Genomic DNA, 72,089 nt, shown 5'->3' on the forward strand with positions numbered 1-72,089 from the left:
GGACAGGAATCAACTCAAGTGTAACTGAATGGCATGGAATGGAAATGAATGCAATGGAATTGAATGGAAAGGAATGGAATCAACCAGAGTGGAATGGAATGAAATGGAATGGAATGGAAAATAATCCAATGGAATGGAATGGAATGGAATGGAATGGAATGGAATGGAATGGAATGGAATGGAATGGAAAAAACCCGAGTGGAATGGAATGGAATGAAATGGAAAGGAATGGAATGGAATGGAATGGAACGGAATCAACAAGAAGGGAATCGAATGGCATGGAATGGAATGGAATGAACCCGAGTGTAAAGGAATGGAATGGAATACCATGCTATGGAATTGAATGGAATGTCATGGCATGGAATGGAATGGAATCAACGTGAGTGGAATGGAATGGAATGGAATGGAATGGAATGGAATGCAATGGAATAGAATGGAAGGCAATCAACCTGAGAGGAATGGAATGGAATGGAATAGAATGGAATGGAATGGAATGGAATAGAATGGAATGGAATGGAAGAGAATGGAATGGAATGGGATGGAATCAACCCGAGTGGAATGGCATGGAATGAAATGGAATGCAACGGAATGGAATGGAATGGAATGGAATGGAATGGAATGGAATGCAATGGAATGGAATGGAATGGAATGGAATGGAATGGAATGGAATGGAATAAACCCTAATGCAATGGAATGGAATGGAATGGAATGGAATGGAATGGAATGGAATGGAATGAAATGGAATGGAATAAACCCTAGTGCAATGGAATGGAATGGAATGGAATCAACCCGAGAGGAATGAAATGGAAGGGAAAGGAATGGAATGGAATGAACCCGAGTGTATTGGAATGGAATGGAATGGAATGGAATGGAATCAACCCGCGTGGAATGGAATGGAATGGGATGGAATGGAATGCAATGGAATCGAACGGAGGGGAATGTCATGGAATGGAATGGAATCAAACGAAGTGTAATGGAATGGCATGGAATGGAATTGAATGAAATGGAATTGAATGGAAAGGAATGGAATCAACCCGAGTGGAATGGAATGGAAAGAAATGGAATGCCATGGAATAGAATGGAATGGAGTCAACCTGAGTGGAATGGAATGGAATGGAAAGGAATAGAATGGAATGGAAAGGAATGAAATGGAATGGAATGGAATGGAATGAAATGAAATGGAAAGGAATCAACCCGAGTGGAATGGAATAGAATGGAATGGAGAGAAATTGAATGGAAAGGAAAGGAAAGGAGTGGAATCAACACGAGTGGAATGGAATGAAATGGAATGGAATGGAATGGAGTAGAATCAAACCGAGTGGAATGGAATGGAATGGAAAGGAAAGGAATGGAATCAACCCGGGAGGAATGAAATGGAAGGGAATGGAAAAGCAAGGAATGAACCCGAGTGGAATGGAATGGAATGGAACAGAATGGAATCGAATGTAATGGAATGGAATGGAATGGAATGGAATGGAATGGAATGGAATGGAACGGAGTAGAATGCAATGGAGTGGAATAAATTCGGGAGGAAAGAATGGATTGCAATGGAATAGAATGGAATGGAATTGAATGGAATGGACTGCAATGGAATGGAATGGATTGCAATGGAAAGGAAACAACCCGAGTGAAATGGAAAGGAATGGAATGGAGTTGAATGGAATGGAAAGGAATGGAATGGAATCAACCCAAGTGGAATGGAATGGAATGGAATCAACGCCATTGAAACGGAATGGAATTGAATGGAATGGAAAGGAATAGAAACAACCCGAGTGGAATGAATGGAATGAGATAGAAAAAAATGGAATGGAATGGAATGGAATAAACCCAAGTGCAGTGGAATGGAATGGAATGGAATGGAATTGAAAGGAAAGGAATGGAATCAACGTGAGCGGAATGGAGACGAATGGATTGAAATGGAATGGAATACAATGGAATGGCAAGGCATGAAATGGAATGTAATGAACCCAAGTGGAATGGAATAGAATGGAACGGAATGCAATGGGATAGAATGGAATGGAATCAAGCTGAGTGGAAAGGAATGGAATGGAAAGGAATGGAATGGAATGGAATGGAATGGAATGGAATGGAATGGAATGGAATGGAATGGAACGGAATCAACCGGAGGGGAATGGAATGGAATGGAATGGAACGGAATGGAATGGAATCAACGTGAGTGAAACGGAATGGAATTGAATGCAATGGATGTGAATTGAATGGAATCAACCCGGGTGGAATGGAATGGAATGGATTGGAATGAAATAGAATGGATTGCAATGGAACGGAATCAACCCGATTGGAGTGGAATGGAGTATAATGGAATGGAATGGAATGGAATGGAATGGAATGGAATGGAATCATCCCTCGTGGAATGGAATGGAACGGAATGGAATCAACGACAGAGAAACGGATTAGAATGGAAGGGAACGGAGTGGAATAGAACGGAATGGAATCAGCACGAGTGAAACGGAATGAAATGGAATGGAATGGAATGGAATGGAATGGAATGGATTGGAATGGAATGGAGCGGAATGGAATAGAATGGAATGGAATGAAATGGAAGGCAAAAGAATGGAATGGAATGGAAGAAACTCCAGTGCAATGGAAAGGAATAATGGAATGGAATGGAATGGAATGGAATCAACGAGAAGGGAAAAGAGTGGCATGGAATGGAATGGAATCTAACCAAGTGGAATGGAATGGACTGTAATGGAATGGAATGGAATGAAATGGAATGGAATTTAATCAATGAGAGCGGAGTGGAAAAAATGGAAGGCAATGGATTGCAAGGGAATACAATGGATTGGCATGGCATGGAATGGAATGGAATCAACCCGAGTGTAATGGAATGGAATGGAATGGAATGCCACGGAATAGAAGGGAAAGGAATCAACCTGATTGGAATAGAATGGAATGGAAAGGAATGGAATGGAATTGAATGGAATGGAATGCAACAGAATGGAATGGAATGGAATGGAATGGAATGCAATGCAATGGAATGGAATCAAACCGAGTGGAATGGAATAGAATGGAATGGAGAGAAATAGAATGGAAAGGAATGGAATGGGGTGGAATCAACCCGAGTGGAATGGAATGGAATGGAATGGAATAGAATGGCATGGAGTAGAATCAAACCGAGTGGAATGGTATGGAATGGAATGGAATCAACCCGAGAGGAATGAAATAGAAGGGAATGGAACGGAATGGAATGAACCCGAGTAGAGTGGAATGGAATGGAATGGAATGGAATGGAATGGAATGGAATGGAATGGAATGGAATGGAATGGAATGGAATGGAAAGGAATGGAAAGGAATGGAATGGAATGGAATGGAATGGAATGGAATGGAATGGAATGGAGTGGAATGGAATGGAAAGGAATCAACCCGGGAGGAAAGGAATAGAAAGGAATGGAATGGAATGGAATGGAATGGAATGGAATGGATTGCGAAGGAATGGAATGGATTGCAATGGAAAGGAAACATCCCGAGTGAAATGGAATGGAATGGAAGGGAATGGAATCAACCCAAGTGGAATGGAATGGAATGGAATGGAACAGAATGGAATGGAATCAACGCGATTGAAACGGAATGGAATGGAATGGAATGGAATGGAAGAGAAACAACCCGAATGGAATGAATGGAATCAAATGGAATGGAATGGAATGGAATGGAATAAACACTAGTGCAATGGAATGGAATGCAATGGAATGGAATGGAATTTAAAGGAATGGAATCAACGTGAGTGAAACAGAATGGCATGGAACGGAATGGAAAGGAATGGAATGGAATGGAGTGGAATGGAATGGAACGGAATCAACCCGGGAGGAAAGGAATAGAAAGGAATGGAATGGAATGGAATGGAATGGAATGGAATGCAAAGGAATGGAATGCAAAGGAATGGAATGGATTGCAATGGAAAGGAAACATCCCGAGTGGAATGGAATGGAATGGAATGGAGTGGCATGGAATGGAATGGAATCAACCCAAGTGGAATGGAATGGAATGGAATGGAATGGAATGGAAAGGAATGGAATGGAATGGAATCAATGAGAGTGGAAAGTAGTAGAATGGATTGGAACGGAATCAACGAGAAGGGAATCAAATGGCATGGAATGGAATGGAATCTACCCGAGTGGAATGAAATGGAATTGAATGAAAGGAAATGGAATAGAATGCAATGGAGTGGAATGGAATGGAATGAAATGGAATGGAAAATTCAAGACTGGAATGGTATCTAATGAAATGGAATGGAATGGAATGGAATGGAATGGAATGCAAAGGAATGGAATGGATTGCAATGGAAAGGAAACATCCCGAGTGGAATGGAATGGAATGGAATGGAATGGAATGGAATCAACCAAAGTGGAATGGAATGGAATGGAATGGAACAGAATGGAATGGAATCAACGTGATTGAAATGGAATGGAATGGAATGGAATGGAATGGAAGAGAAACAAGCGGAGTGGAATGAATGGAATCAAATGGAATGGAATGGAATGGAAGGGAATGGAATGGAATGGAATGGAATAAACACTAGTGCAATGGAATGTAATTGAATGGAATGGAATGGAATTTAAAGGAATGCAATCAACGTGAGTGAAACAGAATGGAATGGAACGGAATGGAATGGAATGGAATGGAATGGAATAGGAATGGAATGGAATGGAATGGAATCAACCCGAGGGGTATGGAATGGAATGAAATGGAATGGCATGGAACGGAATAAAATAAAATGGAATAATCCCGAGTGCAATGGAACAGAACGGAATGGAATGGAATGGAATAGAATGGATTGGAATCAACGCGAGCAGAATGGAAACGAACGGATTGAAATGGAATGGAATACAAAGGAATGGCAAGCCATGGAATGGAATGGAATGAACCCGAGTGGAATGGAATGGAATGGAATGGAATGCAGTGGAATAGAATGCAACGGAATCAAGCTGAGTGGAAAGGAATGGAATGGAATGGAATGGAACGGACTGGAAATAAGACGAGTGAAACGAAATGGAATGTAATGTAACGGAATGGAATGGAATGGAACGGAATGGAATGGTAACAATCCGAGTGGAATGGAATGGAATGGAATGGAATGGAATGGAATGGAATGGAAAGGAATGGAATGGAATGGAATCAATGAGAGTGGAAAGTAGTAGAATGGAATGGAACGGAATCAACGAGAAGGGAATCAAATGGCATGGAATGGAATGGAATCTACCCAAGTGGAATGAAATGGAATTGAATGAAAAGAAATGGAATAGAATGCAATGGAATGGAATGGAATGGAATGAAATGGAATGGAAAATTCACGAGTGGAATGGTATCTAATGAAATGGAATGGAATGGAATAAACCCTAGTGCCATGTAATGGAGTGGAATGGAATGGAATGGAATGGAACGGAATCAGTGAGAAGGGAATCGAATGGCATGGAATGGAATGGAATCTACCCAAGTGGAATTGAATGGACAGTAATGGAATGGAATGGAATGGAATGGAATCAATGCGAGTGGAATGGAAAGGAATGGAATGGAATGGAATGCCATGGAATGGAATGGAATGGCATGGAACGGAATGGAATAGAATCAAACTGAGTGGAATGGAATGGAATGGAATGGAAAGGAATGCATTGGAATAGAATGGACAGGAATCAACCTGAGTGGAATGGAATGGAATGGAATGGAATGGAATCAACGCAAGTGAAACGAAATGGAATGGAATTGAATGGAATCAACCCAAGTGAAACGGAATGGAATGGAATGGAATGGATTGGGATTGAATGGAATCAACCAGAGTGGAATAGAATGGAATGGATTGGAATGAAATAGAATGGATTGCAATGGAATGGATTCAACCCGAGTGAAATGGAATGGAATATAATGGAATGGAATGGAATGCAATGCAATGCAATGGAATGGAATGGAATGGAATCATCCCGAGTGGAATGGAATGGAATGGAATGAAATGAAATGGAACAGAACGGAATGGAATGGAAAGGAATGGAATCAACGCAAGTGAAACGGATTGGAATGGAGTGGAATGGAATGGAATGGTATGGAATGGAATCCACGCGAGTGAAAGGGAATGAACCGGAATGAAATTGAATGGAATGGAATGGAATGGAATCCACGTGAGTGAAACGGAATGAAACGGAATGGAATGGAATGGAATGGAATGGATTGCAATGGAATGGAATGGAATGGAATGCAATGGAATGGAAAGAACCCGAGTGGAATGGAATGGAATGAAATTGAAAGGAATGGAATGGAATGGAATGGAACGGAATCAACGAGAAGGGAATTGAATGGCATGGAATGGAATGGAAAGAACCCGAGTGTAAAGGAATGGAATGGAATGGAATGCCATGGAATACAATGGAATGGAATGGAATGTCATGGAATAGAATGGAATGGCATGGCATGGCATGGAATGGAATTAACCAGAGTGGAATTGAATGGAATGGAATGGAATGGAATGGAATTCAATGGAATAGAAAGGAATGGAATCAACCTGAGAGGAATGGAATGGAATGGAAGAGAATGGAATGGAATGGCATGGAATCAACCCGGGTGGAATGGAATGGGATGAAATGGAATGGGATGGAATGGAATGGCAAGCAATGGAATGGAATGGCATGGAATGGAATGGAATAAACTCTCGTGCAATGGAATTTAATGGAATGGAATGGAATGGAATCAACGTGAGTGGAATGCAAAGGAAAGGAATGGAATGGAATGGAAGGGAATAGAATGGGAGGGCATGGCATGGAATGGAATATAATCAACACGAGTGGAATGGAATGAAATGCAATGGAATAGAATGGAATGGAATCAACCTGAGTGAAATGGAATGGAATGGAAAGAAATGGAATGGAATGCAAAGGAATGGAATGGAATGGAATGGAATGGAATGGAATGGAATGGAATGGAATGGAATAGAATGGAATGGAATGGAATGGAATTAAACCGAGTGGAATGGAAGGGAATGGATTGGAATGGAACGGAATCAACGCGAGTGAAACGCAATGGAATGGAATGGAATGAAAAAGAATGGAATTCAATGGAATTAACCCGAGTGGAATGGAATGGAATGGATTGCAATGCAATGGAATGAACCCGAGTGGAATGTAGTGGAATAGAATGGAATGGAATGGAGTAGAATGGAATGGAATGGAATCATCCCGAGTGGAATGGAATGCAATTGAATGAAATGAAATGGAATAGAATGCAATGGAATGGAATGGAATGGAATGGAATGAAATGGAATGGAAAAAACACGAGTGGAATGGTATCTAATGGAATGGAATGGAATGGAATGGAATGGAATGGAATGGAATGGAATCAGTGAGAAGGGAATCGAATGGCATGGAATGGAATGGAATCTACCCAACTGGAATTGAATGCACTGTAATGGAATGGAATGGAATGGAATGGAATCAATGTGAGCGGAAAGGAAAGGAATGGAATGGAATGGAATGCCATGGAATGGAATGGAATGGCATGGCATGGAATGGAGTAGAATCAAACCGAGTGGAATGGAATGGAATGGAATGGAAAGGAATGCTTTGGAATAGAATGGACAGGAATCAACCTGAGTGGAATGGAATGGAATGGAATGGAATGGAATGGAATGAAGGCGAGTGGAATGGAATAAAATGGAATGGAGAGGAATACAATGGAATGGAATGGGATGGAATCAACCCGAGTGGAATGGAATGGAAGGGAATGGAATGGAATGGAATGGAGTAGAATCAACCCGAGTGGAATGGAAGGGAAGGGAAAGGAATGCAATGGAATGAACGCGAGAGTAATGGAATGGAATGGAATGGAATGGAATCAACCCACGTGGAATGGAATGGAATGGAATGGAATCGAACGGAGGGGAATGGCATGGAATGGACAGGAATCAGCCCAAGTGTAAGTGAATGGCATGGAATGGAATTGAATGCAATGGAATTGAACGGAAAGGAATGGAAACAACCAGAGTGGAATGGAATGCAATGGAATGGAATGGAATGGAATCGAACGGAACGGAATGGAATGGAATGGAATGGAATGGAATGGAATGGAATGGAACGGAATGGAATGGAAAAAACCCGAGTGGAATGGAATGCAATGAAATGGAAAGGAATGGAATCGAATGGAATGGAACGGAATCAACAAGAAGGGAATCGAATGGCATGGAATTGAATGGAATGAACCCGAGTGTAAAGGAATGGAATGGAATGGAATGCTATGGAATTGAATGGAATGGCATGGCATGGAATGGAATGGAATCAACGCGAATGGAATGGAATGGAATGGAATGGAATGGAATGGAATGGAATGCAATGCAATGGAATGCAATGGAATAGAATGGAAGGGAATCAACCTGAGAGGAATGGAATGGAATGGAATAGAATGGAATGGAATGGAAGAGAATGGAATGGAATGGAAGAGAATGGAATGGAATGGGATGGAATCAACCCGAGTGGAATGGAATGGAATGCAGTGGAATGGAATGGAATGGAATAAACCCTAGTGCAATGGAATGGAATGGAATGGAATGGAATGGAATGGAATGGAATGGAATGGAATGGAATCAACCCGAGAGGAATGAAATGGAAGGGAAAGGAATGGGATGGAATGAACCCGAGTGTAATGGAATGGAATGGAATGGAATGGAATGGAATGGAATGGAATGGAATCGAACAGAGGGGAATGGCATGGAATGGAATGGAATCAAACCAAGTGTAATGGAATGTCATGGAATGGAATTGAATGAAATGGAATTGAATGGAAAGGAATGGAATCAACCCGAGTGGAATGGCATGGAAACAAATGGAATGCCATGGAATAGAATGGAATGGAATCAACCTGAGTGGAATGGAATGGAATGGAAAGGAATGGAATGCAATGGAAAGGAATGAAATGGAATGGAATGGAATGGAATGAAATGGAAAGGAATCAACCTGAGTGGAATGGAATACAATGGAATGGAGAGAAATTGAATGGAAAGGAATGGCATGGGGTGGAATCAACACGAGTGGAATGGAATGGAATGGAATGGAATGGAATGGAGTAGAATCAAACCGAGTGGAATGGAATGGAATGGAATGGAATCAACCCGGGAGGAATGAAATGGAAGGGAATGGAAAAGCCAGGAATGGAACCGAGTGGAATGGAATGGAATGGAATGGAATGGAATGGAATGGAATAGAGTAGAATGCAATGGAATGGAATAAATTCGAGAGGAAAGGAATGGATTGGAATGGAATGGAATGGAATGGAATGGAGTGGAATGGAATGGACTGCAATGGAATGGAATGGATTGCAATGGAAAGGAAACAACCCGAGTGAAATGGAAAGGAATGGACTGGAGTTGAATGGAATGGAATGGAATGGAATGGAATCAAACCATGTGGAATGGAATGGAATGGAATGGAATGGAATCAACGCCATTGAAACGGAATGGAATTGAATGGAATGGAAAGGAATAGAAACAACCCAAGTGGAATGAATGCAATGAGGTAGAAAAAAATAGAATGGAATGGAATGGAATGAACCCAAGTGCAATGGAATGGAATGGAATGGAATTGAAAGGAAAGGAATGGAATCAACATGAGTGAAACGGAATGGAATGGAATGGAATAGGAATGGAATGGAATGGAATGGAATCAACCCGAGGGGTATGGAATGGAATGAAATGGAATGGCATGGAACGGAACACAATGGAATGGAATAATCCCGATGGCAATGAAACAGAACGGAATGGAATGGAATGGAATGGAATAAAATGGAATGGAATCAACACGAGCGGAATGGAGATGAATGGATTGAAATGGAATGGAATACAATGGAATGGCAAGGCATGGAATGGAATGGAATGAACCCAAGTGGAATGGAATAGAATGGAATGGAATGCAATGGAATAGAATGGAATGGAATCAAGCTGAGTGGAAAGGAATGGAATGGAAAGGAACGGAATGGAATGGAATGGAATGGAATGGAATGGAATGGAATGGAATGGAATGGAACGGAATCAACCTGAGTGGAATGGAATGGAATGGAATGGAACGGAATGGAATCAACCCTACTGGAATGCAGTGGAATGGAATGGAACGGAATGGAATGGAATGGAATCAACGTGAGTGAAACGGAATGGAATTGAATGGAATGGATTTGAATTGAATGGAATCAACCCGGGTGGAAGGGAATGGAATGGATTGGAATGAAATAGAATGGATTGCAATGGAATGGAATCTACCCGAGTGGAGTGGAATGGAGTATAATGGAATGGAATGGAATGGAATGGCATTGAATGGAATGGAATGGAATCATCTCGCGTGGAATGGAATGGAATGGAATGGAATCAATGAGAGAGAAACGGATTAGAATGGAAGGGAACGGAGTGGAATAGAAGGGAATGGAAAGAGCACGAGTGAAAAGGAATGAAATGGAATGGAATGGAATGGATTGGAATGGAATGGAACGGAATGGAATAGAATGGAATGGAATGAAATGGAATGGAAAGGAATGGAATGGAATGGAATGGAAGAAACTCCAGTGCAATGGAAAGGAATAATGGAATGGAATGCAATGGAATGGAATCAACGAGAAGGGAAATGAGTGGCATGGAATGGAATGGAATCTACCCAAGTGGAATGGAATGGAATGGAATGGAACAGAATGGAATGGAAACAATGCAATTGAAACGGAATGGAATGGAATGGAATGGAATGGAAGAGAAACAACCCGAGTGGAATGAATGGAATGGAATGGAAGTGAATGGAATGGAATGGAATGGAATGGAATAAAAACTAGTGCAATGGAATGGAATTGAATAGAATGGAATGGAATTTAAAGGAATGGAATCAACGTGAGTGAAACAGAATGGAATGGAACGGAATGCCATGGAATGGAATGGAATAGGAATGGAATGGAATGGAATGGAATCAACCCGAGGGGTATGGATTGGAATGAAGTGGAATGGCATTGAACGGAATAGAATAAAATGGAATAATCCCGAGTGCAGTGGAACGGAACGGAATGGAATGGAATGGAATAGAATGGAATGGAATCAACGCGAGCATAATGGAAACGAATGGATTGAAATTGAATGGAATAAAAAGGAATGGCAAGACGTGGAATGGAATGGAATGAACCCAAGTGGAATGGAATGGAATGGAATGGAATGCAATGGAATAGAATGGAATGGAAACAAGCTGAGTGGAAAGGAATGGAATGGAATGCAATGGAATAGAATGGAATGGAAGCAAGCTGAGTGGAATGGAATGGAATGGAATGGAATGGAATGGAATGGAATGGAAATAACGCGAGTGAAATGAAATGGAATGTAATGGAACGGAATGGAATGGAATGGAACGGAATGGAATGGTAACAATCCGAGTGGAATGGAATGGAATGAAATGGAATGGAATGGAATGGAAAGGAATGGAATGGAATGGAATCAATGAGAGTGGAAAGTAGTAGAATGGAATGGAACAGAATCAAAGAGAAGGGAATCAAATGGCATGGAATGGAATGGAATCTACCCGAGTGGAATGGAATGGAATGGAGAGAATGGAATTAACGGGAGTGAAACGGAATGGAATGGAATGGAATGGAATGGAATGGAATCAACGTGAGTGAAATGAAATGGAATGGAATGGAATGGAATGGAGTGGAATCAACCCGAGTGGAATGGAATGGAATGAAATGGAATGTAATGGAATTGAATGGAACGGATTGGAAGGGAAAGAACCAGAGTGTAATGGAATGGAATGGAATGAAATGGAATGGAATGGAATGGAATGGAATAGAATGGAATGGAATGGAATGGAATAGAATGGAATGGAATGGAACGGAACGGAATGGAATGGAATGGAATGGAATGGAATGGAATGGAATGGAATCAACGCGAGTGAAACGGAATGGAATGAAATGGAATGGAATGGAGTGGCATGGAATGGAATGGAATGGAATGGAATGGAATGGAATGGAATGGAATCAACCTGAGGGGAAAGGAATGGAATGGAATGGAATAAACCCAAGGGCAATGGAATGGATTGGAATGGAATGGAACGGAATGGAATGGAATGGAAAGGAATCAAAGCGAGTGGAATGGAATGGAATGGAGTGGAATGGAATCAATGAGAAGGAATCGAATGGCATGGAAAGGAGTGGAATCTACCCGAATGCAATGGAATGGAATGGAATGGAAAGGAACGGAGTGGAATGGAATGGAATGGAATGGAACGGAGTGGAATGGAATGGAATGGAATGGAACGGAGTGGAATGGAATGGAATGGAATGGAACGGAGTGGAATGGAATGGAATGGAATGGAATGGAATGGAATGGAACGGAGTGGAATGGAATGGAATGGAATGGAAAGGAGTGGAATGGAATGGAATGCAATGGAATGGAAAGAACCCGAGTGGAATGGAAAGGAATGGAATGGAATGCCATGGAATAGAATGGAATGGCATGGCATGGAATGGAATGGAATTAACCAGAGTGGAATGGAATGGATGGAATGGAATTGAAAGGAATGCAATGGAATAGAAAGGAGTGGAATCAACCTGAGAGGAATGGAATGGAATGGAATGGAAGAGAATGGAATGAAATGTCATGGAATCAACCCGCGTGGAATGGAATGGAATGCAATGGAAAGGGATGGGATGGAATGGAATGGAATGCAATGGAATGGAATGGCATGGAATGGAATGGAATAAACTCTCGTGCAATTGAATTTAATGGAATGGAATGGAAGAGAATCAACGTGAGTGGATTGCAAAAGAAAGGAATGGAATGGAATGGAAGGGAATAGAATGGGATGGCATGGCATGGAATGGAATATAATCAACACGAGTGGAATGGAATGCAATGCAATGAAATAGAATGGAATGGAATCAACCTGAGTGGAATGGAATAGAGTGGAAAGAAATGGAATGGAATGCAAAGGAATGGAATGGAATGGAATGGAATGGAATGGAATGGAATGGAATGGAATAGAATGGAATGGAATGGAGTGGAATGGAATGGAATGGAATGGAATGGAACGGAGTGGAATGGAATGGAATGGAATGGAGTGGAATGGAATGGAATGGAAAGGAATCAACCCGGGAGGAAAGGAATAGAAAGGAATGGAATGGAATGGAATGCAATGGAATGGAATGGAATGGAATGGAATGGAATGGAATGGAATGGATTGCAAAGGAATGGAATGGATTGAAATGGAAAGGAAACATGCCGAGTGAAATGGAATGGAATGGAATGGAATGGAATGGAATCCACCCAAGTGGAATGGAATGGAATGGAATGGAACAGAATGGAATGGAATCAACGCGACTGAAACGGAATGGAATGGAATGGAAGAGAAACAACCCAAGTGGAATGAATGGAATCAAATGGAATGGAACGGAATGGAATGGAATAAACACTAGTGCAATGGAATGGAATGGAATGGAATGGAATGGAATGGAATGGAATGGAATGGAATGGAATCAACCTGGGCGGAAAAGAATAGAAAGGAATGGAATGGAATGGAATGGAGTGGAATGGAATTGAATTGAATGGATTGCAAAGGAATGGAATGGATTTCAATGGAAAGGAAACGTCCCGAGTGGAATGGAATGGAATGGAATGGAATGGAATGGAATGGAATGGAATCAACCCAAGTGGAATGGAATGGAATGGAATGGAACAGAATGGAATGGAACAGAATGGAATGGAATCATCGCGATTGAAACGGAATGGAATGGAATGGACTGGAATGGAAGAGAAACAACCCGAGTGGAATGAATGGAATCAAATGGAATGGAATGGAAGAGAAACAACCCGAGTGGAATGAAAGGAATCAAATGGAATGGAATGGAATTTAATGGAATGGAATGGAATGGAATGGAATAAACACTAGTGCAATGGAATGGAATTGAGTGGAATGGAATGGAATGGAATGGAATTTAAAGGAATGGAATCAACATCAGTGAAAGAGAATGGAATGGAACAGAATGGAATGGAATGGAATGGAATAGGAATGGAATGGAATGGAATGGAATGGAATCAACCCGAGGGGGATGGAATGGAATGAAATGGAATGGCATGGAACGGAATAGAAAAAAATGGAATAATCCCGAGTGCAATGGAATGGAAAGGAATGGAATGGAATGGAATAGAATGGAATGGAATCAACGCGAGCAGAATGGAAACGAATGGATTTAAATGGAATGGAATACAAAGGAATGGCAAGGCATGGAATGGAATGGAATAAACCCGAGTTGAATGGAATGGAATGGAATGGAATGCAATGGAATAGAATGCAATGGAATCAAGCTGAGTGGAATGGAATGGAATGGAATGGAATGGAATGGAATGGAATGGAATCAACACGAGTGGAATGGAATGGAATGGAATGGAATGGAATGGAATGGAATGGAATCAACCCTAGTGGAATGCAGTGGAATGGAATGGAACGGAATGGAATGGAATGGAATGGAATGGAATGGAACGCAATCAACGTGAGTGAAACGGAATGGAATGCAATGGAATGAAATGGAATTGAATGGAATCAACTCGAGTGGAATGGAATGCAATGGATTGGAATGAAATAGAATGGATTGCAATGGAATGGAATCAACCCGAGTGGAGTGGAATGCAGTATAATGGAATGGAATGGAATGGAATGGAACGGAGTGGAATGGAATGGAATGGAATGGAATGGAACGGAGTGGAATGGAATGGAATGGAATGGAAAGGAGTGGAATGGAATGGAATGCAATGGAATGGAAAGAACCCGAGTGGAATGGAAAGGAATGGAATGGAATGCCATGGAATAGAATGGAATGGCATGGCATGGAATGGAATGGAATTAACCAGAGTGGAATGGAATGGATGGAATGGAATTGAAAGGAATGCAATGGAATAGAAAGGAGTGGAATCAACCTGAGAGGAATGGAATGGAATGGAATGGAAGAGAATGGAATGAAATGTCATGGAATCAACCCGCGTGGAATGGAATGGAATGCAATGGAAAGGGATGGGATGGAATGGAATGGAATGCAATGGAATGGAATGGCATGGAATGGAATGGAATAAACTCTCGTGCAATTGAATTTAATGGAATGGAATGGAAGAGAATCAACGTGAGTGGATTGCAAAAGAAAGGAATGGAATGGAATGGAAGGGAATAGAATGGGATGGCATGGCATGGAATGGAATATAATCAACACGAGTGGAATGGAATGCAATGCAATGAAATAGAATGGAATGGAATCAACCTGAGTGGAATGGAATAGAGTGGAAAGAAATGGAATGGAATGCAAAGGAATGGAATGGAATGGAATGGAATGGAATGGAATGGAATGGAATGGAATAGAATGGAATGGAATGGAGTGGAATGGAATGGAATGGAATGGAATGGAACGGAGTGGAATGGAATGGAATGGAATGGAGTGGAATGGAATGGAATGGAAAGGAATCAACCCGGGAGGAAAGGAATAGAAAGGAATGGAATGGAATGGAATGCAATGGAATGGAATGGAATGGAATGGAATGGAATGGAATGGAATGGATTGCAAAGGAATGGAATGGATTGAAATGGAAAGGAAACATGCCGAGTGAAATGGAATGGAATGGAATGGAATGGAATGGAATCCACCCAAGTGGAATGGAATGGAATGGAATGGAACAGAATGGAATGGAATCAACGCGACTGAAACGGAATGGAATGGAATGGAAGAGAAACAACCCAAGTGGAATGAATGGAATCAAATGGAATGGAACGGAATGGAATGGAATAAACACTAGTGCAATGGAATGGAATGGAATGGAATGGAATGGAATGGAATGGAATGGAATGGAATCAACCTGGGCGGAAAAGAATAGAAAGGAATGGAATGGAATGGAATGGAGTGGAATGGAATTGAATTGAATGGATTGCAAAGGAATGGAATGGATTTCAATGGAAAGGAAACGTCCCGAGTGGAATGGAATGGAATGGAATGGAATGGAATGGAATGGAATGGAATCAACCCAAGTGGAATGGAATGGAATGGAATGGAACAGAATGGAATGGAACAGAATGGAATGGAATCATCGCGATTGAAACGGAATGGAATGGAATGGACTGGAATGGAAGAGAAACAACCCGAGTGGAATGAATGGAATCAAATGGAATGGAATGGAAGAGAAACAACCCGAGTGGAATGAAAGGAATCAAATGGAATGGAATGGAATTTAATGGAATGGAATGGAATGGAATGGAATAAACACTAGTGCAATGGAATGGAATTGAGTGGAATGGAATGGAATGGAATGGAATTTAAAGGAATGGAATCAACATCAGTGAAAGAGAATGGAATGGAACAGAATGGAATGGAATGGAATGGAATAGGAATGGAATGGAATGGAATGGAATGGAATCAACCCGAGGGGGATGGAATGGAATGAAATGGAATGGCATGGAACGGAATAGAAAAAAATGGAATAATCCCGAGTGCAATGGAATGGAAAGGAATGGAATGGAATGGAATAGAATGGAATGGAATCAACGCGAGCAGAATGGAAACGAATGGATTTAAATGGAATGGAATACAAAGGAATGGCAAGGCATGGAATGGAATGGAATAAACCCGAGTTGAATGGAATGGAATGGAATGGAATGCAATGGAATAGAATGCAATGGAATCAAGCTGAGTGGAATGGAATGGAATGGAATGGAATGGAATGGAATGGAATGGAATGGAATCAACACGAGTGGAATGGAATGGAATGGAATGGAATGGAATGGAATGGAATGGAATCAACCCTAGTGGAATGCAGTGGAATGGAATGGAACGGAATGGAATGGAATGGAATGGAATGGAATGGAACGCAATCAACGTGAGTGAAACGGAATGGAATGCAATGGAATGAAATGGAATTGAATGGAATCAACTCGAGTGGAATGGAATGCAATGGATTGGAATGAAATAGAATGGATTGCAATGGAATGGAATCAACCCGAGTGGAGTGGAATGCAGTATAATGGAATGGAATGGAATGGAATGGAATGGAATGGAATGGAATGGCATCATCCCGCGTGGAATGGAATGGAATGGAATGGAATCAACGCGAGAGAAACGGATTGGAATGGAAGGGAACGGAGTGGAATAGAACGGAATGGAATCAACACGACTGAAACGGAATGAAATGGAATGGAATGGAATGGAATGGATTGGAATGGAATGGAACGGAATGGAATAGAATGGAATGGAAAGAAATGGAATAGAAAGGAATGGAATGGAATGGAATAGAATAAACTCTAGTGCAATGGAATGGAATGGAATGGAATGGAATGGAATGGGATGGAATGGAATCAACGAGAAGGGAATCGAGTGGCATGGAATGGAATGGAATCTACCCGAGTGGAATGGAATGGACTGTAATGGATTGGAAAGTAATGGGATGGAATCAAATTTAGAGGATTTGAAAGGAATGGAATGGAATGGAATGGAAGGGAGTAGAATGGAATGGCATGGCATGGAATAGAATGAAATCAGCACGAGTGGAATGGAATGGAATGGAATGCAATGGAATGGAATGGAATGGAATCACCCTGAGTGGAAAGGAATGGAATGGAAAGGAATGAAATGGAATGGAATTAACCCGAGTGGAATATAATCGAATGGAATGGAATGGAATGGAACGGAATGGAATGGAATGGAATGAAGTGGAATAAACGCGAGTGAAACGGAATGGAATGGAAAGGAATGGAATGGTATGAAATTGAATGGAATCAACCCGAGTGGAATGGAATGGAAAGGAATGCAATGGAATACATTGGAATGGAATCAACCAGAGTTGATTGAAAGGAATGTAAAGGAATGGAATGGAATGGAATCAACCCTAGTGGAATGGAATAGAATGGAAGGGAGAGGAATAGAATGGAATGGAATGGAATGGAATGGAATGAAATGGAATGGAATGGAAAAAACCCGACTGGAATGGAATGGAATGAATTGGAAAGGAATGGAAGGGAAGGGAATGGATCGGAATAAGAGAAGGGATCGAATGGCATTGAATGGAATGGAATGAAACCAAGGGTAAAGGAACGGAATGGAATAGAATGCAGTGGAATAGAATAGAATGGCATGGCATGGAATGGAATGGAATTAACCCGAGTGGAATGGAATGGAAGAGAATCGAATGGAATTGCATGGAAACAACCCGAGTGGAATGGAATGGAATGAAGTGGAATGAAATGGAATGCAATGGAATGGAATGGAACGGAGTGCAATGGAATGGAATGGAATGAAATGGAAAGGAATTAAATGGAATAATCCCTAGTGCAATGGAATGGAATGGAATGGAATGCAATGGAATGGAATGGAATGGTATCAATGAGAAAGGAATCGAATGGTATGGAATGGAATGGAATATACCAGAGTGGAATGGAATGGACTGTAATGGATTGGAATGGAATAGAATGGAATCAACGTGAGCGGATTGGAAAGGAAGGGAATGGAATGAAATGGAAGGGAATAGAATGGAATGGTATGGCATGGAATGGAATGGAATCAACACGAGTGGAACGGAATGGAATGGAATGGAATGGAATGGAATGGAATGGAATGGAATTGAATGGAATGGAATCAACCTGAGTGGAATGTAATGGAATGGAAAGGAAAGGAATGGAATGGAATGGAATGGAATGGAATGGAATGGAATGGAATCAATGCGAGTGAAACGGAATGTAATGGAATGGAATGGAATAGGATGGAAAGGAGAGAAATAGAAAGGAATGGGGTGGAATCAACCCGAGTATAATGGAATGGAATGGAATGGAATGGAAAGGAATGGAATGGGGTAGAATCAACCAGAGTGGAATGGAAAGGAATGGAATAGAATGGAATGGAATGGAATGGAATCAACCTGAGTAGAATGTAATGGAAGGGAATGGAATGGAATGGAATGGAATGGACTGGAATGGAAAGGAATGCAATTCAATGGAATGGAATTAACATGAGTGGGAAGGAATGCAATGGAAGGGAATAGAATGGAATGGAATGGAATGGAATCAACCCGAGTGGAATGGAATGGAGTGGAATGGAATGGAATCAATGCAATTGAAACTGAATGGAATGGAATGGAATGGAATGGAATGGAATGGAATACAAACAACTCGAGTGGAATGAATGGAATGAGATGGAATGGAATGGAATGCAATGGAATGGAATATAATAAACCCTAGTGAAATAGAATGGAATGGAATGGAATGGAATGGAATGGAATGGAATCAACGTGAGTGAAACACAATGGAATGGAATGGAAAGGAATGGAACGGAATGGAATGGAATAAACCCGAGGGGAATGCAATGGAATGAAGTGGAATGCAATGGAATGGAACAGAATGGAATGGAATAATCCCGAGTGCAAGGGCACGGAATGTAATGTGATGGAAAGGAATGCAATGGAATGGAATCAACAAGAGTGGAATGGAAAGGAGTGGAATGGAATGGAATGTAATGGAATACAATGGAATGGCATGGCTTGGAATGGAAAGGAATGAACCCGAGTGAAATGGAATGGAATGGAATGCAATGCAATGGAATAGAATGGAATGAGATCAACCGGAGTGGAATGGAGTGGAATGGAATGGAATGGAGTGGAATGGAATTGAATGGAATGGAATGGAATGGAATCAACACGAGTGGAATGGAATGGAATCGAATGGAATGGAATTGTATCAACGCGAGTGAAATGGAACGGAGTTGAATGGAATGCAATGGAATTGAATGGATTCAACCCGAGTGGAATGGAATGGAACGGAATGGAATGAAATTGAATGGAATGAACGCAAGTGAAACGCATTGGAATACAGTGGAATGGAATGGAATGGAGTGGAATGAAATCCACGTGAGTGAAACGGAATGAAAAGGAATGGAATGGAATGCAATGGAATGGAAAGGAATGGAATGGAATGGAATGGAATGGAATGGAATGCAAAAAACCCGAGTGGAATGGAGTGGAATGAAAAGGAATGGAATGGAATGCAATGGAATGGAATGGAATGGAATGGAATGGAATGGAATGGAATGGAATGGAATGCAAAAAACCCGAGTGGAATGGAGTGGAATGAAAAGGAATGGAATGGAAAGGAATGGAATAAACCCTAGTGCAATGGAATGGAATGGAATGGTGTCAACCAGAACGGAATCGAACGGCATGGAAAGGAATGGAATCTACGCGAGTGGAATTGAATGGACTGTAATGGAATGCAAAGGAATGGAATGGAATCAACGCGAGTGGAAAGGAAAGGAATGGAATGGAATTGAATGGAATGCCATGGAATAGAATGGAATGGCATGGCATGGAATGGAATGGAATCCAACCGACTGGAATGGAATGGAATGGAATGGAATGGAATGGAATGGAATGGAAAGGAATGCAATGGAATGCAATGGAATAGAATGAAAAGGAATCAACCTGAGAGGAATGGAATGGAATGGAATGGAATGGAATCAACCCGAGTGGAATGGAATGGAATGAAATGGAATCGAATGGGATGGGATGGAATGGAATGGAATGGAATCCACACGAGTGAAACGGATGGGAATGTAATGGAATGGAGAGGAATGGAATGGAATGGAATCAACGCGAGTGAAACGGAAAGAAATGCAATGTAATGGCATGGCATGAAATAAAACGGAATCAACCAGAGTGGAATGGAATGGAATGGAATAGAATGGAATGCAATGGAATAGAATGGAATGGAATCAACCTGACTGGAATGGAATGGAATGGAAAGGAATGGAACGGCATGGAATGGAATGAACCCAAATGGAATGGAATGGAATGGAATGGAATGGAATGGAATAAACCCTATTGCAATGGAATGGAATGGATTGGAATGGAACGGAACGGAATCAAGGAGAAGGGAATCGAATGGCATGGAATGGAATGGAACCTACCCGAGTGGGGTGGAATGGACTGTAATGGAATGGAATGGAATGAAATGGAATGGAATGGAATCTACGAGGGCGGAATGGAAAGGAATGGAAGGGAAAGGAATGGAAGGGAATAGAATGGAATGGCATGGCATGGAATGGAATGGAATCAACCCGAGTGGAATGGAAAGGAATGGAATGTAATGCCATGGAATAGAATGGAATGGAATCAACCTGAGTGGAATGGAATGGAATGGAATGGAATGGAATCAACCCGAGGGGAATGGAATAGAATGGAAAGGAGAGAAATAGAAAGGAATGGGGTTGAATCAACCCAAGTATAATGGAATGTAATATAATGGAATGGAAAGGAATGGAATGGAGTAGAATCAACCAGAGTGAATGGAATCGAATGGAATGGAATGGAATGGAATGGAATCAACTGGAGTGGAAAGTAATGGAAGAGAATGGAATGGAATGGAATGGAATCAACACGAGAGGAAAGGAACGGAATGGACTGGACTGGAATGGAATGGAATGGAATGGAATGGAATCAACGCGATTGAAACTGAATGGAACGGAATGGAAAGGAAAGAAATGGAATGCAATGGAATCATCGCGATTCAAACTGAATGGAATGGAATGGAATGGAATCGAATGGAATACCAACAACCTGAGTGGAATGAATGGAATGAGATATAATGCAATTCAATGCAATGGAATGGAATATAATACACCCTAGTGCAATGGAATGGAATGGAATAGAATGGAATTCAGTGGAATGGAATGGAATCAACGTGCGTGAAACAGAATGGAATGGAATGGAAAGAAATGGAATGGAATGGAATGGAATGGAATAAACGCGTGTGAAACGGATTGTAATGGAAACGAAAGGAGTGCAATAGAATGGTATGGAATCAACGTGAGTGAAACGGGAAAGAATGAAATTTAATGGCATGGCATGGAATGGAATTGAATCAACCCGACTGGAATGGAATGGAATGGAACGCAATGGAATAGAATGGAATGGAATGAACATGAGAGGAATGGAATGGAATGGAATGGAATAGAAGGGAATCAAACCGAGAGGAATGGAATGGAATGGAATGGAATGGAATGGAATGGAATGGAATGGAATAGAAGGGAATCAATCCGAGAGGAATGGAATGGAATGGAATGGAATGGGATGGAATGGAATGGAATGGAATGGGATCGGATGGAATGGGATGGAATGGAATGGAATGGAATGGAATGAACCCTAGTGCAATGGAAAGGAATGGAATGGAATGCAATGGAATGGAATGGATTCAACGCGAGTGGAATGGAAAGGAATGGAATGGAATGGAATTCAATAGAATAGAATGGAATGGCATAGCATGGAATGGAATGGAATCCACCCGAGTGGAATGGAATTTAAAGGAATGGAATGTAATGCAATGGAATAGAATGGAATGGAATCAACCTGAGAGGAATGGGATGGAATGGAGTGGAATGGAATGGAATGGAATAGAATGGAACAACCCCGAGTGGAATAGAATGGAATGAAATGGAATGCAATGGGAAGAAATGGAATGGAATCACATGGAATGGAATGGAATGGAATAAACCCTAGTGCAATGGAATGGAATGGAATGGAATGGAATGGAATAGAACGGAATCAACCAGAAGGGAATCGAATGGCATGGAATGGAATCGAATCTACCCGAGCGGAATGGAATGCACTGTAATGGATTAGAATGGAATGGAATGGAATGAACATGAGAGGAATGGAATGGAATGGAATGGAATGGAATCAATCCGAGAGGAATGGAAGGAATGGAATGGAATAGAATGGAATGGAATGGAATGGTATGGTATGGGAAGGAATGGAATGGAATGGAAGGGAATTGAATGGAATTGAATGGAATGGAATGGAGTGGAATAAACACAACTGCAATGGAACGGAATGGAATGGAATGGAATGGAATCAACGAGAAGGGAATCAAATATCATGGAAAGGAATTGAACCTACACAAGTGGAATGGAATGGACTGTAATGGATTGGAATGGAATGGAATCAACGTGAACGGAATGGAAAGCAACGGAATGTAATGGAATGGGAGGGAATAGAATGGAATGGCATGGCATGGAATGGAATGGAATCAACACGAGTGGAATGCAATGGAATGGAATCGGATGCAATGTAATAGAATGGAATGGAATCAAACTGAGTGGAATGGAATGGAATGGAAAGGAATGGAATGGAATGGAAAGGAGTGGAATGGAATGGAATGGAATGCAATGGAAAGGAACGGAATCAACACGAGTGCAATGGAATGGAATGGAATGGAATAGAATCAACACGAGTTGAATGGAATGGAAAGGATTGGAATGAAGTGGAATGGATTGCAATGGAATGGAATCAACCCGAGGGGAATGCAATGGAATAGAATGAAATGGAATGCAATGGAATGGAATGGAATGGAATGGAATGGAATGAAATGGAATGAAATGGAATGGAAAGGAATGGAATGGAATGCAATGGAATGGAAGGGAATGGAATGGAATGCAATGGAATGGAAGGGAATGGAATGGAATGCAATGGAATGAAATGGAATGGAATGGAATGCAATGGAATGGAATGGAATGGAATGGAATGCAATGCAATGAAATGAAATGGAATGGAATGGAATGCAATGGAATGAAATGGAATGGAATGGAATGCAATGGAATGGAATGCAATGGAATGGAAAGGAATGGAATGGAATGGAATGGCATCATCCAGAGTGGAATGGAATGGTAATGAAGAAATGAAATGGAACAGAAAGGAATGGAATGGAGTGGAATGGATTGGAATGGAATGGAATCAACGCGAGTGGAATGGAATGGCATGGCATGGAAAGCAATGGAATCAACACGAGTAGAATGGAACGGAATGGAATCGGATGCAATGTAATAGAATGGAATGGACTCAAACTGAGTGGAATGGAATGGAATGGAAAGGAATGGAATGGAATGGAAAGGAGTGGAATGGAATGGAATGGAATGGAATGGAATGCAATGGAAAGGAATTGAATCAACACGAGTGCAATGGAATGGAATGGAATAGAATGAAACGGAATAGAATCAACTTGAGTGCAACGGATTGAAATGGAATGCAATGGAATGGAATCAACACGAGTTGAATGGAATGGAAAGGATTGGAATGAAATGGAGTGGATTGCAAAGGAATGGAATCAGCCCGAGTGGAATGGAATGGAATAGAATGAAATGGAATGCAATGGAATGGAATGGAATGGAATGGAATGCCATGGAATGGAATGGAATGGAATGGAATGGAATGGAATGGAATGGAATGGAATACAATGGAATGGAATGGAATGGAATGGAATGGAATGGAATGGAATGGAATGGAATGGAATGACATTATCCCGAGTGGAATGGAATGGAAATGAAGAAATGAAATGGAATAGAATGGAATGGAATGGAGTGGAATGGATTGGAATGGAATGGAATCAACGCGAGTGGAATGGAATGGAATGGATTGGAATGAAATGGAATGGATTGCAATGGAATGGATCAAGCCAAGTGGAATGGAATGCAAGGCAACGGAATGGAATGCAAAGAACCCGAGTGGAATGGAATCGAATGGAATGGAATGGAACTGAATGGAATGGAATGGAAGGAAATTGAATGGAATGGAATGGAAAGAAATGGAATCAACCCGAATGGAATGGAATGGAATGGAATGAATGGAATGAAATGGAATAGAATACAATGGAATGGAATGGAATGGAATGGAATGGAATGGATTCAACGCGAGTGATACGGAATGGAATGGAATGTAATGGAATGAATGGAATGAAATGGAATAGAATAGAATGGAATGGAATGGAATGGAATGGAATGGATTCAAAGCAAGTGATACGGAATGGAATGGATTGGAATGGAATGGAATGGAATGGAATCAACACGAGTGGAATGGAATGGAACGAATTGGAATGGAATGGAATGGAAAGGAATGGAATGGAATCAACACGAGTGGAATGGAATGGAATGAAATGGAATGGAATGGAAAGGAATGTAATAAACCCTAGTGGAATGGAATGGAATGGAATGGAATGGAATGGAATGGAATGGAAGGAAATTCAATGGAATGGAATGGAAATGAATGGAAGAAACCCGAGTGGAATGGAATGGAATGGAATGAATGGAATGAAACGGAATAGAATGGAATGGAGTGGAACGGAATGGAATGGATTGGAATGGATTCTACGCGACTGAAACGGAATGGAATGGAATGGATTGGAAAGGAATGGAATAAACACTAGTGCAATGGATTGGAATGGAAAGGAATGGAATCAACGTGAACGGAAAGGAAAGCAATGGAACGGAATGGAATGGAAGCGAATAGAATGGAATGGCATGGGATGAAAGGAAATGGAATCAACATGAGTGTAATGGAATAGAATGAAATCGGATGCAATGGAATAGAATGTAATGGACTCAACCTGAATGGAATGGAATGGCATGGAATGGAATGGAATGGAATGGAATGGAATGGATTGGAATGGAATGGCATGGAACGGAATCAACGAGAAGGGAATCGAATGGCATGGAATGGGATGGAACCTACCCGAGTGGAATTGAATGGACTGTAATGGAATGGAAAGGAATGGAATGGAAACAACGCGAGTGGAATTGAAAGGATTGGAATGGAATGGAATGCCATGGAATAGAACGGAATGGCATGGCATGGAGTGGAATGGAATCAACCCTAGTGTAATGGAATGGAATGGTATGGAATGGAATGGAATGCGATGGAATAGAATGAAATGCAATCGACCTGAGAGGAATGGAACGGAATGGAATGGAATGGAATGGAATAAACCCGAGTGGAATGGAATGGAATGAAAAGGAATGGAATGAGATGGAATGGAATGGAATGGAATGGAATGGAATGGAATGGAATGGAATGGAATGGAATGGAATGGAATGGAAAAAACCCTAGTGCAATGGAATGGAATGCAATGGAATGAAATGCAACGGAATCAACGAGAAGGGAATCGAATGGCATGGAATGCAATCGACTCTGCCAGAGTGGAATGGAAAGGACTGTAGTGGATTGGAATGGAACGGAATGGAATGGAATCAGCGTGAGTGGAATGGAAAGGAATGGAATGGAATGGATTGGAAGGGAATAGAATGGAATGGCATGGCATGGAATGGAATGGAATCAACCCGTGTGGATTGGAATGGAATGGAATGAAACGGAATGCAATGGAATAGAATGGAAGGGAATCAACATGAGAGCAATGGAATAATGGAATGGAATGGAATGGAATGGAATGGAGTGGAATGGCATGAAATGCATTCAACCGGAATGGAAAGGAATGCAATGGAATGGGATGGAATGGAATGCAATGGAATGGAATGGAATGGAATGGGATAAAGCCTAGTGCAATGGAAAGGAATGGAATGAAATGAGTGGAATGGAATGGAATGGAATGCAAGGGAATGAATGGAATCCAATGGAATGCAATGGAATGGAATGGAGAGAACCCGAGTGGAATGGAATGGAATGGAATGGAATGGAATGGAATGGAATGGAATGAAGTGGAATAGAAACAACGCGAGAGAAATGGACTGGAATGGAATGGAATGCAATGAAATGGAATGGAATGGAATGAAATCAACCCGAGTGGAATGAAATGGAAGGGCATGGAATGGAAGAGAATGAACCCGAGAGTAATGGAATGGAATAGAATGGAATGAAATTGAATTGAACGGAGTGGAAAGGAATGGAAACAACCCGAATGGAATGGAATCAACCCGAATGGAATGGAATGGAATGGAATGAATGGAATGAAATGGAATAGAATAGAATGAAATGGAATGGAATGGAATTGAATGCAATGGAATCAACGCGAGTGAAACGGAATTGAATGGAATGGAATGGAATGGAATGAAATAGAGTGGAATGGAATGGAATGGAATGAAATGGAATGGAATGGAATGGAATGGATTGGAATGAAATGGAATGGAATGGAATAGAATGGAATGAAATTGAATGGAATGAAATGAAATGGAATGGAATGGAATCAACGCGAGTGGAATGCAATGGATAGGAAGGAAAGGAACCAATGAGAAGAGAATCAAATGGCATAGAATGGAATGGATACTACACGCGTGGAATGGAATGGAATGGAATGGAATGGAATGGAATGGAATGGAATGCAATGGAATGGAATCAACGAGATTGAAACGGAATATAGTGGAATGGAATGGATTGGAATGGAATCAACGCGAGTGAAACGGAATGGAATGGAATGGAATGGAATGGAATGGAATGGAATGGAATGGAATCAACCTGAGTGCAATGGAAATGAATGCAATGAAATGTCATCCAATGGAATGGAATGGAATGGAACGGAATGGAATGGAATGGAATGGAATGGAATGGAAGAAACCCTAGTGCAAAGCAATGGAATGTGATTAACGAGAGTGGATTGGAATGGAAGCAAACGGAATCAACGAGAAGGGAATCGAGTGGTATGGAATGGAAAGGAATTGAATGGAATGGAAGAAACCCTAGTGCAAAGCAATGGAATGTAATTAACGAGAGTGGATTGGAATGGAAGCAAACGGAATCAACGAGAAGGGAATCGAGTGGTATGGAATGGAATGGAATCACCGAGAGCGGTATGGAAAGGAATAGAAAGGAATGGAATGGAATGGAATGGAATGGATTGCAATGGAATAGAATGTAATGGAATTAACCTGAGTGGAATGGAATGGAATGGAATGGAGTGGAATAGAATGGAATGGAATGGAATGGGATAGAATCAACCCGAGTGGAATGGAATGGAATGGAATGGAATGGAATGGAATGGAATGGAATGCAATGGAATGGAATGGAATCAACGTGAGTGAAACAGAACGCAATGCAATGGAATGGAATGGAAAAGAATCAACCCGAGTGAAATGAATGGAATGAGATGGAATGGAATGGAATGGAATATAATACACCCTAGTGCAATGGAATGGAATGGAATTGAATGGAATGTAATAAACCCTAGTGCAATGGAATGGAATGGCATGGAATGGAATGGAATGGAATGGAAAGGAATGGAATGGTATCAACGCGAGTGAAACAGAATGGAATGGAATGGAATGGAATGGAATAAACCCGCAGGGAATGGAATGGAATGAAATGGAATGGATTGGGATATTTTGGAATGGAATAAACCCAAGAGAAATGGAATGGAATGGAACGGAACGGAACGGAATGGAATGCAATCGAATGGAATATAATGAAATGGAAGGGGTTGGAATCAACCCGAGTGGAGTGGAATAGAATGGAATGGAGAGGAATACAATGGAATGAAATGGAAAGGGATGGATTCCACCCGAGTGGAATGGAAAGCAATGGAATGGAATGGAATGGAATGGCATGGAATCAACCTGAGTGGAATGGAATGGAATAGAATGGAATGGAATGGAATGAAATGGAATAGAATGGAATGGAATCAACCTGAGTGGAGTGGAATGGAATAGAAAGGAATGGAATGGAATGGAAAGGAATGGAATGGAATGGAATGGAATGGAATGGAATGGAATGGAATGGAGTGGAATTGAATGCAATGGAATGGAATGAAATCAACCCGAGTGGATTGGAATAGAATGGAATGGAATGGAATGGAATGGAATGGAATGGAATGGAATGGAATGGAATGGAAACAACGCGTGTGAAACGGAATGGAATGGAATGGAACGGAATAGAAAGGAATGGAATGGAATGGAATCAACCCGAGTGGAATGGAATGGAATAGAATGGAATGGAATGCAATTGAATGGAATGGAATGGAATGGAATGCAATCATGCTGACTGGAATGAAATGGAATGGAAGAAATGAAATGGAATAGAATGGAATGGAATGGAGTGGAATGGAATGGAATGGAATGGAATCCACGCGACTGAAACGGAATAAAACGGAATGGAATGGAATGGAATGCAATGAACCCTAGTGCAATGGAAAGGAATGGAATGGAATGGAATGGAATCACCGCGAGTGGAGTGGAAAGGAATGGAATGGAATGGAATGCAATGGAATAGAACGGAATGGCATAGCATGGAATGGAATGGAATTCTCCCGAGTGAAATGGAATTAAAAGGAATGGAATGGAATGCAATGGAATAGAATGGAAGGGAATCAACCTGAGAGGAATGGAATGGAATGGAATGGAATGGAATGGAATGGAATGGAATGGAATAGAATGGAACAAACCCGAGTGGAATAGAAAGGAATGAAATGGAATGGAATGGGATGGAATGGAATGGAATCACATGGAATGGAATGGAATGGAATGGAATAAACCCTAGTGTAATGGAATGGAATGGAATGGAATGGAATACAACGGAATCAACGAGAAGTGAATCGAATGGCATGCAATGGAATCGAATCTACCCGACTGGAATGGAGTGCCCTGTAATGGATTAGAATGGAATGGAATGGAATCAACGTGACCCGAATGGAAAGGAATGGAATAGAATGAAATGGGAGGGAATGGAATGGAATGGCCTGGCATGGAATGGAATGGAATCAACCCGAGTGGAATGGAAGGGAATGGAAAGGAATGGAATGCAATGGAGTAGAATGGAATGGAATGAACATGAGAGAAATGGAAAGAATGGAATGGAAGGGAATGGAATGGAATGGAATGGAATCAATCCGTGAGGAATGGAATGGAATGGAATGGAATGGGATGGGATGGGATGGAATGGAATGGAAGGGATTTGAATGGAATTGAATGGAATGGAATGGAATGGAATAAACACTACTGCCATGGAACGGAATGGAATGGAATGGAATGGAATGGAATCAATGAGAAGTGAATGAAATATCATGGAATGGAATCGAATCAACACGAGTGGAATGGAATGGACTGTAATGGATTGTAATGGAATGGAATGCAATCAACGTGAACAGAATGGAAAGCAATGGAATGGAATGGAATGGAAGGCAATAGAATGGAATGGCATGGCATGGAAAGCAATGGAATCAACACGAGTAGAATGGAACGGAATGGAATCGGATGCAATGTAATAGAATGGAATGGAATCAAACTGAGTGGAATGGAATGGAATGGAAAGGAATGGAATGGAATGGAAAGGAGTGGAATGGAATGGAATGGAATGGAATGGAATGGAATGGAATGCAATGGAAAGAAATTGAATCAACACGAGTGCAATGGAATGGAATGGAATAGAATGAAACGGAATAGAATCAACTCGAGTGCAACGGATTGAAATGGAATGCAATGGAATGGAATCAACACGAGTTGAATGGAATGGAAAGGATTGGAATGAAATGGAGTGGATTGCAAAGGAATGGAATCAGCCCGAGTGGAATGGAATGGAATAGAATGAAATGGAATGCAATGGAATGGAATGGAATGGAATGGAACGGAATGGAATGGAATGGAATGCCATGGAATGGAATGGAATGGAATGGAATGGAATGAAATGGAATGGAATACAATGGAATGGAATGGAATGGAATGGAATGGAATGACATTATCCCGAGTGGAATGGAATGGAAATGAAGAAATGAAATGGAATAGAATGGAATGGAATGGAGTGGAATGGATTGGAATGGAGTGGAATCAACGCGAGTGGAATGGAATGGAATGGATTGGAATGAAATGGAATGGATGGCAATGGAATGGAATAAAGCCAAGTGGAATGGAATGCAAGGCAACGGAATGGAATGCAAAGAACCCGAGTGGAATGGAATCGAATGGAATGGAATGGAACTGAATGGAATGGAATGGAAGGAAATTGAATGGAATGGAATGGAAAGAAATGGAATCAACCCGAATGGAATGGAATGGAATGGAATGAATGGAATGAAATGGAATAGAATAGAATGGAATGGAATGGAATGGATTCAACGCGAGTGATACGGAATGGAATGGAATGTAATGGAATGAAGGGAATGAAATGGAATAGAAGAGAATGGAATGGAATGGAATGGAATGGATTCAAAGCGAGTGATACGGAATGGAATGGATTGGAAGGGAATGGAATGGAATGGAATGGAATCAACACGAGTGGAATGGAATGGAATGAAATGGAATGGAATGGAAAGGAATGTAATAAACCCTAGTGGAATGAAATGGAATGGAATGGAATGGAATGGAATGGAATGGAATGGAATGGAAGGAAATTCAATGGAATGGAATGGAAATGAATGGAATCAACCCGAGTGGAATGGAATGGAATGGAATGAATGGAATGAAACGGAATAGAATGGAATGGAGTGGAATGGAATGGAATGGAGTGGAATGGATTCAACGCGACTGAAACGGAATGGAATGGAATGGAATGCAATGGAATGGAATGGAATCAACACGAGTGGAATGGAACGGAATGCAATGAAATGAACCGGAATGGAATGGATTGGAAAGGAATGGAATAAACACTAGTGCAATGGATTGGAATGGAAAGGAATGGAATCAACGTGAACGGAAAGGAAAGCAATGGAACGGAATGGAATGGAAGGGAATAGAATGGAATGGCATGGGATGAAAGGAAATGGAATCAACATGAGTGGAATGGAATAGAATGAAATCGGATGCAATGGAATAGAATGTAATGGACTCAACCTGAATGGAATGGAATGGAATTGAATGGAATGGAATGGATTGGAAAGGAATGGCATGGAACGGAATCAATGAGAAGGGAATCGAATGGCATGGAATGGGATGGAAACTACCCGAGTGGAATTGAATGGACTGTAATTGAATGGAAAGGAATGGAATGGAAACAACGCGAGCGGAATTGAAAGGATAGGAATGGAATGGAATGCCATGGAATAGAACGGAATGGCATGGCATGGAGTGGAATGGAATCAACCCTAGTGTAATGGAATGGAATGGTATGCAATGGAATGGAATGCGATGGAATAGAATGAAATGCAATCGACCTGAGAGGAATGGAACGGAATGGAATGGAATGGAATGGAATAAACCCGAGTGGAATGGAATGGAATGAAATGGAATGGAATGAGATGGAATGGAATGGAATGGAATGGAATGGAATGGAATGGAATGGAATGGAATGGAAAAAACCCTAGTGCAATGGAATGGAATGCAATATAATGGAATGCAACGGAATCAACGAGAAGGGAATCGAATGGCATGGAATGCAATCGAATCTGCCAGAGTGGAATGGAAAGGACTGTAGTGGATTGGAATGGAACGGAATGGAATGGAATCAACGTGAGTGGAATGGAAAGGAATGGAATGGAATGGATTGGAAGGGAATAGAATGGAATGTCATGGCATGGAATGGAATGGAATCAACCCGTGTGGATTGGAATGGAATGGAATGAAACGGAATGCAATGGAATAGAATGGAAGGGAATCAACATGAGAGCAATGGAATAATGGAATGGAATGGAATGGAATGGAATGGAATGGAATGGAGTGGAATGGCATGAAATGCAATCAACCGGAATGGAAAGGAATGCAATGGAATGGGATGGAATGGAATGCAATGGAATGGAATGGAATGGAATGGGATAAAGCCTAGTGCAATGGAAAGGAATGGAATGAAATGAGTGGAATGGAATGGAATGGAATGGAATGGAATGGAATGGAATGAAGTGGAATAGAAACAACGCGAGAGAAATGGACTGGAATGGAATGGAATGCAATGAAATGGAATGGAATGGAATGAAATCAACCCGAGTGGAATGAAATGGAAGGGCATGGAATGGAAGAGAATGAACCCGAGAGTAATGGAATGGAATAGAATGGAATGAAATTGACTAGAACGGAGTGGAAAGGAATGGAAACAACCCGAATGGAATGGAATCAACCCGAATGGAATGGAATGGAATGGAATGAATGGAAAGAAATGGAATAGAATAGAATGAAATGGAATGGAATGGAATTGAATGGAATGGAATCAACGCGAGTGAAACGGAATTGAATGGAATGGAATGGAATGGAATGAAATAGAGTGGAATGGAATGGAATGGAATGAAATGGAATGGAATGGAATGGAATGGATTGGAATGAAATGGAATGGAATGGAATAGAATGGAATGAAATTGAATGGAATGAAATGAAATGGAATGGAATGGAATCAACGCGAGTGGAATGCAATGGATTGGAAGGAAAGGAACCAATGAGAAGAGAATCAAATGGCATAGAATGGAATGGATACTACACGCGTGGAATGGAATGGAATGGAATGGAATGGAATGCAATGGAATGGAATCAACGAGATTGAAACGGAATATAGTGGAATGGAATGGATTGGAATGGAATCAACGCGAGTGAAACGGAATGGAATGGAATGCAATGGAATGGAATGGAATGGAATGGAATGGAATCAACCTGAGTGCAATGGAAATGAATGCAATGAAATGTCATCCAATGGAATGGAATGGAATGGAATGGAATGGAATGGAATGGAATGGAATGGAATGGAATGGAAGAAACCCTAGTGCAAAGCAATGGAATGTAATTAACGAGAGTGGATTGGAATGGAAGCAAACGGAATCAACGAGAAGGGAATCAAGTGGTATGGAATGGAATGGAATTGAATGGAATGGAAGAAACCCTAGTGCAAAGCAATGGAATGTAATTAACGAGAGTGGATTGGAATGGAAGCAAACGGAATCAACGAGAAGGGAACCGAGTGGTATGGAATGGAATGGAATCACCGAGAGCGGTATGGAAAGGAATAGAAAGGAATGGAATGGAATGGAATGGAAAGGATTGCAATGGAATAGAATGTAATGGAATTAACCTGAGTGGAATGGAATGGAATGGAATGGAGTGGAATAGAATGGAATGGAATGGAATGGGATAGAATCAACCCGAGTGGAATGGAAAGGAATGGAATTGAATAAACCCGATTGGAATGAAATGGAAGGGAATGGAACGGCATGGAAGCAACCCGAGTGGAATGGAATGGAATGGAATGCAATGGAATGAAAGGGAATCAACGTGAGTGAAACGGAATGCAATGCAATGGAATGGAATGGAATAGAATCAACCCGAGTGAAATGAATGGAATGAGATGGAATGGAATGGAATGGAATATAATACACCCTAGTGCAATGGAATGGAATGGAATTGAATGGAATGTAATAAACCCTAGTGCAATGGAATGGAATGGCATGGAATGGAATGGAAAGGAATGGAATGGTATCAACGCGAGTGAAACAGAATGGAATGGAATGGAATGGAATGGAATAAACCCGCAGGGAATGGAATGGAATGAAATGGAATGGATTGGGATATTTTGGAATGGAATAAACCCAAGAGAAATGGAATGGAATGGAACGGAACGGAACGGAATGGAATGCAATCGAATGGAATATAATGAAATGGAAGGGGTTGGAATCAACCCGAGTGGAGTGGAATAGAATGGAATGGAGAGGAATAGAATGGAATGAAATGGAAAGGGATGGATTCCACCCGAGTGGAATGGAAAGCAATGGAATGGAATGGAATGGAAGGGAATGGAATGGAATGGCATGGAATCAACCTGAGTGGAATGGAATGGAATAGAATGGAATGGAATGGAATGAAATGGAATAGAATGGAATGGAATCAACCTGAGTGGAATGGAATGGAATGGAAAGGAATGGAATGGAATCAACCACAGTGGAATGGAATGGAATGGAATTGAGAGGAAGAGAATGGAATGGAATGGAATTTGATGGAATCAACCCGAGTGCAATGTAATGCAATGGAATGGAATGGAATGGAATCAGCAAGAGTGGAATGAAATGGAAGGGAATGGATTGGCATGGAATCAACCCGACTGCAATGGAAAATAATGGAATGGAATGAACTGGAATGGAATCAACACGAGTGAAGTGGAATGGAATGGAATGGAATGGAATGGAATGGAATAGTATCCACACGAGCGGAATGAAAGGAATGAGATAGAATGGAATGGAATGGAATGGAATAAACCCTAGTGCAATGGAATGTAATGGAATTGAATGGAATGTAATAAACCCTAGTGCAATGGAATGGAATGGAATGGAATGGAATGGTATCAACACGAGTGAAACAGAATTGAATGGAATAGAATGGAATGGAACGGAGTGGAATGGAATGGAATGGAATGGAGTGGAATGGAATGGAATCAACCCGCAGAGAATGGAATGGAATGAAATGGAATGGAAAGGAATATTTTGTAATGGAAAAAACCCGAGTGCAATGGAATGGAATAGAATGGAAGGGAATGGAATGGAATGGAATGAAATGCAAGGGGATGGAATCAACCCGAGTGGAATGGAATAGACTGGAATGGAGAGGAATAGAAAGGAATGAAATGGAAAGGAATGCAATACACCAGAGTGGAATGGTACGTAATGGAATGGAATGGAATGGAATGGAATGGAATGGAATGGAATGGAGTAGAATCAAAACGAGTGGAAAGGAATGGAATGGAATGGAAAGGAATGGAATGGAATGGAATCAACCAAAGTGAAATGAAATGGAAGGGAATGAAATGGAATGGAATGAAACCGAGTGGAATGGAATGGAATGGAATGGAATAGAATGGAATGGAATGAAATGGAATGGAATCAAACCGAGTGGAATGCAATGGAATGGAATGAAATGGAATGGTATGGAATGGAATAGAATGGAATGGAATAAACCCTAGTGCAATGGAATGGAATGGAATGGAATGGAATGGAATGGAATGGAACGGAATCAATGAGAAGGAAACCAAAACGCATGGAATGGAACGGAATCCATCCGTGTGAAATGGAATGGAATGGAATGGAAAGGAATGGAATGGAATGGAATCGAGTCAACGCGAGCGGAATGGAAAGTAGTGGAATGGAACGGAATGGAAGGGAATAGAATGGCATGGCATGGCATGGAATGAAATGGAATCAACCCGAGTGGAATGGATTGTAACAGAATGGAATGCAACGGGATAGAATGGAATTAAAAGAACCTGAGTGGAATGGAATCGAATGGAAAGGAATGGAATGGAATGGAAAGGAATAGAATGGAATGGAATGGAATGGAATGGAATGGAATGGAAAGGAATCAACCCGAGTGGAATGGAATAGAATGGAATGGAGAGGAATAAAATGGAAAGGAATGGAATGGAATGGGATGGAATCAACCCGAGCGGAATGGAATGGAATGGAAAGGAAGAGAATCAACCCGAGTGGAGTGGAAGGGAATGGAATGGAAAGGAATCAACCACAGTGGAATGAAATGGAAGGGAATGGAATGGAATTGAATGAACCCGCGTGGAATGGAATGGAATGGAATGGAATGGAACGGAACGGAACGGAACGGAATGGAATAGAATGGAATGGAATGGAATGGAATCAACCCGAGTGGAAAGGAATGGAAGGGAATGGAATGGAATGGACTGGAATGGAATCAACCCACGTGGAATGGAATGAAATCGGATGGAATGGAATCAACGCGAATGGAAAGGAAAGGAATGGAATGGAATGGAATGGAATGCAATGGAATCAACGTGCGTGGAATGGAATGGATTCGGATAGAATGGAATGGAATGGAATGGAACGGAGGGTAATGGCAAACAATGGAATGGAATCAACGCAAGTTGAATGGAATGCCATGGAATGGAATGGAATTGAATGGAATGGAATGGAACGGAATGCAAACAACTAGAGTTGAATGGAAAGGAATGGAATGGAATGGAATGGAGTGGAATCAACCCGAGTGGAAAGGAATGGAATGAAATGGAATGGAAAGGAATGGAATGGAATGGAATGGAATGGAATGGAATGGAATGGAATAAACACTAGTGCAATGGAATGGAATGGAATGGAATGGATTCAAGGCGAGTGGAATGGAATAGAATGGAATGGATTGGAATGGAATGGAATGGAATGGAATGGATTCAAAGCGAGTGATACGGAATGGAATGGATTGGAATGGAATGGAATGGAATGGAATCAACACGAGTGGAATGGAATGGAACGAATTGGAATGGAATGGAATGGAATGGAATGGAATGGAATCAACACGAGTGGAATGGAATGGAATGAAATGGAATGGAATGGAAAGGAATGTAATAAACCCTAGTGGAATAGAATGGAATGGAATGGAATGGAATGGAATGGAATGGAATGGAAGGAAATTCAATGGAATGGAATGGAAATGAATGGAGTCAACCCGAGTGGAATGGAATGGAATGGAATGAATGGAATGAAACGGAATAGAATGGAATGGAGTGGAATGGAATGGAATGGATTGGAATGGATTCAACGCGACTGAAACGGAATGGAATGGAATGGAATGGAATCAACACGAGTGGAATGGAACGGAATGCAATGAAATGAAACGGAATGCAATGAAATGAAACGGAATGGAATGGATTGGAAAGGAATGGAATAAACACTAGTGCAATGGATTGGAATGGAAAGGAATGGAATCAACGTGAACGGAAAGGAAATCAATGGAACGGAATGGAATGGAAGGGAATAGAATGGAATGGCATGAGATGAAAGGAAATGGAATCAACATGAGTGGAATGGAATAGAATGAAATCAGATGCAATGGAATAGAATGTAATGGACTCAACCTGAATGGAATGGAATGGAATGGAATGGAATGGATTGGAATGGAATGGCATGGAACGGAATCAACGAGAAGGGAATCGAATGGCATGGAATGGGATGGAACCTACCCGAGTGGAATTGAATGGACTGTAATGGAATAGAAAGGAATGGAATGGAAACAACGCGAGCGGAATTGAAAGGATTGGAATGGAATGGAATGCCATGGAATAGAACGGAATGGCATGGCATGGAGTGGAATGGAATCAACCCTAGTGTAATGGAATGGAATGGTATGCAATGGAATGGAATGCGATGGAATAGAATGAAATGCAATCGACCTGAGAGGAATGGAACGGAATGGAATGGAATGGAATGGAATAAACCCGAGTGGAATGGAATGGAATGAAATGGAATGGAATGAGATGGAATGGAATGGAATGGAATGGAATGGAATGGAATGGAATGGAATGGAATGGAATGAAAAAAACCCTAGTGCAATGGAATGGAATGCAATATAATGGAATGCAACGGAATCAACGAGAAGGGAATCGAATGGCATGGAATGCAATCGAATCTGCCAGAGTGGAATGGAAAGGACTGTAGTGGATTGGAATAGAACGGAATGGAATGGAATCAACGTGAGTGGAATGGAAAGGAATGGAATGGAATGGATTGGAAGGGAATAGAATGGAATGGCATGGCATGGAATGGAATGGAATCAACCCGTGTGGATTGGAATGGAATGGAATGAAACGGAATGCAATGGAATAGAATGGAAGGGAATCAACATGAGAGCAATGGAATAATGGAATGGAATGGAATGGAATGGAATGGAATGGAATGGAATGGAATGGAATGGAGTGGAATGGCTTGAAATGCAATCAACCGGAATGGAAAGGAATGCAATGGAATGGGATGGAATGGAATGCAATGGAATGGAATGGAATGGAATGGGATAAAGCCTAGAGCAATGGAAAGGAATGGAATGAAATGAGTGGAATGAAATGGAATGGAATGGAATGGAATGGAATGGAATGGAATGGAATGAAGTGGAATAGAAACAACGCGAGAGAAATGGACTGGAATGGAATGGAATGCAATGAAATGGAATGGAATGGAATGAAATCAACCCGAGTGGAATGAAATGGAAGGGCATGGAATGGAAGAGAATGAACCCGAGAGTAATGGAATGGAATAGAATGGAATGAAATTGAATAGAACGGAGTGGAAAGGAATGGAAACAACCCGAATGGAATGGAATCAACCCGAATGGAATGGAATGGAATGGAATGAATGGAAAGAAATGGAATAGAATATAATGAAATGGAATGGAATGGAATTGAATGGAATGGAATCAACGCGAGTGAAACGGAATTGAATGGAATGGAATGGAATGGAATGAAATAGAGTGGAATGGAATGGAATGGAATGAAATGGAATGGAATGGAATGGAATGGATTGGAATGAAATGGAATGGAATGAAATGGAATGGAATGGAATGGAATGGATTGGAATGAAATGGAATGGAATGGAATAGAATGGAATGAAATTGAAAGGAATGAAATGAAATGGAATGGAATGGAATCAACGCGAGTGGAATGCAATGGATTGCAAGGAAAGGAACCAATGAGAAGAGAATCAAATGGCATAGAATGGAATGGATACTACACGCGTGGAATGGAATGGAATGGAATGGAATGGAATGCAATGGAATGGAATCAACGAGATTGAAACGGAATATAGTGGAATGGAATGGATTGGAATGGAATCAACGCGAGTGAAACGGAATGGAATGGAATGCAATGGAATGGAATGGAATGGAATGGAATGGAATCAACCTGAGTGCAATGGAAATGAATGCAATGAAATGTCATCCAATGGAATGGAATGGAATGGAATGGAATGGAATGGAATGGAATGGAATGGAATGGAATGGAAGAAACCCTAGTGCAAAGCAATGGAATGTAATTAACGAGAGTGGATTGGAATGGAAGCAAACGGAATCAACGAGAAGGGAATCAAGTGGTATGGAATGGAATGGAATTGAATGGAATGGAAGAAACCCTAGTGCAAAGCAATGGAATGTAATTAACGAGAGTGGATTGGAATGGAAGCAAACGGAATCAACGAGAAGGGAACCGAGTGGTATGGAATGGAATGGAATCACCGAGAGCGGTATGGAAAGGAATAGAAAGGAATGGAATGGAATGGAATGGAAAGGATTGCAATGGAATAGAATGTAATGGAATTAACCTGAGTGGAATGGAATGGAATGGAATGGAGTGGAATAGAATGGAATGGAATGGAATGGGATAGAATCAACCCGAGTGGAATGGAAAGGAATGGAATTGAATAAACCCGATTGGAATGAAATGGAAGGGAATGGAACGGCATGGAAGCAACCCGAGTGGAATGGAATGGAATGGAATGGAATGGAATGGAATGGAATGCAATGGAATGAAAGGGAATCAACGTGAGTGAAACGGAATGCAATGCAATGGAATGGAATGGAATAGAATCAACCCGAGTGAAATGAATGGAATGAGATGGAATGGAATGGAATGGAATATAATACACCCTAGTGCAATGGAATGGAATGGAATTGAATGGAATGTAATAAACCCTAGTGCAATGGAATGGAATGGCATGGAATGGAATGGAAAGGAATGGAATGGTATCAACGCGAGTGAAACAGAATGGAATGGAATGGAATGGAATGGAATAAACCCGCAGGGAATGGAATGGAATGAAATGGAATGGATTGGGATATTTTGGAATGGAATAAACCCAAGAGAAATGGAATGGAATGGAACGGAACGGAACGGAATGGAATGCAATCGAATGGAATATAATGAAATGGAAGGGGTTGGAATCAACCCGAGTGGAGTGGAATAGAATGGAATGGAGAGGAATAGAATGGAATGAAATGGAAAGGGATGGATTCCACCCGAGTGGAATGGAAAGCAATGGAATGGAATGGAATGGAAGGGAATGGAATGGAATGGCATGGAATCAACCTGAGTGGAATGGAATGGAATAGAATGGAATGGAATGGAATGAAATGGAATAGAATGGAATGGAATCAACCTGAGTGGAATGGAATGGAATGGAAAGGAATGGAATGGAATCAACCACAGTGGAATGGAATGGAATGGAATTGAGAGGAAGAGAATGGAATGGAATGGAATTTGATGGAATCAACCCGAGTGCAATGTAATGCAATGGAATGGAATGGAATGGAATCAGCAAGAGTGGAATGAAATGGAAGGGAATGGATTGGCATGGAATCAACCCGACTGCAATGGAAAATAATGGAATGGAATGAACTGGAATGGAATCAACACGAGTGAAGTGGAATGGAATGGAATGGAATGGAATGGAATGGAATAGTATCCACACGAGCGGAATGAAAGGAATGAGATAGAATGGAATGGAATGGAATGGAATAAACCCTAGTGCAATGGAATGTAATGGAATTGAATGGAATGTAATAAACCCTAGTGCAATGGAATGGAATGGAATGGAATGGAATGGTATCAACACGAGTGAAACAGAATTGAATGGAATAGAATGGAATGGAACGGAGTGGAATGGAATGGAATGGAATGGAGTGGAATGGAATGGAATCAACCCGCAGAGAATGGAATGGAATGAAATGGAATGGAAAGGAATATTTTGTAATGGAAAAAACCCGAGTGCAATGGAATGGAATAGAATGGAAGGGAATGGAATGGAATGGAATGAAATGCAAGGGGATGGAATCAACCCGAGTGGAATGGAATAGACTGGAATGGAGAGGAATAGAAAGGAATGAAATGGAAAGGAATGCAATACACCAGAGTGGAATGGTACGTAATGGAATGGAATGGAATGGAATGGAATGGAATGGAATGGAATGGAATGGAGTAGAATCAAAACGAGTGGAAAGGAATGGAATGGAATGGAAAGGAATGGAATGGAATGGAATCAACCAAAGTGAAATGAAATGGAAGGGAATGAAATGGAATGGAATGAAACCGAGTGGAATGGAATGGAATGGAATGGAATAGAATGGAATGGAATGAAATGGAATGGAATCAAACCGAGTGGAATGCAATGGAATGGAATGAAATGGAATGGTATGGAATGGAATGGAATGGAATGGAATAAACCCTAGTGCAATGGAATGGAATGGAATGGAATGGAATGGAATGGAATGGAATGGAACGGAATCAATGAGAAGGAAACCAAAACGCATGGAATGGAACGGAATCCATCCGTGTGAAATGGAATGGAATGGAATGGAAAGGAATGGAATGGAATGGAATCGAGTCAACGCGAGCGGAATGGAAAGTAGTGGAATGGAACGGAATGGAAGGGAATAGAATGGCATGGCATGGCATGGAATGAAATGGAATCAACCCGAGTGGAATGGATTGTAACAGAATGGAATGCAACGGGATAGAATGGAATTAAAAGAACCTGAGTGGAATGGAATCGAATGGAAAGGAATGGAATGGAATGGAAAGGAATAGAATGGAATGGAATGGAATGGAATGGAATGGAATGGAAAGGAATCAACCCGAGTGGAATGGAATAGAATGGAATGGAGAGGAATAAAATGGAAAGGAATGGAATGGAATGGGATGGAATCAACCCGAGCGGAATGGAATGGAATGGAAAGGAAGAGAATCAACCCGAGTGGAGTGGAAGGGAATGGAATGGAAAGGAATCAACCACAGTGGAATGAAATGGAAGGGAATGGAATGGAATTGAATGAACCCGCGTGGAATGGAATGGAATGGAATGGAATGGAACGGAACGGAACGGAACGGAATGGAATAGAATGGAATGGAATGGAATGGAATCAACCCGAGTGGAAAGGAATGGAAGGGAATGGAATGGAATGGACTGGAATGGAATCAACCCACGTGGAATGGAATGAAATCGGATGGAATGGAATCAACGCGAATGGAAAGGAAAGGAATGGAATGGAATGGAATGGAATGCAATGGAATCAACGTGCGTGGAATGGAATGGATTCGGATAGAATGGAATGGAATGGAATGGAACGGAGGGTAATGGCAAACAATGGAATGGAATCAACGCAAGTTGAATGGAATGCCATGGAATGGAATGGAATTGAATGGAATGGAATGGAACGGAATGCAAACAACTAGAGTTGAATGGAAAGGAATGGAATGGAATGGAATGGAGTGGAATCAACCCGAGTGGAAAGGAATGGAATGAAATGGAATGGAAAGGAATGGAATGGAATGGAATGGAATGGAATGGAATGGAATGGAATGGAATAAACACTAGTGCAATGGAATGGAATGGAATGGAATGGATTCAAGGCGAGTGGAATGGAATAGAATGGAATGGATTGGAATGGAATGGAATGGAATGGAATGGATTCAAAGCGAGTGATACGGAATGGAATGGATTGGAATGGAATGGAATGGAATGGAATGGAATCAACACGAGTGGAATGGAATGGAACGAATTGGAATGGAATGGAATGGAATGGAATGGAATGGAATGGAATCAACACGAGTGGAATGGAATGGAATGAAATGGAATGGAATGGAAAGGAATGTAATAAACCCTAGTGGAATAGAATGGAATGGAATGGAATGGAATGGAATGGAATGGAATGGAATGGAATGGAAGGAAATTCAATGGAATGGAATGGAAATGAATGGAGTCAACCCGAGTGGAATGGAATGGAATGGAATGAATGGAATGAAACGGAATAGAATGGAATGGAGTGGAATGGAATGGAATGGATTGGAATGGATTCAACGCGACTGAAACGGAATGGAATGGAATGGAATGGAATCAACACGAGTGGAATGGAACGGAATGCAATGAAATGAAACGGAATGCAATGAAATGAAACGGAATGGAATGGATTGGAAAGGAATGGAATAAACACTAGTGCAATGGATTGGAATGGAAAGGAATGGAATCAACGTGAACGGAAAGGAAATCAATGGAACGGAATGGAATGGAAGGGAATAGAATGGAATGGCATGAGATGAAAGGAAATGGAATCAACATGAGTGGAATGGAATAGAATGAAATCAGATGCAATGGAATAGAATGTAATGGACTCAACCTGAATGGAATGGAATGGAATGGAATGGAATGGATTGGAATGGAATGGCATGGAACGGAATCAACGAGAAGGGAATCGAATGGCATGGAATGGGATGGAACCTACCCGAGTGGAATTGAATGGACTGTAATGGAATAGAAAGGAATGGAATGGAAACAACGCGAGCGGAATTGAAAGGATTGGAATGGAATGGAATGCCATGGAATAGAACGGAATGGCATGGCATGGAGTGGAATGGAATCAACCCTAGTGTAATGGAATGGAATGGTATGCAATGGAATGGAATGCGATGGAATAGAATGAAATGCAATCGGCCTGAGAGGAATGGAACGGAATGGAATGGAATGGAATGGAATAAACCCGAGTGGAATGGAATGGAATGAAATGGAATGGAATGAGATGGAATGGAATGGAATGGAATGGAATGGAATGGAATGGAATGGAATGGAATGAAAAAAACCCTAGTGCAATGGAATGGAATGCAATATAATGGAATGCAACGGAATCAACGAGAAGGGAATCGAATGGCATGGAATGCAATCGAATCTGCCAGAGTGGAATGGAAAGGACTGTAGTGGATTGGAATAGAACGGAATGGAATGGAATCAACGTGAGTGGAATGGAAAGGAATGGAATGGAATGGATTGGAAGGGAATAGAATGGAATGGCATGGCATGGAATGGAATGGAATCAACCCGTGTGGATTGGAATGGAATGGAATGAAACGGAATGCAATGGAATAGAATGGAAGGGAATCAACATGAGAGCAATGGAATAATGGAATGGAATGGAATGGAATGGAATGGAATGAAATGGAATGGAGTGGAATGGCTTGAAATGCAATCAACCGGAATGGAAAGGAATGCAATGGAATGGGATGGAATGGAATGCAATGGAATGGAATGGAATGGAATGGGATAAAGCCTAGAGCAATGGAAAGGAATGGAATGAAATGAGTGGAATGAAATGGAATGGAATGGAATGGAATGGAATGGAATGGAATGGAATGAAGTGGAATAGAAACAACGCGAGAGAAATGGACTGGAATGGAATGGAATGCAATGAAATGGAATGGAATGGAATGAAATCAACCCGAGTGGAATGAAATGGAAGGGCATGGAATGGAAGAGAATGAACCCGAGAGTAATGGAATGGAATAGAATGGAATGAAATTGAATAGAACGGAGTGGAAAGGAATGGAAACAACCCGAATGGAATGGAATCAACCCGAATGGAATGGAATGGAATGGAATGAATGGAAAGAAATGGAATAGAATATAATGAAATGGAATGGAATGGAATTGAATGGAATGGAATCAACGCGAGTGAAACGGAATTGAATGGAATGGAATGGAATGGAATGAAATAGAGTGGAATGGAATGGAATGGAATGAAATGGAATGGAATGGAATGGAATGGATTGGAATGAAATGGAATGGAATGGAATAGAATGGAATGAAATTGAAAGGAATGAAATGAAATGGAATGGAATGGAATCAACGCGAGTGGAATGCAATGGATTGCAAGGAAAGGAACCAATGAGAAGAGAATCAAATGGCATAGAATGGAATGGATACTACACGCGTGGAATGGAATGGAATGGAATGGAATGGAATGCAATGGAATGGAATCAACGAGATTGAAACGGAATATAGTGGAATGGAATGGATTGGAATGGAATCAACGCGAGTGAAACGGAATGGAATGGAATGCAATGGAATGGAATGGAATGGAATCAACCTGAGTGCAATGGAAATGAATGCAATGAAATGTCATCCAATGGAATGGAATGGAATGGAATGGAATGGAATGGAATGGAATGGAATGGAAGAAACCCTAGTGCAAAGCAATGGAATGTAATTAACGAGAGTGGATTGGAATGGAAGCAAACGGAATCAACGAGAAGGGAATCAAGTGGTATGGAATGGAATGGAATTGAATGGAATGGAAGAAACCCTAGTGCAAAGCAATGGAATGTAATTAACGAGAGTGGATTGGAATGGAAGCAAACGGAATCAACGAGAAGGGAACCGAGTGGTATGGAATGGAATGGAATCACCGAGAGCGGTATGGAAAGGAATAGAAAGGAATGGAATGGAATGGAATGGAAAGGATTGCAATGGAATAGAATGTAATGGAATTAACCTGAGTGGAATGGAATGGAATGTAATGGAGTGGAATAGAATGGAATGGAATGGAATGGGATAGAATCAACCCGAGTGGAATGGAAAGGAATGGAATTGAATAAACCCGATTGGAATGAAATGGAAGGGAATGGAACGGCATGGAAGCAACCCGAGTGGAATGGAATGGAATGGAATGGAATGGAATGCAATGGAATGGAATGGAATCAACGTGAGTGAAACGGAATGCAATGCAATGGAATGGAATGGAATAGAATCAACCCGAGTGAAATGAATGGAATGAGATGGAATGGAATGGAATGGAATATAATACAGCCTAGTGCAATGGAATGGAATGGAATTGAATGGAATGTAATAAACCCTAGTGCAATGGAATGGAATGGCATGGAATGGAATGGAAAGGAATGGAATGGTATCAACGCGAGTGAAACAGAATGGAATGGAATGGAATGGAATGGAATAAACCCGCAGGGAATGGAATGGAATGAAATGGAATGGATTGGGATATTTTGGAATGGAATAAACCCAAGAGAAATGGAATGGAATGGAACGGAACGGAACGGAATGGAATGCAATCGAATGGAATATAATGAAATGGAAGGGGTTGGAATCAACCCGAGTGGAATGGAATAGAATGGAATGGAGAGGAATAGAATGGAATGAAATGGAAAGGGATGGATTCCACCTGAGTGGAATGGAAAGCAATGGAATGGAAGGGAATGGAATGGAATGGCATGGAATCAACCTGAGTGGAATGGAATGGAATAGAATGGAATGGAATGGAATGAAATGGAATAGAATGGAATGGAATCAACCTGAGTGGAATGGAATGGAATGGAAAGGAATGGAATGGAATCAACCACAGTGGAATGGAATGGAATGGAATTGAGAGGAAGAGAATGGAATGGAATGGAATTTGATGGAATCAACCCGAGTGCAATGTAATGCAATGGAATGGAATGGAATGGAATCAGCAAGAGTGGAATGAAATGGAAGGGAATGGATTGGCATGGAATCAACCCTAGTGCAATGGAAAATAATGGAATGGAATGAACTGGAATGGAATCAACACGAGTGAAGTGGAATGGAATGGAATGGAATGGAATGGAATAGTATCCACACGAGCGGAATGAAAGGAATGAGATAGAATGGAATGGAATGGAATGGAATAAACCCTAGTGCAATGGAATGTAATGGAATTGAATGGAATGTAATAAACCCTAGTGCAATGGAATGGAATGGAATGGAATGGAATGGTATCAACACGAGTGAAACAGAATTGAAGGGAATAGAATGGAATGGAACGGAGTGGAATGGAATGGAATGGAATGGAGTGGAATGGAATGGAATCAACCCGCAGAGAATGGAATGGAATGAAATGGAATGGAAAGGAATATTTTGTAATGGAATAAACCCGAGTGCAATGGAATGGAATAGAATGGAAGGGAATGGAATGGAATGGAATGGAATGAAATGCAAGGGGATGGAATCAACCAGAGTGGAATGGAATAGACTGGAATGGAGAGGAATAGAAAGGAATGAAATGGAAAGGAATGCAATACACCAGAGTGGAATGGTACGAAATGGAATGGAATGGAATGGAATGGAATGGAATGGAATGGAGTAGAATCAAAACGAGTGGAAAGGAATGGAATGGAATGGAATGGAATGGAATGGAATGGAATGGAATGGAATGCAATGGAATGCAATGGAATGCAATGGAATCAACCAAAGTGAAATGAAATGGAAGGGAATGAAATGGAACGGAATGAAACCGAGTGGAATGGAATGGAATGGAATGGAATAGAATGGAATGGAATGAAATGGAATGGAATCAAACCGAGTGGAATGCAATGGAATGGAATGAAATGGAATGGAATGGAATGGAATGGAATGGAAAGGAATGGAATGGAATGGAATAAACCCTAGTACAATGGAATGGAATGGAATGGAATGGAATGGAATGGAATGGAATGGAATGGAATGAAACGGAATCAATGAGAAGGAAATCAAAACGCATGGAATGGAACGGAATCCATCCGTGTGAAATGGAATGGAATGGAATGGAAAGGAATGGAATGGAATGGAATCGAGTCAACGCGAGCGGAATGGAAAGTAGTGGAATGGAACGGAATGGAAGGGAATAGAATGGCATGACAATGCATGGAATGAAATGGAATCAACCCGAGTGGAATGGATTGTAATAGAATGGAATGCAACGGGATAGAATGGAATTAAAAGAACCTGAGTGGAATGGAATCGAATGGAAAGGAATGGAATGGAATGGAAAGGAATAGAATGGAATGGAATGGAATGGAATGGAATGGAATGGAATGGAATGGAATGGAATGGAATGGAAAGGAATCAACCCGAGTGGAATGGAATAGAATGGAATGGAGAGGAATAAAATGGAAAGGAATGGAATGGAATGGGATGGAATCAACCCGAGCGGAATGGAATGGAATGGAAAGGAAGAGAATCAGCCCGAGTGGAGTGGAAGGGAATGGAATGGAAAGGAATCAACCACAGTGGAATGAAATGGAAGGGAATGGAACGGAATTGAATGAACCCGCGTTGAATGGAATAGAATGGAATGGAATGGAACGGAACGGAACGGAACGGAATGGAATAGAATGGAATGGAATGGAATCAACCCGAGTGGAAAGGAATGGAAGGGAATGGAATGGAATGGACTGGAATGGAATCAACCCAGGCGGAATGGAATGAAATCGGATGGAATGGAATCAACGCGAATGGAAAGGAAAGGAATGGAATGGAATGGAATGGAATGCAATGGAATCAACGTGCGTGGAATGGAATGGATTCGGATAGAATGGAATGGAATGGAATGGAACGGAGGGTAATGGCAAAAATGGAATGGAATCAACGCGAGTTGAATGGAATGCCTTGGAATGGAATTGAATTGAATGGAATGGAATGGAACGGAATGCAAACAACTAGAGTTGAATGGAAAGGAATGGAATGGAATGGAATGGAGTGGAATCAACCCGAGTGGAAAGGAATGGAATGAAATGGAATGGAAAGGAATGGAATGGAATGGAATGGAATGGAATGGAATGGAATGGAATGGAATGGAATAAACACTAGTGCAATGGAATGGAATGGATTCAAGGCGAGTGGAATGGAATAGAATGGAATGGATTGGAATGGAATGGAATGGAATGGAATGGAATGGAATGGAATGGAATAAACGAGAAGGGAATCTAATGGCATGTAACGGAATGGAATCTACCTGAGTAGAATGGAATAGAATGCAATGGAATGGAATGGAAAGGAATGGAATAAACCCGAGTGCAAAGAAATGGAATGAAATGGAATGGAAAGGAATGGAATGGAAAGGAATGGAATGGAATAGAATTGAATGGAATGGAATCAACGCGAGTGGAATGGAATAGAATGGAATGGAATCAACGAGAAGGCAATCGAATGTCATGGAATGGAATGGACTCTACACAAGCGGAATGGAGTGGAATGGAGTGGAGTGGAATAGAATGGAATGGATTCAACGTGAGGGGAATGGAATGGAATGAAATAAAACCGAGTTGAATGGAATAGAATGGAAAGGAGAGTAATATAAAGGAATGGAATGGAATGGAAAGGAATCAACCCAAGTGGAAGGAATGGAATGAAATGGAAGGGAATGGAATGGATTGGAAAGGAACTGAATGGAATCAACCCGAGGGGAATGGAATGGAATGAAATGGAAAGGAATTGAATGGAATAGAATGGAATGGAATAAACCCGAGTACAAAGGAATGGAATGGAATGGAATGGAATGGAATGGAATGGAATGGAATGGCACGGAATAGAACTGAATGGAATGGAATCAACGCGAGTGGAATGGATTAGAATGGAATGGAATGGAATCAAAGAGAATGGAATCGAATGTCATGGAATGGAATGGAATCTACCCGAGCGGAATGGAATGGAATGGAATGGAATGGAATGGAATGGAATGGAATGGAATGGAATGGAATGAAATGGAATCAACGCCAGCGGAATGGAAAGCAATGGAATGGAAAGGAATAAAAAGGAATTGCATGGCATGGAATGGAATGGAATCGACCCGAGTGGAATTGAGTGGAATGGAATGCAATGGAATAGAAAGGAATGGAATCAACTTGAGAGGAAAGGAATGGAATGGAATGGAAAGGAATGGAATGGAATGGAATGGAATGGAAAGGAATGGAATGGAATGGAATGGAATGGAATGGAATCAACGCGAGAGAACCAGAATGGAATGGAATGGGATGGAACGGAATGGAATCAACGCAAGGGGAATGGAATGGAATGAAATGGAATGGAATGGAATGGAATGGAATAGAATGAAATGGAATAAACCCGAATGAAAAGGAATGGAATGGAATGGAATGGAAAGGAATGAAATGGAATAAACCCGAATGAAAAGGAATGGAATGGAATGGAATGGAAAGGAACGGAATGGAATGGAATAGAATTGAATGGAATGGAATCAATGCGATCGGAATGGAATAGAATGGAATAGAATGGAATCAACGAGAGTGGATTGGAATGGAAGGGAAAGAAAACAACGAGAAAGTAATGGAATGGAATGGAATGGAACCACCGAGAGCGGAAAGGAAAGGAATAAAATGGAATGGAATGGAATGGAATGGAATAGAATGGAACGGCATGGCAAGGAATGCAATGGAATCAACCCGAGTGGAATGGAATGGAATGGAATGGAAAGGAATGCAATGGATAGAATGGAATGGAATCAACCTGAGTGAAATGGCATGGAAAGGAATGGAATGGAATGGAATGGAATGGAATGGAATGGAATGGAATGGAATGGAATAGAATCAACCCAAGTGGAATGGAATAGAATGGAATGGAGAGGAATAGAATGGAATGGAATGGAATGGGATGGAAGGGAAAGGAATAGAATCAACCCGAGTGGAGTGGAAGGCAAAGGATTGGAATGGAATGGAATTCACCTGAGTGGAATGAAATGGAAGGGCAAGGAATGGAATGGAATGATCCCGAGTGTAAGAGAATGGAATTGAATGGAATAGAAAGGAATGGAATGGAATGGAATGCAATGGAATGGATTCAACCCGAGTGGAAAGGAATGGAATGGAGTGGTATCGAATGGAATGGAATGGAATGGAATGGAATGGAGGGGAACGGCATGGAATGGAATGCACTGGAATGGGATGCAAAGATACAGATTGGAATGGAATCAACCCGAGAGGAATGGAATGGAATGGAACGGAATTAAAAGGAATGGAATGGAATGGAATAAACCATAGTGCAATGGAATGGAATGGAATGGATTGGAATGGAATCAAGGCGAGTGGAATGCAATCGAATGGAATGTTACGGAATAAAGAAGAAGGCAATCAAATGGCATGTAATGGAATGGAATCTACCCGAGTGGAATGGAATGGAATGGAATGGAATGGAATCAACGCGAGTGAAAAAGAATGTAATGTAATGTAATGGAATGGAATGGAATGGAATGGAGTGGAGTGGAGTGGAGTGGAATGGAATGGAATGGAATGGAGTGGAATGGAATGGAATCAACATGAGTGGAATGAAAGGAATGTAATGAAATGGAATGGAATGGATTGGAATGGAACAGAATGGAATCAACCCGAGGGGAATGGAATGGAATGGAATGGAATGGAATTGAATGGAATAGAATGGAATGGAATAAACCCGAGTGCAAAGGAATGGAATGGAATGGAATGGAATAGAACTGAATGAAATGGAATCAACGCGAGTGGAATGGATTAGAATGGAATGGAATGGAATCAAAGAGAAGGGAATCGAATGTCATGGAATGGAATGGAATCTACCCGAACAGAATGGAATAAAATGGAATGGAATGGAACGGAATGGAATGGAATGGAATGGAATCAATGCCAGCGGAATGGAAAACCATGGAATGGAAAGGAATAAAATGGAATTGCATGGCATGGAATGGAATGGAATCGACCCGAGTGGAATTGAATGGAATGGAATGGAATCGAATGCAATGGAATAGAAAGGCATGGACTCAACCTGAGTGGAATGGAATGGAATGGAATGGAATGGATTCGAAAGGAATGGAATGGAATCAACACGAGTGGCATGGAATGGAATGGAATGGAATAGAATGGAATGGAATGGAATGCAATGGAATGGAATCAATGCAAGCGGAATGGAAAGGAATAGAATGGAATGGAATGGAATGGAATGGCATGGCATGGCATGGAATGGATTGCAATCAAAACGACTGGAATGAAATGGAATGGAATGGAATGCAATGGAATAGAATGGAACGGAATAAACCTGAGTGGAATGGAATGGAATGGAATGGAATGGAATGGAATATAATGGAATGGAATGGAATGGAACAGGATGGAATCAACCCGAGTGGAATGGAATAGAATGGAATGCAGAGGAATAGAATGCAATGGAATGAAATGGAAAGGAATCAACCTGAGTGGAATGAATGGAATGAGATGGAATGGAATGGAATGGAATAAACACTGGTGCAATGGAATGGAATGAAATGGAATGGAATGGAATGGAATGGAATGGAATGGAATGGAATGGAATCAACGCGAGAGAACCAGAATGGAATGTAATGGAATGGAACGGAATGGAATCAACCCGAGGGGAATGGAATGGAATGAAATGGAATGGAATGGAATGAAATGGAATGGAATGGAATGGAACGGAATAGAATGAAATGGAATAAACCCGAATGAAAAGGAATGGAATGGAATGGAATGGAAAGGAATGGAATGAAATGGAATAGAATTGAATGGAATGGAATCAATGCGATTGGAATGGAATAGAATGGAATAGAATGGAATCAACGAGAGTGGATTGGAATGGAAGGGAAAGAAATCAACGAGAAAGGAATGGAATGGAATGGAATGGAATGGAATGGAATAGAATGGAACGGCATGGCATGGAATGCAATGGAATCAACCCGAGTGGAATGGAATGGAATGGAATGGAAAGGAATGCAATGCATAGAATGGAATGGAATTACCTGAGTGAAATGGCATGGAAAGGAATGGAATGGAATGGAATGGAATGGAATGGAATGGAATGGAATGGAATCAACCCGAGTGGAATGGAATAGAAAGGAATGGGAGGAATAGAATGGAATGGAATGGAATGGGATGAAAGGGAAAGGAGTAGAATCAACCCGAGTGGAGTGGAAGGCAAAGGATTGGAATGGAATGGAATCAACCCGAGTGGAATGAAATGGAAGGGCAAGGAATGGAATGGAATGATCCCGAGTGTAACGGAATGGAATTGAATGGAATAGAATGGAATGGAATGGAATGGAATGCAATGGAATGGATTCAACCCGAGTGGAAAGGAATGGAATGGAGTGGAATCGAATGGAATGGAATGGAATGGAATGGAATGGAATGGAATCAACCCGCATGGAATGGAACGGAATGGAATGGGATGGAATGGAAAGGAATGGAGGAGAATGGCATGGAATGGAATGCACTGGAATGGAATACAAAGGTACAGATTGTAATGGAATCAACCCGAGAGGAATGGAATGGAATGGAACGGAATTTAATGGAATGGAATGGAATGGAATAAACCCTAGTGCAACGGAATGGAATGGATTGGATTGGAATGGAATCAAGGCGAGTGGAATGCAATCGAATGGAAAGTTACGGAATAAAGAAGAAGGAAATCAAATGGCATGTAATGGTATGGAATCTACCCGAGTGGAATGGAATGGAATGGAATGGAATGGAATCAACACGAGTGAAAAAGAATGGAATGGAATGGAATGGAATGGAATGGAATGCAATGGAATGGAGTGGAGTGGAGTGGAGTGGAGTGGAATGGAAAGGAATGGAGTGGAATGGAATGGAATCAACACGACTGGACTGAATGGAATGAAATGGAATGGAATGGAATGGATTGGAATGGAACACAATGGAATCAACCCGAGGGGAATGGAATGGAATGAAATGGAATGGAATTGAATGGAATAGAATGGAATGGAATAAACCCGAGTGCAAAGGAATGGAATGGAATGGAATGGAATGGAATGGAATGGAACGGAATGGAATGGAATGGAATGGAATCAATGCCATCGGAATGGTAAACAATGGAATGGAAAGGAATAAAAAGGAATTGCATGGCATGGAATGGAATGGAATCGACCCGAGTGGAATTGAATGGAATGGAATGGAATCGAATGCAATGGAATAGAAAGGCATGGACTCAACCTGATTGGAATGGAATGGAAAGGAATGGAATGGAAAGGAATGGAATGGAATCAACACGAGTGGCATGGAATGGAATGGAATGGAATAGAATGGAATGGAATGGAATGGAATGGAATGGAATCAATGCAAGCGGAATGGAAAGGAATAGAATGGAATGGAATGGAATGGAATGGCATGGCATGGCATGGAATGGATTGCAATCAAAACGACTGGAATGAAATGGAATGGAATGGAATGCAATGGAATAGAATGGAACGGAATAAACCTGAGTGGAATGGAATGGAATGGAATGGAATGGAATATAATGGAATGGAATGGAATGGAATGGGATGGAATCAACCCGAGTGGAATGGAATAGAATGGAATGCAGAGGAATAGAATGCAATGGAATGAAATGGAAAGGAATCAACCTGAGTGGAATGAATGGAATGAGATGGAATGGAATGGAATTGAATGGAATAAACACTAGTGCAATGGAATGGAATGAAATGGAATGGAATGGAATGGAATGGAATGGAATGGAATGGAATGGAATGGAATGGAATCAACGCGAGAGAACCAGAATGGAATGTAATGGAATGGAACGGAATGGAATCAACCCGAGGGGAATGGAATGGAATGAAATGGAATGGAATGGAATGAAATGGAATGGAATGGAATGGAATGGAACGGAATAGAATGAAATGGAATAAACCCGAATGAAAAGGAATGGAATGGAATGGAATGGAAAGGAATGGAATGAAATGGAATAGAATTGAATGGAAAGGAATCAATGCGATTGGAATGGAATAGAATGGAATAGAATGGAATCAACGAGAGTGGATTGGAATGGAAGGGAAAGAAATCAACGAGAAAGGAATGGAATGGAATGGAATGGAATGGAATGGAATAGAATGGAATGGAATAGAGTGGAAGGGCATGGCATGGAATGCAATGGAATCAACCCGAGTGGAATGGAATGGAATGGAATGGAAAGGAATGCAATGCATAGAATGGAATGGAATTACCTGAGTGAAATGGCATGGAAAGGAATGGAATGGAATGGAATGGAATGGAATGGAATGGAATGGAATCAACCCGAGTGGAATGGAATAGAAAGGAATGGAGAGGAATAGAATGGAATGGAATTGAATGGGATGAAAGGGAAAGGAGTAGAATCAACCCGTGTGGAGTGGAAGGCAAAGGATTGGAATGGAATGGAATCAACCCGAGTGGAATGGAATGGAATGGAATGGAATAGAATGGCATGGAGTAGAATCAAACCGAGTGGATGGTATGGAATGGAATGGAATCAACCCGAGAGGAATGAAATAGAAGGGAATGGAATGGAATGGAATGAACCCGAGTAGAGTGGAATGGAATGGAATGGAATGGAATGGAAAGGAATGGAATGGAATGGAATGGAAAGGAATGGAAAGGAATGGAATGGAATGGAATGGAATGGAATGGAATGGAATGGAATGGAATGGAATGGAATGGAATGGAGTGGAATGGAATGGAAAGGAATCAACCCGGGAGGAAAGGAATAGAAAGCAATGGAATGGAATGGAATGGAATGGAATGGAATGGATTGCGAAGGAATGGAATGGATTTCAATGGAAAGGAAACATCCCGAGTGAAATGGAATGGAATGGAAGGGAATGGAATCAACCCAAGTGGAATGGAATGGAATGGAATGGAACAGAATGGAATGGAATCAACGCGATTGAAACGGAATGGAATGGAATGGAATGGAATGGAAGAGAAACAACCCGAGTGGAATGAATGGAATCAAATGGAATGGAATGGAATGGAATGGAATAAACACTAGTGCAATGGAATGGAATGGAATGGAATGGAATGGAATTTAAAGGAATGGAATCAACGTGAGTGAAACAGAATGGCATGGAACGGAATGGAAAGGAATGGAATGGAATGGAGTGGAATGGAATGGAACGGAATCAACCCGGGAGGAAAGGAATAGAAAGGAATGGAATGGAATGGAATGGAATGGAATGGAATGGAATGGAATGGAATGGAATGGAATGGAATGCAAAGGAATGGAATGGATTGCAATGGAAAGGAAACATCCCGAGTGGAATGGAATGCAATGGAATGGAGTGGCATGGAATGGAATGGAATCAACCCAAGTGGAATGGAATGGAATGGAATGGAATGGAATGGAAAGGAATGGAATGGAATGGAATCAATGAGAGTGGAAAGTAGTAGAATGGATTGGAACGGAATCAACGAGAAGGGAATCAAATGGCATGGAATGGAATGGAATCTACCCGAGTGGAATGAAATGGAATTGAATGAAAGGAAATGGAATAGAATGCAATGGAGTGGAATGGAATGGAATGAAATGGAATGGAAAATTCAAGACTGGAATGGTATCTAATGAAATGGAATGGAATGGAATGGAATGGAATGGAATGCAAAGGAATGGAATGGATTGCAATGGAAAGGAAACATCCCGAGTGGAATGGAATGGAATGGAATGGAATGGAATGGAATGGAATCAACCAAAGTGGAATGGAATGGAATGGAATGGAACAGAATGGAATGGAATCAACGTGATTGAAATGGAATGGAATGGAATGGAATGGAATGGAAGAGAAACAAGCGGAGTGGAATGAATGGAATCAAATGGAATGGAATGGAATGGAAGGGAATGGAATGGAATGGAATGGAATAAACACTAGTGCAATGGAATGTAATTGAATGGAATGGAATGGAATTTAAAGGAATGCAATCAACGTGAGTGAAACAGAATGGAATGGAACGGAATGGAATGGAATGGAATGGAATGGAATAGGAATGGAATGGAATGGAATGGAATCAACCCGAGGAATATGGAATGGAATGAAATGGAATGGCATGGAACGGAATAAAATAAAATGGAATAATCCCGAGTGCAATGGAACAGAACGGAATGGAATGGAATGGAATAGAATGGATTGGAATCAACGCGAGCAGAATGGAAACGAACGGATTGAAATGGAATGGAATACAAAGGAATGGCAAGCCATGGAATGGAATGGAATGAAACCGAGTGGAATGGAATGGAATGGAATGGAATGCAGTGGAATAGAATGCAACGGAATCAAGCTGAGTGGAAAGGAATGGAATGGAATGGAATGGAACGGACTGGAAATAAGACGAGTGAAACGAAATGGAATGTAATGTAACGGAATGGAATGGAATGGAACGGAATGGAATGGTAACAATCCGAGTGGAATGGAATGGAATGGAATGGAATGGAATGGAATGGAAAGGAATGGAATGGAATGGAATCAATGAGAGTGGAAAGTAGTAGAATGGAATGGAACGGAATCAACGAGAAGGGAATCAAATGGCATGGAATGGAATGGAATCTACCCAAGTGGAATGAAATGGAATTGAATGAAAAGAAATGGAATAGAATGCAATGGAATGGAATGGAATGGAATGAAATGGAATGGAAAATTCACGAGTGGAATGGTATCTAATGAAATGGAATGGAATGGAATAAACCCTAGTGCCATGTAATGGAGTGGAATGGAATGGAATGGAATGGAACGGAATCAGTGAGAAGGGAATCGAATGGCATGGAATGGAATGGAATCTACCCAAGTGGAATTGAATGGACTGTAATGGAATGGAATGGAATGGAATGGAATCAATGCGAGTAGAATGGAAAGGAATGGAATGGAATGGAATGCCATGGAATGGAATGGAATGGCATGGCACGGAATGGAATAGAATCAAACTGAGTGGAATGAAATGGAATGGAATGGAAAGGAATGCATTGGAATAGAATGGACAGGAATCAACCTGAGTGGAATGGAATGGAATGGAATGGAATGGAATGGAATGGAATCAACGCAAGTGAAACGAAATGGAATGGAATTGAATGGAATCAACCCAAGTGAAACGGAATGGAATGGAATGGAATGGATTGGGATTGAATGGAATCAACCAGAGTGGAATAGAATGGAATGGATTGGAATGAAATAGAATGGATTGCAATGGAATGGATTCAACCCGAGTGAAATGGAATGGAATATAATGGAATGGAATGGAATGCAATGCAATGCAATGGAATGGAATGGAATGGAATCATCCCGAGTGGAATGGAATGGAATGGAATGAAATGAAATGGAACAGAACGGAATGGAATGGAAAGGAATGGAATCAACGCAAGTGAAACGGATTGGAATGGAGTGGAATGGAATGGAATGGTATGGAATGGAATCCACGCGAGTGAAAGGGAATGAACCGGAATGAAATGGAATGGAATGGAATGGAATGGAATCCACGTGAGTGAAACGGAATGAAACGGAATGGAATGGAATGGAATGGAATGGATTGCAATGGAATGGAATGGAATGGAATGCAATGGAATGGAAAGAACCCGAGTGGAATGGAATGGAATGAAATTGAAAGGAATGGAATGGAATGGAATGGAACGGAATCAACGAGAAGGGAATCGAATGGCATGGAATGGAATGGAAAGAACCCGAGTGTAAAGGAATGGAATGGAATGGAATGCCATGGAATACAATGGAATGGAATGGAATGTCATGGAATAGAATGGAATGGCATGGCATGGCATGGAATGGAATTAACCAGAGTGGAATTGAATGGAATGGAATGGAATGGAATGGAATGGAATGGAATGCAATGGAATAGAAAGGAATGGAATCAACCTGAGAGGAATGGAATGGAATGGAATGGAAGAGAATGGAATGGAATGGCATGGAATCAACCCGGGTGGAATGGAATGGAATGAAATGGAATGGGATGGAATGGAATGGCAAGCAATGGAATGGAATGGCATGGAATGGAATGGAATAAACTCTCCTGCAATGGAATTTAATGGAATGGAATGGAATGGAATCAACGTGAGTGGAATGCAAAGGAAAGGAATGGAATGGAATGGAAGGGAATAGAATGGGAGGGCATGGCATGGAATGGAATACAATCAACACGAGTGGAATGGAATGAAATGCAATGGAATAGAATGGAATGGAATCAACCTGAGTGAAATGGAATGGAATGGAAAGAAATGGAATGGAATGCAAAGGAATGGAATGGAATGGAATGGAATGGAATGGAATGGAATGGAATGGAATGGAATAGAATGGAATGGAATGGAATGGAATTAAACCGAGTGGAATGGAAGGGAATGTATTGGAATGGAACGGAATCAACGCGAGTGAAACGCAATGGAATGGAATGGAATGAAAAAGAATGGAATTCAATGGAATTAACCCGAGTGGAATGGAATGGAATGGATTGCAATGCAATGGAATGAACCCGAGTGGAATGGAGTGGAATAGAATGGAATGGAATGGAGTAGAATGGAATGGAATGGAATCATCCCGAGTGGAATGGAATGCAATTGAATGAAATGAAATGGAATAGAATGCAATGGAATGGAATGGAATGGAATGGAATGAAATGGAATGGAAAAAACACGAGTGGAATGGTATCTAATGGAATGGAATGGAATGGAATGGAATGGAATGGAATGGAATGGAATGGAATCAGTGAGAAGGGAATCGAATGGCATGGAATGGAATGGAATCTACCCAAGTGGAATTGAATGGACTGTAATGGAATGGAATGGAATGGAATGGAATCAATGTGAGCGGAAAGGAAAGGAATGGAATGGAATGGAATGCCATGGAATGGAATGGAATGGCATGGCATGGAATGGAGTAGAATCAAAGCGAGTGGAATGGAATGGAATGGAATGGAAAGGAATGCTTTGGAATAGAATGGACAGGAATCAACCTGAGTGGAATGGAATGGAATGGAATGGAATGGAATGGAATGAAGGCGAGTTGAATGGAATAGAATGGAATGGAGAGGAATACAATGGAATGGAATGGGATGGAATCAACCCGAGTGGAACGGAATGGAAGGGAATGGAATGGAATGGAATGGAGTAGAATCAACCCGAGTGGAATGGAAGGGAAGGGAAAGGAATGCAATGGAATGAACGCGAGAGTAATGGAATGGAATGGAATGGAATGGAATCAACCCACGTGGAATGGAATGGAATGGAATGGAATCGAACGGAGGGGAATGGCATGGAATGGACAGGAATCAGCCCAAGTGTAAGTGAATGGCATGGAATGGAATTGAATGCAATGGAATTGAACGGAAAGGAATGGAAACAACCAGAGTGGAATGGAATGCAATGGAATGGAATGGAATGGAATCGAACGGAACGGAACGGAATGGAATGGAATGGAATGGAATGGAATGGAACGGAATGGAATGGAAAAAACCCGAGTGGAATGGAATGCAATGAAATGGAAAGGAATGGAATCGAATGGAATGGAACGGAATCAACAAGAAGGGAATCGAATGGCATGGAATTGAATGGAATGAACCCGAGTGTAAAGGAATGGAATGGAATGGAATGCTATGGAATTGAATGGAATGGCATGGCATGGAATGGAATGGAATCAACGCGAATGGAATGGAATGGAATGGAATGGAATGGAATGGAATGCAATGCAATGCAATGGAATAGAATGGAAGGGAATCAACCTGAGAGGAATGGAATGGAATGGAATAGAATGGAATGGAATGGAAGAGAATGGAATGGAATGGGATGGAATCAACCCGAGTGGAATGGAATGGAATGCAGTGGAATGGAATGGAATGGAATAAACCCTAGTGCAATGGAATGGAATGGAATGGAATGGAATGGAATGGAATGGAATGGAATGGAATCAACCCGAGAGGAATGAAATGGAAGGGAAAGGAATGGGATGGAATGAACCCGAGTGTAATGGAATGGAATGGAATGGAATGGAATGGAATGGAATGGAATGGAATCGAACAGAGGGGAATGGCATGGAATGGAATGGAATCAAACCAAGTGTAATGGAATGTCATGGAATGGAATTGAATGAAATGGAATTGAATGGAAAGGAATGGAATCAACCCGAGTGGAATGGCATGGAAACAAATGGAATGCCATGGAATAGAATGGAATGGAATCAACCTGAGTGGAATGGAATGGAATGGAAAGGAATGGAATGCAATGGAAAGGAATGAAATGGAATGGAATGGAATGGAATGAAATGGAAAGGAATCAACCTGAGTGGAATGGAATACAATGGAATGGAGAGAAATTGAATGGAAAGGAATGGCATGGGGTGGAATCAACACGAGTGGAATGGAATGGAATGGAATGGAATGGAATGGAGTAGAATCAAACCGAGTGGAATGGAATGGAATGGAATGGAATCAACCCGGGAGGAATGAAATGGAAGGGAATGGAAAAGCCAGGAATGAAACCGAGTGGAATGGAATGGAATGGAATGGAATGGAATGGAATGGAATAGAGTAGAATGCAATGGAATGGAATAAATTCGAGAGGAAAGGAATGGATTGGAATGGAATGGAATGGAATGGAGTGGAATGGAATGGACTGCAATGGAATGGAATGGATTGCAATGGAAAGGAAACAACCCGAGTGAAATGGAAAGGAATGGACTGGAGTTGAATGGAATGGAATGGAATGGAATGGAATCAAACCATGTGGAATGGAATGGAATGGAATGGAATGGAATCAACGCCATTGAAACGGAATGGAATTGAATGGAATGGAAAGGAATAGAAACAACCCAAGTGGAATGAATGCAATGAGGTAGAAAAAAATAGAATGGAATGGAATGGAATAAACCCAAGTGCAATGGAATGGAATGGAATGGAATTGAAAGGAAAGGAATGGAATCAACATGAGTGAAACGGAATGGAATGGAATGGAATAGGAATGGAATGGAATGGAATGGAATCAACCCGAGGGGTATGGAATGGAATGAAATGGAATGGCATGGAACGGAACACAATGGAATGGAATAATCCCGATTGCAATGAAACAGAACGGAATGGAATGGAATGGAATGGAATAAAATGGAATGGAATCAACACGAGCGGAATGGAGATGAATGGATTGAAATGGAATGGAATACAATGGAATGGCAAGGCATGGAATGGAATGGAATGAACCCAAGTGGAATGGAATAGAATGGAATGGAATGCAATGGAATAGAATGGAATGGAATCAAGCTGAGTGGAAAGGAATGGAATGGAAAGGAACGGAATGGAATGGAATGGAATGGAATGGAATGGAATGGAATGGAACGGAATCAACCTGAGTGGAATGGAATGGAATGGAATGGAACGGAATGGAATGGAATCAACCCTACTGGAATGCAGTGGAATGGAATGGAACGGAATGGAATGGAATGGAGTCAACGTGAGTGAAACGGAATGGAATTGAATGGAATGGATTTGAATTGAATGGAATCAACCCGGGTGGAAGGGAATGGAATGGATTGGAATGAAACAGAATGGATTGCAATGGAATGGAATCTACCCGAGTGGAGTGGAATGGAGTATAATGGAATGGAATGGAATGGAATGGCATTGAATGGAATGGAATGGAATCATCTCGCGTGGAATGGAATGGAATGGAATGGAATCAATGAGAGAGAAACGGATTAGAATGGAAGGGAACGGAGTGGAATAGAAGGGAATGGAAAGAGCACGAGTGAAAAGGAATGAAATGGAATGGAATGGAATGGATTGGAATGGAATGGAACGGAATGGAATAGAATGGAATGGAATGAAATGGAATGGAAAGGAATGGAATGGAATGGAATGGAAGAAACTCCAGTGCAATGGAATGGAATAATGGAATGGAATGCAATGGAATGGAATCAACGAGAAGGGAAATGAGTGGCATGGAATGGAATGGAATCTACCCAAGTGGAATGGAATGGACTGTAATGGAATGGAATGGAATGAAATGGAATGGAATTTCATCAATGAGAGCGGAGCGGAAAAAATGGAAGAGAATGGATTGGAAGGGAATACAATGGATTGGCATGGCATGGAATTGTATGGAATCAACCCGAGTGTAATGGAATGGAATGGCATGGAATGCCACGGAATAGAAGGGAAAGGAATCATCCTGATTGGAATAGAATGGAATGGAAAGGAATGGAATGGAATGGAAAGGAATGGAATGGAATGGAAAGCAACGGAATGGAATGGAATGGAATGGAATGGGATGCAATGGAATGGAATCAACCCGAGTGGAATAGAATAGAATGGAATGGAGAGAAATAGAATGGAAAGGAATGGAATGGGGTGGAATCAACCCGAGTGGAATCGAATGGAATGGAATGGAATGGCATGGAGTAGAATCAAACCGAGTGGAATGGTATGGAATGGAATGGAATCAACCCCAGTGGAATGAAATGGAAGGGAATGGAACGGAATGGAATGAACCCCAGTAGAATGGAATGGAATGGAATAGAAAGAAGGGAATGGAATGGAAAGGAATGGAATGGAATGGAATGGAGTGGAATGGAATGGAATGGAATGGAATGGAATGGAACGGAGTGGAATGGAATGGAATGGAATGGATTGCAAAGGAATGGAATGGATTGAAATGGAAAGGAAACATCCCGAGTGAAATGGAATGGAATGGAATGGAATGGAATGGAATGGAATGGAATGGAATCCACCCAAGTGGAATGGAATGGAATGGAATGGAACAGAATGGAATGGAATCAACGCGACTGAAACGGAATGGAATGGAATGGAAGAGAAACAACCCAAGTGGAATGAATGGAATCAAATGGAATGGAACGGAATGGAATGGAATAAACACTACTGCAATGGAATGGAATGGAATGGAATGGAATGGAATGGAATGGAATGGAATGGAATGGAATCAACCTGGGAGGAAATGAATAGAAAGGAATGGAATGGAATGGAATGGAGTGGAATGGAATTGAATTGAATGGATTGCAAAGGAATGGAATGGATTTCAATGGAAAGGAAACGTCCCGAGTGGAATGGAATGGAATGGAATGGAATGGAATGGAATGGAATGGAATCAACCCAAGTGGAATGGAATGGAATGGAATGGAACAGAATGGAATGGAATCAATGCAATTGAAACGGAATGGAATGGAATGGAATGGAATGGAAGAGAAACAACCCGAGTGGAATGAATGGAATGGAATGGAAGTGAATGGAATGGAATGGAATGGAATGGAATAAAAACTAGTGCAATGGAATGGAATTGAATAGAATGGAATGGAATTTAAAGGAATGGAATCAACGTGAGTGAAACAGAATGGAATGGAACGGAATGCCATGGAATGGAATGGAATAGGAATGGAATGGAATGGAATGGAATCAACCCGAGGGGTATGGATTGGAATGAAGTGGAATGGCATGGAACGGAATAGAATAAAATGGAATAATCCCGAGTGCAGTGGAACGGAACGGAATGGAATGGAATGGAATAGAATGGAATGGAATCAACGCGAGCAGAATGGAAACGAATGGATTGAAATTGAATGGAATAAAAAGGAATGGCAAGACGTGGAATGGAATGGAATGAACCCAAGTGGAATGGAATGGAATGGAATGGAATGCAATGGAATAGAATGGAATGGAAACAAGCTGAGTGGAAAGGAATGGAATGGAATGCAATGGAATAGAATGGAATGGAAGCAAGCTGAGTGGAATGGAATGGAATGTAATGGAATGGAATGGAATGGAATGGAATGGAAATAACGCGAGTGAAATGAAATGGAATGTAATGGAACGGAATGGAATGGAATGGAACGGAATGGAATGGTAACAATCCGAGTGGAATGGAATGGAATGAAATGGAATGGAATGGAATGGAAAGGAATGGAATGAAATGGAATCAATGAGAGTGGAAAGTAGTAGAATGGAATGGAACAGAATCAAAGAGAAGGGAATCAAATGGCATGGAATGGAATGGAATCTACCCAAGTGGAATGGAATGGAATGGAGAGAATGGAATTAACGGGAGTGAAACGGAATGGAATAGAATGGAATGGAATGGAATGGAATCAACGTGAGTGAAATGAAATGGAATGGAATGGAATGGAATGGAGTGGAATCAACCCGAGAGGAATGGAATGGAATGAAATGGAATGTAATGGAATTGAATGGAACGGATTGGAAGGGAAAGAACCAGAGTGTAATGGAATGGAATGGAATGAAATGGAATGGAATGGAATGGAATGGAATAGAATGGAATGGAATGGAATGGAATGGAATGGAATGGAATGGAATGGAATGGAATGGAATGGAATCAACGCGAGTGAAACGGAATGGAATGAAATGGAATGGAATGGAGTGGCATGGAATGGAATGGAATGGAATGGAATGGAATGGAATGGAATGGAATCAACCTGAGGGGAAAGGAATGGAATGGAATGGAATAAACCCAAGGGCAATGGAATGGATTGGAATGGAATGGAACGGAATGGAATGGAATGGAAAGGAATCAAAGCGAGTGGAATGGAATGGAATGGAGTGGAATGGAATCAATGAGAAGGAATCGAATGGCATGGGAAGGAGTGGAATCTACCCGAATGCAATGGAATGGAATGGAATGGAAAGGAACGGAGTGGAATGGAATGGAATGGAATGGAACGGAGTGGAATGGAATGGAATGGAATGGAACGGAGTGGAATGGAATGGAATGGAATGGAACGGAGTGGAATGGAATGGAATGGAATGGAACGGAGTGGAATGGAATGGAATGGAATGGAATGGAACGGAGTGGAATGGAATGGAATGGAATGGAAAGGAGTGGAATGGAATGGAATGCAATGGAATGGAAAGAACCCGAGTGGAATGGAAAGGAATGGAATGGAATGCCATGGAATAGAATGGAATGGCATGGCATGGAATGGAATGGAATTAACCAGAGTGGAATGGAATGGATGGAATGGAATTGAAAGGAATGCAATGGAATAGAAAGGAGTGGAATCAACCTGAGAGGAATGGAATGGAATGGAATGGAAGAGAATGGAATGAAATGTCATGGAATCAACCCGCGTGGAATGGAATGGAATGCAATGGAAAGGGATGGGATGGAATGGAATGGAATGCAATGGAATGGAATGGCATGGAATGGAATGGAATAAACTCTCGTGCAATTGAATTTAATGGAATGGAATGGAAGAGAATCAACGTGAGTGGATTGCAAAAGAAAGGAATGGAATGGAATGGAAGGGAATAGAATGGGATGGCATGGCATGGAATGGAATATAATCAACACGAGTGGAATGGAATGCAATGCAATGAAATAGAATGGAATGGAATCAACCTGAGTGGAATGGAATAGAGTGGAAAGAAATGGAACGGAATGCAAAGGAATGGAATGGAATGGAATGGAATGGAATGGAATGGAATGGAATGGAATGGAATAGAATGGAATGGAATGGAGTGGAATGGAATGGAATGGAATGGAATGGAACGGAGTGGAATGGAATGGAATGGAATGGAGTGGAATGGAATGGAATGGAAAGGAATCAACCCGGGAGGAAAGGAATAGAAAGGAATGGAATGGAATGGAATGCAATGGAATGGAATGGAATGGAATGGAATGGAATGGAATGGAATGGATTGCAAAGGAATGGAATGGATTGAAATGGAAAGGAAACATGCCGAGTGAAATGGAATGGAATGGAATGGAATGGAATGGAATCCACCCAAGTGGAATGGAATGGAATGGAATGGAACAGAATGGAATGGAATCAACGCGACTGAAACAGAATGGAATGGAATGGAAGAGAAACAACCCAAGTGGAATGAATGGAATCAAATGGAATGGAACGGAATGGAATGGAATAAACACTAGTGCAATGGAATGGAATGGAATGGAATGGAATGGAATGGAATGGAATGGAATCAACCTGGGCGGAAAAGAATAGAAAGGAATGGAATGGAATGGAATGGAGTGGAATGGAATTGAATTGAATGGATTGCAAAGGAATGGAATGGATTTCAATGGAAAGGAAACGTCCCGAGTGGAATGGAATGGAATGGAATGGAATGGAATCAACCCAAGTGGAATGGAATGGAATGGAATGGAACAGAATGGAATGGAACAGAATGGAATGGAATCATCGCGATTGAAACGGAATGGAATGGAATGGACTGGAATGGAAGAGAAACAACCCGAGTGGAATGAATGGAATCAAATGGAATGGAATGGAAGAGAAACAACCCGAGTGGAATGAAAGGAATCAAATGGAATGGAATGGAATTTAATGGAATGGAATGGAATGGAATGGAATAAACACTAGTGCAATGGAATGGAATTGAGTGGAATGGAATGGAATGGAATGGAATTTAAAGGAATGGAATCAACATCAGTGAAAGAGAATGGAATGGAACAGAATGGAATGGAATGGAATGGAATAGGAATGGAATGGAATGGAATGGAATGGAATCAACCCGAGGGGGATGGAATGGAATGAAATGGAATGGCATGGAACGGAATAGAAAAAAATGGAATAATCCCGAGTGCAATGGAATGGAAAGGAATGGAATGGAATGGAATAGAATGGAATGGAATCAACGCGAGCAGAATGGAAACGAATGGATTTAAATGGAATGGAATACAAAGGAATGGCAAGGCATGGAATGGAATGGAATAAACCCGAGTTGAATGGAATGGAATGGAATGGAATGCAATGGAATAGAATGCAATGGAATCAAGCTGAGTGGAAAGGAATGGAATGGAATGGAATGGAATGGAATGGAATGGAATGGAATGGAATGGAATCAACACGAGTGGAATGGAATGGAATGGAATGGAATGGAATGGAATGGAATGGAATGGAATCAACCCTAGTGGAATGCAGTGGAATGGAATGGAACGGAATGGAATGGAATGGAATGGAATGGAATGGAACGCAATCAACGTGAGTGAAACGGAATGGAATGCAATGGAATGAAATGGAATTGAATGGAATCAACTCGAGTGGAATGGAATGCAATGGATTGGAATGAAATAGAATGGATTGCAATGGAATGGAATCAACCCGAGTGGAGTGGAATGCAGTATAATGGAATGGAATGGAATGGAATGGAATGGAATGGAATGGAATGGCATCATCCCGCGTGGAATGGAATGGAATGGAATGGAATCAACGCGAGAGAAACGGATTGGAATGGAAGGGAACGGAGTGGAATAGAACGGAATGGAATCAACACGACTGAAACGGAATGAAATGGAATGGAATGGAATGGAATGGATTGGAATGGAATGGAACGGAATGGAATAGAATGGAATGGAAAGAAATGGAATAGAAAGGAATGGAATGGAATGGAATAGAATAAACTCTAGTGCAATGGAATGGAATGGAATGGAATGGAATGGAATGGAATGGGATGGAATGGAATCAACGAGAAGGGAATCGAGTGGCATGGAATGGAATGGAATCTACCCGAGTGGAATGGAATGGACTGTAATGGATTGGAAAGTAATGGGATGGAATCAAATTTAGAGGATTTGAAAGGAATGGAATGGAATGGAATGGAAGGGAGTAGAATGGAATGGCATGGCATGGAATGGAATGAAATCAGCACCAGTGGAATGGAATGGAATGGAATGCAATGGAATGGAATGGAATGGAATCACCCTGAGTGGAAAGGAATGGAATGGAAAGGAATGAAATGGAATGGAATTAACCCGAGTGGAATATAATCGAATGGAATGGAATGGAATGGAATGGAATGGAATGGAATGGAATGAAGTGGAATAAACGCGAGTGAAACGGAATGGAATGGAAAGGAATGGAATGGTATGAAATTGAATGGAATCAACCCGAGTGGAATGGAATGGAAAGGAATGCAATGGAATACATTGGAATGGAATCAACCAGAGTTGATTGAAAGGAATGTAAAGGAATGGAATGGAATGGAATCAACCCTAGTGGAATGGAATAGAATGGAAGGGAGAGGAATAGAATGGAATGGAATGGAATGGAATGGAATGAAATGGAATGGAATGGAAAAAACCCGACTGGAATGGAATGGAATGAATTGGAAAGGAATGGAAGGGAAGGGAATGGATCGGAATAAGAGAAGGGATCGAATGGCATTGAATGGAATGGAATGAAACCAAGGGTAAAGGAACGGAATGGAATAGAATGCAGTGGAATAGAATAGAATGGCATGGCATGGAATGGAATGGAATTAACCCGAGTGGAATGGAATGGAAGAGAATCGAATGGAATTGCATGGAAACAACCCGAGTGGAATGGAATGGAATGAAGTGGAATGAAATGGAATGCAATGGAATGGAATGGAACGGAGTGCAATGGAATGGAATGGAATGAAATGGAAAGGAATTAAATGGAATAATCCCTAGTGCAATGGAATGGAATGGAATGGAATGCAATGGAATGGAATGGAATGGTATCAATGAGAAAGGAATCGAATGGTATGGAATGGAATGGAATATACCAGAGTGGAATGGAATGGACTGTAATGGATTGGAATGGAATAGAATGGAATCAACGTGAGCGGATTGGAAAGGAAGGGAATGGAATGAAATGGAAGGGAATAGAATGGAATGGTATGGCATGGAATGGAATGGAATCAACACGAGTGGAACGGAATGGAATGGAATGGAATGGAATGGAATGGAATGGAATGGAATGGAATTGAATGGAATGGAATCAACCTGAGTGGAATGTAATGGAATGGAAAGGAAAGGAATGGAATGGAATGGAATGGAATGGAATGGAAAGGAATGGAATCAATGCGAGTGAAACGGAATGTAATGGAATGGAATGGAATAGGATGGAAAGGAGAGAAATAGAAAGGAATGGGGTGGAATCAACCCGAGTATAATGGAATGGAATGGAATGGAATGGAAAGGAATGGAATGGGGTAGAATCAACCAGAGTGGAATGGAAAGGAATGGAATAGAATGGAATGGAATGGAATGGAATCAACCTGAGTAGAATGTAATGGAAGGGAATGGAATGGAATGGAATGGAATGGAATGGATTCAACCTGAGTAGAATGTAATGGAAGGGAATGGAATGGAATGGAATGGAATGGAATGGAATGGAATGGAAAGGAATGCAATTCAATGGAATGGAATTAACATGAGTGGGAAGGAATGCAATGGAAGGGAATAGAATGGAATGGAATGGAATGGAATCAACCCGAGTGGAATGGAATGGAGTGGAATGGAATGGAATCAATGCAATTGAAACTGAATGGAATGGAATGGAATGGAATGGAATGGAATGGAATGGAATGGAATACAAACAACTCGAGTGGAATGAATGGAATGAGATGGAATGGAATGGAATGCAATGGAATGGAATATAATAAACCCTAGTGAAATAGAATGGAATGGAATGGAATGGAATGGAATGGAATGGAATGGAATGGAATCAACGTGAGTGACACACAATGGAATGGAATGGAAAGGAATGGAACGGAATGGAATGGAATAAACCCGAGGGGAATGCAATGGAATGAAGTGGAATGCAATGGAATGGAACAGAATGGAATGGAATAATCCCGAGTGCAAGGGCACGGAATGTAATGTGATGGAAAGGAATGCAATGGAATGGAATCAACAAGAGTGGAATGGAAAGGAGTGGAATGGAATGGAATGTAATGGAATACAATGGAATGGCATGGCTTGGAATGGAAAGGAATGAACCCGAGTGAAATGGAATGGAATGGAATGCAATGCAATGGAATAGAATGGAATGAGATCAACCGGAGTGGAATGGAGTGGAATGGAATGGAATGGAGTGGAATGGAATTGAATGGAATGGAATGGAATGGAATCAACACGAGTGGAATGGAATGGAATCGAATGGAATGGAATTGTATCAACGCGAGTGAAATGGAACGGAGTTGAATGGAATGCAATGGAATTGAATGGATTCAACCCGAGTGGAATGGAATGGAACGGAATGGAATGAAATTGAATGGAATGAACGCAAGTGAAACGCATTGGAATACAGTGGAATGGAATGGAATGGAGTGGAATGAAATCCACGTGAGTGAAACGGAATGAAAAGGAATGGAATGGAATGCAATGGAATGGAAAGGAATGGAATGGAATGGAATGGAATGGAATGGAATGGAATGGAATGCAAAAAACCCGAGTGGAATGGAGTGGAATGAAAAGGAATGGAATGGAATGCAATGGAATGGAATGGAATGGAATGGAATGGAATGGAATGGAATGGAATGCAAAAAACCCGAGTGGAATGGAGTGGAATGAAAAGGAATGGAATGGAAAGGAATGGAATAAACCCTAGTGCAATGGAATGGAATGGAATGGTGTCAACCAGAACGGAATCGAACGGCATGGAAAGGAATGGAATCTACGCGAGTGGAATTGAATGGACTGTAATGGAATGCAAAGGAATGGAATGGAATCAACGCGAGTGGAAAGGAAAGGAATGGAATGGAATTGAATGGAATGCCATGGAATAGAATGGAATGGCATGGCATGGAATGGAATGGAATCCAACCGACTGAAATGGAATGGAATGGAATGGAATGGAATGGAATGGAAAGGAATGCAATGGAATGCAATGGAATAGAATGAAAAGGAATCAACCTGAGAGGAATGGAATGGAATGGAATGGAATGGAATGGAATCAACCCGAGTGGAATGGAATGGAATGAAATGGAATCGAATGGGATGGGATGGAATGGAATGGAATGGAATCCACACGAGTGAAACGGATTGGAATGTAATGGAATGGAGAGGAATGGAATGGAATGGAATCAACGCGAGTGAAACGGAAAGAAATGCAATGTAATGGCATGGCATGAAATAAAACGGAATCAACCAGAGTGGAATGGAATGGAATGGAATAGAATGGAATGCAATGGAATAGAATGGAATGGAATCAACCTGACTGGAATGGAATGGAATGGAAAGGAATGCAACGGCATGGAATGGAATGAACCCAAATGGAATGGAATGGAATGGAATGGAATGGAATGGAATGGAATAAACCCTATTGCAATGGAATGGAATGGATTGGAATGGAACGGAACGGAATCAAGGAGAAGGGAATCGAATGGCATGGAATGGAATGGAACCTACCCGAGTGGGGTGGAATGGACTGTAATGGAATGGAATGGAATGAAATGGAATGGAATGGAATCTACGAGGGCGGAATGGAAAGGAATGGAAGGGAAAGGAATGGAAGGGAATAGAATGGAATGGCATGGCATGGAATGGAATGGAATCAACCCGAGTGGAATGGAAAGGAATGGAATGTAATGCCATGGAATAGAA

The sequence above is a fragment of the Pan paniscus genome, chromosome 21 (genome assembly GCF_029289425.2).
Source record: "Pan paniscus chromosome 21, NHGRI_mPanPan1-v2.0_pri, whole genome shotgun sequence".
Lineage (NCBI taxonomy): Eukaryota > Metazoa > Chordata > Mammalia > Primates > Hominidae > Pan > Pan paniscus.